The following is a 72,089-nucleotide window of genomic DNA, read 5'->3' on the forward strand; positions in this document are numbered from 1 at the left end:
CCAAAAATTATATGAGAAAATAAACTTTTAGTTCTCAAAACATTAATAATTGTTGATACTTTTTGAGTTTTTTCTAGTATATCACAGAACATATCTTAGAAAGACTGTATATTTCCAAATTAGGTCAAACAATGCCTCTAATTTTAGTTACGTTAATAATAATGTCTACTATAATATTAGTTTTTTTTCTTTTTTTAAACCATCTCAAGCATCAGTTTGCAATACCAACAAATTGAGTTTCCTGTTAGCCAAGCTTCATTACTATAGCTATCATTTATGTAATTTCTGTAAGTCTATTTACTTCTTAAATAAGTTTTCCAAGGGAATTATTAGAATCTTCAGATATAAATAACTATGCCAAGTCAAAGACAATAGTTTATCCACATGCTGGGTGATACTTTGTATTTAAAGACATCACATTTGATTTACTGAGAAATGTTTGCTCCAAGTTAATCTAAATAGCACTTTAGTGATATAAATGTACATTTCATAAGAATATTACATAAATTGTACAATTATTTTAATGTTAAAGTATAATTAAATTTAACTTCTTATAACTGTGTAATTTATGTGTATCATATTTAATTTGTCAGTCTACCTTTTTATTTGATTTTTTTTCTCATAATCAAATGGCTGACCTTCCAAATTTCCTGCTATGTATATAATACAGTAAAAAAAGGTAGTAGAAATTATCATTAAGTTAATTAACTAAATAAGTTATCATCTCTGTCTTACTTTTCTTTTGGCCCTACATCATAGTCATGATGCATACTATGGGAAGAAATATAGATCAGTTGGCAACAAACTTAAGTTTAAAAAAATAATCCCTATATAGTGTACTTCAGTGAAAATGTAGTATTTATGAAAAAACACTAAAAGAATGTAGAGGACAAAGACTCCGGAGTGGCAGTAGGTAGAGGGGGACAGAGCTTACGTAGATGGGCATATGTTTTGACAAGTAAATGTCAAAGTAAATGGGAGAGTTCACAAAGGACCCTGAAAGCTGTTTTAAAATCATTTTACTTTATTCTGTATAAAATTGATAAAACTTTGAATGGTCACGAACCAAAGAATGACTTGATATAGCTTCATATTTGACCCAAACATCCTAGCCTATCCCTAACATAGAGGTGTGAGGCTTAAATAAATTAAACAATGAATCAGGCCAAGTCACAAGGATGAGCAGGGGCAGAGTCATAGGTAGAATATAATCCATACTTGTTATTTTCCAACAACCCATACTTTGGCACATTGTGACAAAAATCACAATGTCACATCTTTCAGTGTAATATTTTAGGGGACTCTGAAGCTTATTGAGATTCTATAGAGTCATTTCTGACTCCTCCTCTTTCAAAGTTAAGAAGAAAAGACAAATGATTTTAAGTAAATGATCCATGTCTAAAGAACCTTTGGAACAACTTAAAATCTAAAGCATGTTCCAGGAAGAATGATCTGAAAAAACTAAGTCTTTGACTGTGTTTATATGGAGAAAGTAGTGTATTAACCCACCTGACTGTCATTTACTACAACTAATTTGGTTAGATAACTTCATAAACAAATACACAAGAAAAAAGCGTATGTAAAAAATGAAAACCTCTTTGAAACATCTACTACAGAACTGATTTGTAATTTCTAGATTTCCGTTACCACTGGTTCTTAATAAATCCTGTTCAATATTATCCAACTGTTCACAGTATATGTGAAATTGGCCCAGATTGAAACATCTATTCTAACTAACTTTTTACAGACACCTCTTCAATGCAACAATGTATATTCTTGGAGCTTTTAAAAAGCGGTGCTGAGTTAAAAGAGCATAAATTGTTTGGGGGAGTGCCTGTTATAGCTTTCCTTTGCTTTTATTTCTCTCAGAAACCTCCATATTATTAAAACTAAAAAATGAAAATAAAAATAATATTTGTATTGCATATATTTTCTGGAAGATTTTTTCCATTCTCTTGAAGGCTCTGCAGATAAATTTAGATTCAAGAACAAGGTAATTTAAGAAGAATATTAAACACTGGAAAATTTTCTAATCTGTTCTTCAAGACTAGTATAGTTCAGCACTAAGAATCAATGTGTTACACTATTAGTAATGACTTATTAAAACCTGGATTTAAAATATTTTTGCTTCTCCAGAATAAAGGTATATGTATATATTCACCCTCAGGCCACCCATTTATTTGGTAATTTAGGTACCAGAGAACCTAAAGTAGTTAAAAAAATTTGAGTAACCCATATTGTTTTAAAGCAAAAGTAAGCCTTATGGAAGTGTTATGTTTGAAAACCAAAGTAAAAATACTATTCAGTAATAATAATTATAATAAATATAACCTGATAATAATTCAGGAATAATAATTATAACACTATAATTATTACAGTAATATAATAATATTATATCACTATTATTACTATAATAATTATAATACTATAATCATTATAGTAATTATTATAATTACTACAATAATTAGAATACTATTCAGTAATAATAATTATAATAAGTATAGCCTGATAATCCAAAGTATCCATGATACTTGATTGGTTATGGATAAAGAAGAATATATGAATATTTGGAAGAAATATGAATATGGATCTAAGTAAGATAATGCTATTTTGTCAGTTTTAAATTCCTTGAGAGCTTTGTATTATAGTTCCATAGAGGATGTTCTTATTCATTGAAAGTACATGCTCAAATTGCATATCAAAGAGCATGAGAGAAAGAGAAAGCAACTGTGGCAAAACATTAACTGATGATGAATCTAAGAAATATATACATACATCATTTTTAACTTTAATTTGATAAAAATAAAAAATTCACAAATGCATTAGCTGTTCATATTACCTACGAAATAGTAGTTATGCCTTATTTAAATCAGAACAAGAAAATATATTAAAAAAATTAATTTTTAAAAATACACCTGGACCAAAAATATCAGCACTATCAAGCAGGCATTTTAATAATCATTCAATAAATGTTAATTAAATGCTTACTCTTTAAGAATATTCCAGTGAGGAGAAGGAAAGAAATAATCAAGATTAGAGCAGAATTAAATGACATAGAGACTAAAAACACAATTCAAATAAATGAATCTAGGAGGTAGTTTTTTGAAAAGATAAACAAAATTGACATTTAACCAGACTCATCAAGAAAAAAAGAGAGAAGATCCAAATAAATCAAATCAGAAATGAAAGAGAATTAAAAACTGATACCACAGAAACACAAAGGATTGTGAGAAATCACTATGAACAACCGTATGACAAGAATTTGGACAGCCTGTGTGAAATGGATAAATTACTGGAAACATATAATTTTCCAAAACTGAATCAGGAAAAAACAGAAAACCTGACTAGACCAATAACAACCAGTGAAATTGAAGGTGTAAAAAAAGAACTCCAGGCCCCCCAAAAGCCCTGTACCAGATGTCTTCAGAGGCAAATTTTACCAAACATTCAAAGAACTAACATTTTTGTTTCTCAAATGACTCCAGAAAATTAAAGAAGAACTACCAAACTCTTTTTCATGTGACCAGTATTATCCTAAGTCCAAAACCAGGTAAAGGCACAACAAAGAAAGAAAAAATACAGGCCAATATCTTTAATGAACATAGCTGCTAAAATGATGAACAAAATATTAGCAAACTAGATCCAATAATACATTGGAAAGGTCATACAGCATGATCAAGTGGGATTTAGTCCAGGGGTGCAAGAATAGCCCAATATTTGTGAATCAAAAATGTGACACACCACATAGACAAAATGAAGGATAAAAAGCCCACGATCATATCAATAGATGCTGAAAAAGTGTTTGACAAAATCCAGTACCATTTATGATACAAACACTCAGGAAATTGGAAATAGAGGGAGCATCCCTCAACATAATAAAGGCCACATATGAAAAACCTACTGCCAACATTGTACTGAGTGGGCAAAACCTGAAAACATTTCCTTTATGATCAGGAGCAAGAAAAGGGTGTCTGCTGTTACCACTCTTACTCAACATGGTACTGAAGTCCTCACCACAGTGACCAGACAAGAAGTAATAAAAACCATCCACATTGGAAAGGAGGAAATAAGACTGTCATTATCCACAGATGACTTGGTTGTGTAAGAAGAAAACCCTATAAGCTCCAACAATATACTACTCGAACTAATAAGTGAATCTGGCAAAGTGGTGGGATAAACCCTTACTTTTAACGAGGACAAATAATACATAAAAATAAAAAAGTACACTTTGTGTTGTCCTTTTTAAATGTATTAGAATATGAATGAATCCCTGTCCCAGGGCTGTCCAGCCTTTTGGTGTCTCTGGGCCACAATAAAAGAAGCAGAGTTGTCTTGGGGAACACATTAAATACATTGTGAAACATAATCACAAATAAAGTTTCATAATGTTTTAAGTAAATTTACAACTTTATTTTGGGCCACATTCATAACCATCCTGAGCCACATGTGACCCATGGGCCACAGGTTAAACACCCCTGCCAGACCATGAAATTTAATATTACAATATAAACAATAAGGTATGGGCAAAGGACTTGAACAGACACTTCTCCAAGGAGGATATACAGAGGGTCCAAAGACATATGAAAAGATGCTAAATATTGTTAGCTATCAGAGAGATGCAAATTAAAACCACAATGAGATACCACTTCACACCGGTCAGAATGACCATCATAAACAAGGCAACAAACAGCAAGTGTTGGAGAGGTTGTGGAGAAAAAGGAACCCTCGTGCACTGTTGCTGGGATTACAGACTGGTACAACCACTGTGGAAAACAGCATGGGGTTTTCTAACAAAACTAAAAATGGATCTGCCTTTTGATCCAGCAATTCCACTGCTAGGATTATACCCTAAGAACCCTGAAACACCAATCCAAAAGAACCTGTGCACCCCAATGTTCATAGCAGCACAATTTACAATAGCCAAGCTTTGGATATTTAGTTCTAATGTGATAAAGCACTTGATATCTTAATGTATTCAATGAATGGTTATCTTTGGAAATTCATTTCACCAGGTCTCAAATTATTTAGTATTTAAGCTGAAGAATTATGGATTGATGGCAGCCAGAATGTGCATTCTAACTGAACAACCTGTTTGAACAACCTCATCCACAGATGTTTCATTCTTACAATTTCACATAATCTGTCATTTGAAATTGGATGTATATTTGCTTACACTGCTTAGGAAAGCAGAATAATAAACTAATGTTTGAGGATAAAAGGGAGAAGACTTCCTTTGCTTCAAAAAATTCTAATAAGAAGAAACCTTAAATGATGGATAGGATAGGATGTTTTTAAAAGCCAGGAACTCCTAGTTGCAAAAAACAATCATTTAGAGGCTTTTAGTTGGAGTTTTTTTCAATATGTAAAATGGAATAAAAACTTCATGCTATTCTGACTAACCATAAAAAAAAGAATAAAATGTACTAACAAGCTGAAAAAAAAAGAATGCACATACTGCCAGTCTCCTTATAAGTATATCACAGACATCAGCAGTTTCAGTTCTTGTTTGTACAAGGAAGGGCCTTGACCACTTCAGTTGATGCAGATTACTCAACTGCAGAAATGTGGCTGGCATTGACCAGTTCCAGTATGCTGATATTAAAGATCCATATCACATCGGGACCAGCAAAAACACTGCCTGTACATCCACAGCTCTCTCCCCCTGAGCTCTTTGTGCTGTGTTCCCCCTCCCTCCATATAAAAAATTTCTGCCTGCCCTAAGATGTAAAGATGGACTTGGAGCCAAGAGTCTTCTGTCTTCTGAGACTGATGGTACTTGGATAAACCTCTTTCCAACTCGCCAGCACCTGTCTCAAGAGTGTGGGCTTTTGTTATGGCAGGAAACTGAATGTGCATCTGGTTACATAAAGATTATAGAAATTTTTGCCCTAGTTAAAAATTGTATACCATACAATCTTAAGTGCACTTCCCAATTTTATTTCATTGGTCTAAGAAAGCGTGTTTCATCTCATTTAGTTTTCACAAGATGAAAGGGAATTTGGTGCCTACATTGTCATTTGACAGATGTGGATATTGAAAAACAGTTAAGCGGCTTTCCGAAGGCTACACAGTTAAAACACGGAGAAGCTGGTATTTGAAGTCCAATAAACAGGACCTATATATAGTTCATGGTTTTTCTGTGACATCAAGGGAATTTATAAATATTCTTTGGTGTCATGGGGTATAAATAAAAGTTTTGTATGGATAATAACCATCTTCTTGGGGATATAAAATTATTTAAAAATTCAGAGAAATTTATGATTGATAATATAAAGCACAAAGTGGAAATTAAGCAAAGGTCAATGCATGAGGCAGACCGTAATTGCTATGGAGATCACAGAGGGGAGATATTATTGCAGGAAGGTGTTAATAAGAAAACCTGCTTAGAGGATCACGTTGGAACCACATTAATGATCTTCTGTTTATATTCGGAGAGCATGAGCTAATGATTAATCACCAAATGACTGTATTTATCTGAGTATTTTGGGAAAAATAAAATTTTTATTTCAGAATCAAGAACAGTCTACTAAATAATACATTTGACTGCCTGACATTTTGGCTTAAGTAATTTTCATTTCTTAGATTTAATTTTAACAGTCTGCCATGTTGAAGTAATGATGTATAACATTCAAGAGTGTTATAAAAATTATTATAATAAATAAAATATTCAGAAATTATTAAGGGAAAACAGAGCCAAATGCAAATGTATATATAAATCAGCTACAAGTCCTTTAGAAATTTAAAATTACATTAGAATTGATTAATCAGCTTGTAGTATTCTCTATGTATAATTCATTCAATACATTTTATGTCATAGACTTATGTGTTCATAATATTTAAAAATATATTGCATATTGTTATACTTTATACTTTTAATATTTTATATTAAAACTAATGTTAAGATAATAAAATTTATAGTTAAGAAAGCATAGATTTACTAGAAAAACAAGGACTTAATGATAGCATTTATAACAATACTCAAATATTGTAGTAAAAACTAAATACACTGTGACTTCTTGGGATATAGAATTAAAGAGAATTATTATTAGATGATAATGGTTGGAAATAATTCACAAGGACCAACTTCAAATAGCTACAAAGATTTTGCATTTCCATCTAATTTCCCTGGTTGATAAATCATTTTCCATCTGTAGTGAAAATGGCCCCAGTTTTTACTTCCTCCAAGATATATGGAGAAACCACCTTGGGAAACAGATCATAGCATGGGTATTTGTCTCTCTGCTGAATGCCCTGTTCCAGGGCAACATGAAGCCACGTTCTCTCTGTCAGCTTATGATGCCATTCAGAGATGTGAGTGAGTCGTCTGAACTTTAGCCAAAAGCCGATCTCACTAACATGTCCAGGCTTGCTAGCAACTGGTAGAGCATTGTCAGGCTTATGCTGCCCACAAAGGATAATTGGTTTTGAGTGATTGTCTTGTAATTCAGTTGAAACCATAAAACTCACCCAATGAAAGAATTGGTGAAGTTGCCAACAGTCAACTGTAAGTCTTTGTCACTTCACCACCAGAATACTAATTTTGGACTCCTTTATTTTCTCTTTTCTGAGTGACACATAGTAGACCATCACACAATTGTACAGTTCATTGAAAAGAAAATGGTAGTGAAGTTGCAGAATGATGAGATAGTCTTTTGGTGCATTTACAGTGAGAGTATCTTCTTGTTAAAGAGTAAATCTAATGTTCAATTGACAAGTCGACATAACTGTTATTTTGTTTTATGCATGCCCAGAAAAAGAAAACCTTCTTTGACTCAGAGCCAGTTGTCCCCTATGGAGCATATGGCTATCCGTGATGTGGCTTCTTATTATCTGCCTGACCTCCTCCAGTCCGCACACATCACTGACACACTGGTCTTCTCATTCTCTCTTCCAGATCCACCACATCAGACCTCAAGGATTCTGTGAGGACACTTCCTTCTATAGTACCTTAGATAGACTCCTAAAGTGCTTCCTTTCTTTTTACAGGTCCCTACTAAATCACTATTTGCATAGTCTTTCCTCACCACAAAATTTGATATAAATCCTGCCATTCTTAACTTTCTATTTCTTTTCTCAATTTTATTTCCATAACATCTATGCTCTAACACAATTTATAGTTTATTACTATTTATTTACATGTTTTATTTTCTACCTGTACTAGGGGAGGGAAGATAATGGCACACAGGTCCAGTCTGGCCCTCCATCTGTTTTTGTAAATACATTTTATTGGAACAGGTCATAAATTCACTTTTGTATCATCTCTGGATGTTTTGCATTGTAGCCACAGAAAGAATTAACTCTGACAGAGGCCACATTGTCTGCTAAGTCTAAAATATTTCTATAGAAATAAGATGTTTTCTATAGAAAAGCTTGTTGATCCTTAGCCAATACTAATAAAGAGAAAACACTGTAATAGCAGAAATTTTCTATGTGGTTTTGACTGCTATATTCTTATTGTCTCCTTATAGCCTTGGCGCATACTAAGTGATATATGTGTATACATGCATACATATAGATAATGTTTATGTACATATATAGATATGTTTATATGTATATAGATATAGAGATATGTCTATACAAATATGTATGTATGTATAGATAGATAAATAGATAGATATCACTTACTTTAATGACTGAATAATAAGCAATTGTTCTATCTAAATCTTCAGGAGAGGTAGCTTTATAACATCAGCTGCACCATGTACTAGCCTTTTGATCTTGCACATGTTTTTTAACTTCATCTATGACATTCTATAATAAAATAACCTACCATATTTAATATGTGAGTTAAACAAATCTATACAAATAAAATGCTTAGGTTAAGTATGTCTGCTTTTGTAGGAAACTTTATTGCATGTAGTGAGGCAATGGAGAAGAAGTAACAGTATATCCCTGCATACTGATTCAAAAAAATACTTTTTAAGGTTAAGACCTTCATCATATACCTCTTCATTCCTTGCAGCTAGTTAAAAACCAAGTCTTGCTTTCTTTGAATTATATTTGCCAGGGGTAAATAAAAACAATAACATATGCATGAAATAGGAACCACCCCTCCAAAAAAAGAGAAGAAAAAAGGAAAGAATAATGAAAAAGCCAGAGAAGCAAATAAAACTAGTTCCTAAATAAATAAATAGTAAGAAGAATCATATGGAAATCATTATAATTATAACTTTCATTTATTGGGCTACTCATAATACACGAAAACTAATAGTATATAACTCTCTGTATTGCTGTAAACTGATAAATTTATAAATATGTATCACATATTTCTGTAGCTATTGTAAAGTTACCACAAATTGGGTGATTTAAGAACTTTATATTTCTGCAGGCTAGAAGTCCAAACTCAGCTTCAGGCCATCCCTAAATCAAAGTCAAGTTGTAAGCATGACTTCACGCCTTTTGGAGGTTCTGGAGGAACTACAGAACCTGTTACTCATTTCTTCCAATTATTTTGTGGCTGCCAGAATTCCTTGGCTTTTGGCTGAATAACTCCAATCTCTGTCTTCATAGTCACCTTACCCTCTCTTCTCTCTGTGTATATATGTTAATCTCCTTCTGTCTCTCTTTAATAAGGACACTTTGGTTGCATTTAGAAACCACCTGCATCCAGAAAAATTTCAAGATCCTTAAATTTATCATGCCTTAAAAATTTTATCTTTATATGCCCTGGCCGATATAGCTCAGTGGATTGAGTGTAGGCTGTGAACAAAAGGGTTGCCGGTTTGATTCCCAGTCAGGGTACAATCAGGGGTTGCAGGCCAGGTCCCCAGTGAGGGCCATGCAAGAGGCAACCACACAGTGATGTTTCTCTCAGTCTCTCCCTCCCTCCCCCTCTATCTAAAAATAAAGAAAAGAAAAAAGAAAAAGAAAATATTTATACAAATTATCTTTATAAAATAATATTTATTGATTCAAGGGATCAGGACTTGGTGTCTATAAATTTGGGTGACCTGATATACATAAAGATATATGAGTATGTTTATATGTACACATATGTATGTGTTTGTGTATGTATATATAATGTATGTCTATAGTCTTTCAAACTGTTAGTATCCCCTCCCATCCATTTTCGTGTATGTAACCAAGGGGTTAAAAATGACTTAACTTCCCTAAAGTAACATGATACATACAAGATTGGGATATATGGCATTTTTATTTTAAAAATCTTAAGCTTGAATATAGTACTATCGTCTATTGTACAATAAAGCTTTGTGTTAGTTTCATAGCTATAAAGACAGAAAAGGACTCAAGCAACATAAGAGTTTTAAGTACAGTTCCAAACAGGCTCAGTTAACTGCCCATGGGGTAGCTAAATTTGAGATATTGCTTATGATTAAGTTTTGAAAAAAAATTAATTATTTTACATGGAATGAGCAGCATATGTGATTAAAAAGAATGTGGTCTTATTCTTGTTTTCCTAAAAATTGAGAAAATTCTCATATCTATGAACATTTAAATAGAAATGTGAGGAATGGCAACGGAAAACACACCCAGTGTGCATCTGCATGCTCACACATTTCAGAAATTTTCTCTTACACACGAACATAGATACGCCTACTCCTGTTCTCGAGGTATTTGTAAACCAACAATGTGTAAATTCCCTTCCAATTTATGTGCCAGAATGGTTACCTTTTAAAGGCCATCTTCATCTGGTTTGGTAAGTCCAAATGCAATGTCCTACAAATTTATCCTGTCTCAGAGAGATGATACTTGTCAATAAAACCTGTAATATAATCTATAAATTCCATGGGGATATAAAATGTTTCAAAGTGTGTGAAAATTTGCACCTATTATTCTTATGCCAACTCAAGAGCAGAAGCGTCTTCTAAATGCTGTTTGCATCACAATTACAGTTTCTCAACAATAATCTCATATTCTCTCATTGCTCTCTAATTACTACTCAGGAAGCAGATTATGTTCCATTGTGTTCTAAAGTAGCTTTAACTTGCTGGATTGCTTATCAATATAACCAGCTGTTCAATGGTAGATGCAGTGATGACGGTGTTTTTAATTGCTTTTTTCGTTTGGCTAAGTAAGTTCAGATGGTCACTAATTAGTTCTGTCATGCAGAGATAGTTTTGTTATGAACAATGCAATCAGTGTTTCATTGAAAAGACAACTGTCCTAAGATCGACACTGCTTAATTATCCCTATGAATTTATCCTCAGTTTCTTTATTTGTTATAGCTGTCATGAGTAAGGTGACAGGAATTAAACAAATCTGCAGCTTAGAAGTACGCTTCCACCAGTGCGTATAATGATTCCTCATTTTCGCCTGCTCAGAATCATTCAGTTGAAACAAGTCGTAAAGACTTATTCTTGATTAAGGTTTATGCAAATGCTTGGAACACCATAAATTATACTAAATTATAAGATTTTCAAGTTAGAACATTTGGTTTTAAATATAAAACCAAATATTATACTGTAAACTGTGCAAATTCCTTGGTGTTAACCCATTTTGGAAATTAGAGATTCTCCCTAAATTAATGGACTATTGTTTTAAATGTAGCCAGATAATACAGAATAGTGAGACAACGACACAAAACTAAATTGAAATACATATATCTTGTAACATGTTATATAATGCCTTTTACTTTCTACTTTACTCCTTTTAGTAGAATGCGCTTGTTTTCTGCATATAAAGGATGCAAGAGACTTCAAAACTACAAAAGGCAATCTTAATATGCTCTATATCTCAAGACACATTTCTACCCTTTATTCTGTTTTCACTTAGTGAGCATTCCCATTCTTATAATGGAGAAAAAAATAGTCTGTACAGGCGACCTCACTTAGTATATTTTAAACTGTAGAAGGTATTGATATGTATCTTTCTAAAAGTGAGATAGACTCCTAAACTCCATGATGTTTAATTTATTCAACAACCTTTCCTTGCCTTGTCACAGAGCAATTACAAGAACTCTTCAACACCAATGACCCAGTTTCTATTACACACATTTTTGTGAGATAATAAATCTTACTGCATGAACATAAGAGTATGTATTAGTAAAGAGAGATAAGTTTTATATCAAATTGATATAAAGTTAGAATATTTTAATTATGAAGTAAAAAACAAAGATGGTATTTCTTCCAATATTAAAACTATAGCTTTGGAGTAAACTGTTTTTGAAATAACATGTTAGTGATGATAATATCTATTAATTTTTTTCAAGGTTATCCTTGTAATCATATATTTCAGTTATTTCATTCTTTTTTTAAACTTGTTTATTGATTATGCCATTACATTTGTTCTATTCCCCCCTCCATTCCCCTCCACCCTGCATACCCCTCCTCCACCATTTCCCCCTTTAGTTCATGAACACGTGTCTCAAATTCTTTAGATTCTGTATTTCCCCTACTATTCTTACCCTCCCACTATCTATTTTCTATCTACTGTCTATGCTACTTATTTTCTGTACCTTCTCCCCCCTTCTCCTCCTCCCACTCCCCTGTTGCTAACCCTTAATTTTTATTGTGAATGTCAGTGAATATGTATTTCATATTTTTCACCATACCATGTTACCTCTAATAGGTTCTCAAATACTTCCTATTTTATATTTAACTAAAACTAACATTATTTTATATTATTCCAAGCATGATATTCCTATTTTAACAGCTTTTACAAATAGAATTTCATTATATGTCAAATGTAAATAACTTTGACTATAAACTTAGTCGTGTCTATACAGCAATATAGCTAAAAGATCATTTGAGTTCTAAGAAAACTTGGTTGTTTATATGCACAGAAGTTTCCCTCATATATTAGCTAAATCCTGAGCTTGGAACAAGAAGAGCAACAGTCTGGGAAATGGAGCAGACACCAGCTGCTTGAGGTCTGCCAGATGAGCAGAAATTTCAAAATAATACAATACTGAAATATTGAATCTTAAACAGGAAGAGAGAATGTCATTGTTGAAAGTGCTAATTTTTTTTCTTTCTTTCTTTTCCCCCCAACAATTTTGAAAGGTCTTATACTTGTGGTATGAACTACACATAGAAATAGGGTCCATTGCAGAAATAATGGCAAAAGTGAGTTCAATCCACTCAATGAAATGAAAATCAAGATTTCACAAGAGCAAAGTACTTTAATTTCATTCTAGAACACAAAAACACATTATAGAGAAAAATAATATATTCTAGTTAACATAACCTAGTGTTAGTTAAAGTGACATTTATATCATCATAAATTATTAAATATCATAATGTATTAAACATGAGGAAGCAGGCAAATATAATCCATAATCAAAGAGTAAAAGTGGCCAATAGAACAAGATGCACAAATAACATGGATGATAGAATTAGATGGTATAGACTTTAAAATACCGTATTTTTAGGACTATAAGATGCATTGGACCGTAACATATACATAGGTTTTAGAGGAGGAAAATAGGGAAAAAAAGTTGAAGCAAAAAAATGTGGCAAAATATTTAATGACATAATAACATAGGGCACTGCACCCCCCACAGTGAGCCAGGTAAGCTACATTTGGACTGTAAGATATGCCCCCATTTTCCTCCCAAATTTGGGGAAGAAGTGTGTCTTACAGTCAAAACTAAGGTAATTATTCTATATGTTAAAATATTTTAGAAAGTATTGCAAAATGATGGAGGGCTTCAGCATAGTAATAAACAACTGTTAAAATAAAGTTCTAGAATTTAAGTTTCTGAAATGCTAAAATTTACTTTTCTGAAAAGAAAAAAGCTCATCTGTTTTCAGTTTGATAACAAAATAAACAATGCATAAGAAAATATTAGTAAATGTGATGACAGGCAAATGGAAATAATACAAACTAAAACACAGAGGAATTAATACGTGAGTAAAGACATATAGACTTAAAATATCAAATTATGAAATTTGTATAATTGAAATATAGGATCAGAGGAGGGTAAAAACACACAAGAAACATGTGAAAATATAATAGATGATAACTGATATATGCAATAAGCTTTTTAAGTACAGGCTCTCAAATCACGCTAAACCTCCCAAATACTTACTATAAAAAGAAACATGTAGATATACACAGATAGTAAAACCCGAGTAAAAGAGAAACACTTAAAATATAATGTTAAAAAGTCACATATTACATTCAGATAAATAACAACAATAATAAATATTTCATTAGAAACAACAGAAACTAAAATGCAATGCAATATATCACTAAACATGGGGAGAACTAAAAATAACAAATGAAATTCAAACTTGAATTCTACCCAATGAACATCTTTTCATGTATGAAATCAATATAAAAATAATATACATAAATGAGAGCTGAAATAACTCATTGCCAGAAAATTAATACTATAGGAAATACTAAAGAAAATTCTTACTGAGTTAAAAGAATACCATACATGAGTAGATAAAGAAGATATATATTTATGTGCGTATATATCTCTTTCTATATATACATATATATGCATATATGTGTGTGTGTGTGTGTGGATAGATAGATAGATGTTAGATAGATGGTGGAATACTACTCAGCTGTAAGAAAAGATGAAACACTGCCATTGCTGCAACATGGATAGATCTTGAGAATATTTTGCTAAGCAAAATAAGTCAGACAAAAAAAGCCCAGACCATACGATTCACTTACATGTGGGATACAAAACTGAAAGCAACAAATAAAAAGGACAAATAAAACTCATAGACACAGACAATAATATGGTTGTTACCAGGCTAAAGGGAGGTGAAGGGTAACAAATGGCAAAGGGAGCCAAATTCATGATGACAGAAGATTCGACTCAGTGGTAAACACACAGTGCAATGTACAGACAATGTGTAATAGGTTGTCCACTTGAAACCTACATAATTTTATTAACTAATGTCACCCCATAATTCTGATGAAATAGTAAATAAAACAACACAAAAATATAATCAATGCATTTAAAAATGAAAGTTAATACCACAAAGTTAAAATTTTGAAAGATAAATTTATAAAGTCAATAAAAAATTTATAGTAGTATAAGTCATTTTTAAGTCCAACTAATCAAATAGGTGATGAAAAAATTAAGATTAGAAACTACAGTGAATACCTGTTGGAAGCAACCTAGGTGCCCATCAGTAAATTAATGGATCAAAAAATTGTGGTTCATATACACAATGTAATTCTATGCAGCAGAGAGAAAGAAGGAGCTACTACCCTTTGCAACAACATGGATGGAACTGGAAAGCATTATGCTGAGTGAAATAGGCCAGGTGTTGAAAGACAAATACCACATGATCTCACCTTTAACAGGAAGCTAAACAACAAAACGAACAAGCAAGCAGAAGAAAAAAAAACAAAGACACTGAAATAGAGAACAAGGGGATAGTGACCAGAGGGGAGAGGGAAGGGAAGTTAAGGGGAAAAAGGGGGAGGGATTTGGAGGAACAAATAGGAAGGACACAGGGATGAGAACTACGGGGGGTGGAAATGGGAGGGAGGTGGGGAGCAAGGGGCGGGGGAGGCTGGGATAGGAGAAATAGACAAAAAACTGTACTTGAAAAATAACTAAATAAAATTTAAAAAAGAAACTACAGTGAACTTGCTTATATATGTATATTTTAATATATAGTAATAAAGCATGTGCTTTGACCACCAAAAATAACTCTCTCTCTATATGCCAAATCATATAGTTCATATACTCTTATTAAAATATTTAAAAAATCAATATAAACAACTTAAAATGAATAATTTTCTCAATGCTCATTGAAACATTTTTGCAATTGTATAATATAGTGCAGGTGAGTGTGTGCCCATTTGACTTAGAGGATAGGTTTCACACTGCCCATGTACTCTGGCTTTGGAACAGGACTGCCCGGGTTTGAAATTAAACATGGGAGTGGTTACCTAATGGAGATGAATGAGTTTGAAAGAGATGCAGGACTGTTAAGGGCTGATTTCTGTACTGCTCCAAAATTCATATGTTGGAATCCTTACCCTTAGTATCTCAGAATATAATGCTTTTGCAGATACTGTCGAGGAACATGTATAAAGGACACACGAATAAAGCCAAAGGGGAGTAGGATCAAAGGTGGGAGGTGGGGATGGGTGGGGTAGAGGGGAGTGGTGACGGTAAAGTGGAGACAACTGTACTTGAACAGCAATAAAAAAGTAAAAATGTTAAAAAGGAAAGAAAATATGTAATATATACATACATATGTGTATGTGTATATATATATACATATATATATATATAGAGAGAGAGAGAGAGAGAGATACATTAAAATATTGCTCAGCAATTAAAAAAGATATTTAGGCTAAAATGAGGTCACTAAGGTGGTCCTTAATTCAATGACTGGTGTCTATAAGGAAAGATTAGGACACAGGTACACAGAAGAAAGACCATGTGAAGACACAGGTAGAACACAGTCAGTGTGAGAGGCCACAGAAGACAGCATCCCTGGTAACTCTTAGATCTTGGACTTTTAACCTCTAGAAATGGGAGGGAAAAATATCCTTTTATGCTGTTTCAGCCACCCAGTCTGTGTTATTTTGTTGTGGCAACCTGAGCAAACTCATACAATGATGTTTATGGTCTCTTAGTCTGTATAATAATACCCTTTTTTCTGAAAGTTTCACAATAAAGTGTCATTATTTATTAGTTGTGTAGCTCCTAAAAACAATGAAAATAAGAAAGAAATAAGCAAGAATCAGTACCAATGTTTTGTCTCTTCATCAGTCATGACCAATTGTCTCTTGTGCTCCTCTGGCCAATAACACCTGTGTCTTTGAAGCTGATGATAGAGGTCAGTGTGTTGATCCAGTTTCCCAACACCATTTCTTGAAGAGACTTATTTTTCCCCTATTGAGTACTTCCTTTCCCTATTTGAATATTAGTTGAATATATATGTGGAGTTTATTTCTGGGCTCTTGATTCTATTTTATTGGCCAATGTGTATATGTTTATGCCAATGCCACACTCTCTTGATTACTAGCACTTTAAAATATAGTTTGAAACAGGGAAGTATGGTGCCTCCAGCTTTGTTATTTCTTAAGCCTGCTTTGGCTATTCAGGATATCTGGTGGTTTTATAAAAAGTTTAGAAAAAAAGGGTCTAGGATTTTTTTCTATTTCTGTATAAACGAGACAATAAAATTATGACAGTTATTCTGTTGACTATATCAATGAGTACTGTGGGCATTTTAACAATATTAATTCTTCTAATCTATGAATCTGATATGTTCTTCCATTTATTTGTGTGTTCTACAATGTATTTGATATGGAATATTTTGACATAATTCCAAAGGGCAGTTGTTGTATGTTGTCCCTCCTTTATCGATGATGTCCCTGAAGAACATTGTTGGATTAGGTTTGAGTTTCACATGCAAAATAATACATGATGAATACTGTACATGTTTCATTGAATTCTTTCAATGTGAGCTCAGTCATGAGGTATGCACCCTTATCCTCTCATTTCCAGATTTCCATCCTCAAAGTATTCAGTGATCCTTTGTTATGTGCACTGACATTGGGAAAATGGCTTGATTTTTCTATGGTAAGTTTTCACTGCGTTATTATATTTAACCCCTTTAATAAATCCCAATGTTTCCTGCTGAATCTCTGAGTGCTGTACTGCCATTAATGCTTTCTTTCTTTAATTTGACCAATTAAATTCTGGGGTCTTCACTTCCATTAAATGTTCTAGCAAGGTACTTTATTATATCTCACCAATAAAAAAATAGAGGGACTACACTTCCCTCAAATCCTATCATACAAATAAGACTTGAGTGTCTTCTCACATCTGTGTGGGAGAGAGCTAAGCCTTGCAGGCAATGCAATTTCCTAAGTCTAGCACTTTTTATCTGTTATTTCTAACTCTCTCTTAAATCTTTTTATTCAGCTCCAAACACTGATAAGCTTTTGATAAATTTGTTTTGAGAGAGGTGATAGATGTAGTAGATATAGGTACTCTTAACAGTCAGTCTCTGAATGGTGGTTTGTGAGCTTATTTTTTTTCAGGTAAGATATTAAAATAATATTATATATCAGGAAACTTCTTTTTAGCCCTAAATCTCAGCACACCTTGTAGCTACAAGAAGGATAATGGTATAAGGGCAGATATTGAATCAAATTTATAGTGTCAACTTGGTCCTTCAAAAATGAGGAAAAAAAACATTGTCTTTCATATGTGTGTTTTCCTATATCTCAAATCAGATTACAATGTTCCTTAAAATCAAGATTAATCCATCTACTTTTGTTTTTAGCATATGATGTTCCTCTGACTACTTCTAGTTTTCTCCTTTGCAAATCAGACTTAATGTTGGTTCACTGTCATAAGAAAACTATGATAAGCTACTGAACTGGATTCTGCCTAGGTTCCACTTTTTCTTTGTTATTCAAATAACATTTTAAGGGGGAAGACTTCAGGGACAATCTGCCTATAGAGGGAATTAAAAAGCTTTGTAATCATAGAAATGTACCAGATTGCTCTGATTTCGTTTTTAACACTGGGTCAACAGAAATATTCTCAGAATTGATATGAGAGCAATTCCATAAGATGTTTTATTGTAAACTACAGTAGATGGACCATATCTACGCCCCATGATCAAATGCATGGTTTATATATGATAACAATATAAGATTAATATTAAAATAAATTATATTTTTTGCTGTTTTGTGGAACTATAATTTAAATTTGTTTACTTGGAATCTTTTTACAGTGTCTCTAAAAAGAAATGTATGATAAAGTTGGTATGTTGGGTACCAGTATGTGGTATAATTGCTTATATTTTTGCTCAGTTTTTTCTTCTCTATATTCTTCTTTATCTGCCACAGTATCTATACCAGACTTTAGTTCTTAGTTGAAACTTAAGGACTATTTATTGACTCAATCAATTAACCAATACATTACATTTGTAATGATTATTGGTCACTTGGAACAGCTTACGATACCCCATCACTTTGTTTCCCAGACCTTTACATACCATTCTCTTTTTCTCACTTACATCATCTAAAAGAACACAGAAAAGAATGTTCGCAAGGCAAATACACTATTTAGACACTAAGACGTGGTAAAAGAGTAATAGCAGGATGAGAATCAATGATCCTTTATTGGAGTAAGTGCCTTTTTCATTCCCGTAACGCTCAGTAGTTTACCTGGGACTTGACAGCAAAAAGGTAAGATACCAAGGACTCCAATATCAGTATGAATTTATTTCAGAAAAATCAAAGAAAACTGCTCAGGCTTTTTAGCTTTGCAAATCAGTTAACCATTTCTGTATATTCTGTGAGTGAGCCATTGAGTCAACTACAGGAATTAGAATCTTGCATTTGTTACCTTTTAGCAAAATAATTTTGTATAAATCAACAAATTTCACTACACTCAGTTTATTTATCTGTAAAATGATGACAGAAACACTTCATGCAGTTACTTTAAAGGTTAAATGAAATACAAAATACCTCAATCCAATGCCCAAAACATAATACTCAAAAAGATTGTTCTTATTACAATAAATTTAACTTGATTTTTACTTTCTTCATGTATGCCACCAAGAGGCTTACCTTGGAGTTTGAAGTTTAAATACCTGCCAATAATAATAGTGTCATTTTATTACACGTATTCTCATTACCTAAAAAATGTCAGAGGAATGAACTTGTGTTTGTAAACTCTGGGACTGAACTAAATACCAATAAATGGTTTGAGTAGTACAAAAGCAGTGTGAAAGCATTCACGCAGTGTAAGAAAAGCCCTCATTTTTCTTTGTCCATTTACAAGCCTTGTTATAGATCTACAATTCAGTTCATGGAGTATATTTTGTCCTAATATGATTAGATGTTTAAATCATATGACATCAGTACAAAAATATTAGAAGACTATTAGGCTATTAATACCCCACCTTTGACTGTGGGGTATGCATGTATTACTTATGAGATATATAATATATACTATATATAATATTTTCTAATATATATGTAACATCTAAAATAAAAATAAAATGCTGTACTTTGAAATAAGAATGAGATTTCTGGGAATACCAGTTGTTACATTATTCTTAAAATAATTAGTGCCATTGCTACATCTGAAAAGCCACTGCATGAATTAGATAATATAACCATGTTAACTGTGGGAGAAGGGAATAGAGATATTAAGTGGACAAAGGTTTATTATGTTGAAACTATTGGGAATTTGCAATGCTGTGAAAGCTTCCATCAGCCTTCTGCTGACCTATTGGAATGGAAAGATAAATGTCTCTGTGATTTATAATGCTGGTCATAGCAATTGAATAACATCTCAAGACACTGAGGATGAATAACACAAGACACCTCAGGGTGCACTTGGTGACATTTTTTTTCTTCTTTGAGAAAAAGAAAATGTATGCTTTTAAACTATGAATTTTCTGATCAAAATAATAGAATTTAAGGACTTTCAGATGGATTTGCTGTGAGATATTTTTCATAGGTTAAGGAAGAGACAGAGACTAGCTCAATCCCTTTATTCCCTAAGAAGAATAAATGCCAAGATACCAATAAATACAGTGAAAGAATGATGCCAAAGCATGAAAACCAAGAGCCACCTGCCAACCCATTTGGACACCAAGACTGGGTCCTGTATGCACCCGGCAGAGAGAAAATAACTTCTGTTGCTAATGGGAGGCCAGGGAACATCATCATTATTGTCACCATTTAAAGATGCTTTGAGCTTCAACAATGCACTAAATGATATTACAAACAATTAGATCGAGTTCATGCCCACTTGGCACTCAATTAGACACATCAGAGAGGTCTCTTCAGAGTACTCAATGAAAATTCTTCATTTGGAGCATTGTCAGAAGGGGTTTGGCTGTTAAAAAGTTCCTGAAGTGTATTTAAAGTGGCCCTGTTGAACAGTCTAGTAATTCAATATGAACTATGTTGTGATGGTTTATATAATTATGTGTATTGTATTTTATCAAATATTCAATCATATAAAAATATATAATAATTCCTTTATCATACAGTACCTAACATATTAGGAAAAGTGAAGACTAAAGGCATAAAGAGAGCAGGTGGCACTGAATACAGATAAATATAGGACTTGTCAAAACGTAGACTCCCCCCTTGAGCCATCCTTGGAAATCTAGAACGCTTGACAAAATAGTGCCAGAATGGTTTGAGATTGTTGGTCATTCTTATATGGAGCCATTTATCTTCCACTTTACACTGTTCCTATATTATTTCAATTACGAAGTATTTCTAACTCAGTATACCTCAATGTGCATTTTAAAATAAATGTTAAAAAATAAATAAAGTAGAAATTAATCAAATATGGTACTATTTGTATCAAATTCCCAGAATATCTACCATTCAATTATTTCAGTAGAAAAACTTAAAATGGACGACCTATTTGGTATAACCTACCTCTGGAGTAATGGATATTTTATAGAATGTTGAAAAGTGTGAACTCTTGAATCAGGCTTTATGGGTTTAAATCCTGGCATGACAATTTAATGGCTTGTGGAAAGATTTGAGTTAAATAAAGTGTTTTTTTGAGGGCACAAATTCTATCCATTATTACTCTTTAATAATGTGTTCAACATATAAATAATTTTCTATCTTTCTCCTTTCAACATATATTGACCTGGAAATATTTCTTCAAGTTCAATATCACTAAACATATTTATGGATCAAAGCTAGTGTTGCTATAAGGCTCTGAGAAAATATTTTCTACATTCTGCATTAAGAAATTTGACTAGCTTGACAATTAAAATATTTCATTATGACAACCTATAATATACATACTTAAATGCTCAAACTTGAGGAGATCTATGATTTGATTTGCTCATGTAATACTGTAATCAGTTTTTGAAAAGGTAAGAATTAATTGGGTGATTAATTGTATTAGTGCCATACAACTACTGTATTAAGAATTTCTCTTTCAATAGGGGACAGGGGATTGGATGGAGGTAGGTGAGAATCTAGGTGGATAAATAGTAATGAAAAAATACAATAAAATAAACTATTAAAATTGTTTTGGTTCAGAGACTTAAAGACACAGTTTTTACACACTATATATGATATTCAAGGAGGGATTTCTGCTAAATTGTCATTTTCATTTTAGAAGTTATAATAAAAATGTAATATCTTTTAATAAGCCAATGCCAAGTAGAAATTGTTTGCCTCAGAATTTCATCTCAAAAGAGCTACTACTTTCATACTGTTTACTTACATGTTTGATAGTACTTTTTTTCTTTTGATTTTATAACACAAAACAAAGACTAATGAAATCAAATCATGAAGACAGAGAAGTTTCTGCAAAAGATTTCTATAAATAAAATACAATGTCTATGTAAAGTCAGATATTTTGGAACACTGAATATATTTATATAAGACATTAGAAGCATTTTATTTTTATTTAATATTTAATTAATAAATTAAGCTTTTTTATTACTCAGCATAAGCTAATACAACTTAGAGATTTGTAGAATAACAATTAGAGATCATTGGTGAGTACTGACTAAATCCAAATCAGTGATAAGTTTCAAATAACCAAGACATACCTCATTCATTTCTACTTTTGAACCCTCATTTAAGAACTTGTATCTATATTGATTGCCTTCCAATTACTTTGTTCTCTATTCCTAATATTAGACTTACTTTAAGTGCCAAATTGCCTCACTTTCTTCAAGAATTCATGTCTGACTTTCTCAGTGATTTTCTTGTGTTTCATAATTTCATCATGTGTATATTTTGAATTATATAAACTGTTTTATATATCTATAACATATTTGTCTATTTTGTCAGTAAACTAGAGTTTGAGAATTAAATCCAGTTTTAGGTATTGCTGGCAAAGTGGCAATAGTTTTTTTTTTTACATTTTAAATAGTTGACAATGAATCAAAAATAAATGGATGGTTTGTTTTTTTACTCATAAAAATTATATGAAATTCAAATTTCAGTGTCCATAGAATAAATTTTATTTGAACACAGCCACATTTATTTCTTTATATATTGTCTCTGATTGCTGCTACACTGAAACTGTGGAGTGGAATAAGTGTAACAAGAAAATATGAATTAGAACCCTAAACTATTTTTACCGGGGACTGAAAAACATGTTTGCTTACTACTGGTCTACAACATTAGTATGTAATAGGGCTAATGTGCTCCATTTTTTTTTTGTTCAATCACACAGTTCAGAAAACATTGTCATGGATACACAGGTCCTTTCAAAGAATGCACGAAATTAAGGCAAATTAAGGTAATCTAGCATAGGTGAATTTTAAAGACATACCTAAGGATATTATCCCAGACATTGTAACTCTCTGCCTCATTTTAGAAAGCATGCATATTAAATGTGATTTATACATATTATCGGCTTTAAGAAAAGGTCTGAGGAACAAATGTATAAAATGGTGATTTAGTTGATAACACTGTCTATGATTGAAATTGGCTAAAATTAGAAAAATGTCCTCACCAAAAGACTTAAAATATAAGGCAATGTATACATTAACTAGACAGAAAAAGCCTTTTATAATATATACATGCATCAAATCATCATGATGTACACTTTAATATCTTACCATTTCATTTGTCGATTATACCTCCATAAAGGTAAAATTTCTCTCTTTTTACTGTAGTATATTTTTCAAATAAGCTTTTTATTCTGGCTTATAAATAGAAGAAAAATTATAGTTTGAATTAAAGCATGAGTCAATGGCAAAAATCTCAACATTTTTTCCCGAAATTATCATTACTATTATTCTAAACAATATTTAGCAAAGATTTTATGTGCTCTGAACTTTCCCAGAATTTCTGCTCCAATGAATTTAGAAAACACTGTTGCTATTATTATTTTTTTCACATAAGAACAATTTATAAAGTAGGAGAAGCCCAAATGACTTATTTTTTTTTTTAATTTTATTTAGTTCTTTTTCAAGTACAGTTTTCTGTTTATTTCTCCCACCCCAGCCTATCCTGCCCTGTGCTCCGCACCTCCCTCCCATTTCCACCCCCCTTTAGTTATTGTCCCTGTGTCCTTTATACTTGTTCCTCTAAATCCCTCCCATTATTCCCCTTAAATTCCCTCGCCTCTCTGGCTGCTGTTCCCTTGTTCTCTATTTCAGTGTCTTTGTTTTTATTCTGCTTGCTTGTTTGTTTTGTTGTTTAGCTTCCTGTTAAAGGTGAGATCATATGGTATTTGTCTTTCAACACCTGGCCTATTTCACTCAGTATAATGCTCTCCAGTTCCATCCATGTTGTTGCAAAGGGTAGGAGCTCCTTCCTTCTCTCTGCTGCATAGAATTCCATTGTGTATATGTACCACAATTTTTTGATCCACTCATTTACTCACAGGCACCTATGTTGCTTCCAACTCTTGGCTATTGTAAATTGTGCTGCTATGAACATTGTGGTGCATAGGTTCTTTGAAAATGATGTTTTAGTATTCTTAGGATATAATCCTAGCAGTGGAATTGCTGGGTCAAAAGGCAGGTTGATTTTTATTTTTCTGAGAAAATTCCATACTGTTTTTCATAATGGTTGTACCAGTCTGCAATCCCACCAACAGTGAACTAAGGACCCCTTTTCCCCACACCCTCTCCAACATTTGTTGTTTGTTACTTTGTTTATGATAGCCATCCTGACTGGTGTAAAGTGGTATCTCATTGTGGTTTTAATTTGCATCTCTCTGATAGCTAACGATATTGAGCATCTCTTCATGTGTCTCTGGATCTTCTGTATGTCCTCCTTGGAGAAGTGTCTGTTCAAGTCCTTTTCCCATTTTTTAATTGGGTTAGTTGTCTCCTTAGAATGTAGTTGTGTAAGTTCTTTGTATATTTTGGACATCAAACCTTTGTCTGAGGTATCATTGGCAAATATTTTTTTCCCATACAGTTGGTTGTCTTTTTAATTTAATACTGTTTTCTTTAGCCACACAGAAGCTTTTTATTTTAATGAGATCCCATTTGTTTATTATTTCCTTTATATTCCTTGCTCTAGGGAACATATCAGTAAAAATGTTGCTGCGTGAAATATCCGAGATTTTCCTGCCAATGTTCTCCTCTAGGACTTTAATGGTGTCATGGCTTATATTTAAGTATTTTATCCACCTTGAATTTATTTTGGTGTATGGTGCAAGTCTGTGCTCAAGTTTCATTTTTTTGCACGTAGCTGTCCAGTTCTACCAACACCATTTGTTAAAAGAGGCTATCTTTACTCCATTTTATGTTACTGCCCCCTTTGTTGAATATTAATTGACTGTAGAGAGTTGGGTTGATTTCTGGGCTCTCTGTTCTGTTCCATTGGTCTATGTGCCTGTTTTTATGCCAGTACCAGGCTGTTCTGATTACAGTTGCCTTGTAATAGAGTTTGATATCAGGTATTGTGATCCCTCCTACTTTGTCCTTCTTTCTCAAAAGTGCAGCTGATATTTGGGGTTGTTTATGGTTCCATATAAATTTTTGAAGTGTTTGTTCTATGTCTGTGAAATATGCCATCGGTACATTAATAGGTATTACATTGAATCTGTAAATTGTTTTGGGTAGTATGGACATTTTGATGATGTTAATTCTTCCAATCCATGAACAAGGTATATGTTTCCGTTTGTTTGTGTCTTCCCTGATTTCTTTCTTCAGTGCTATGTAATTTTCTGCATACAGGTCTTTTACCTCCTTGGTTAGGTTTATTCCCAGATATTTTATTTTTGTTTTTGCTATATCAAATGGGATTTTTTCCTTGATTTCTGCTGATTCATTGTTGGAATACAAAAATGCCTTTGATTTCTGGATATTGACTTCGTAACCAGCTGTTTTGCCAAATTCATTAATCAGTTCGAGCAGTTTTTTGGTAGAGTCTATAGGATTTTCCATGTACACTATCGTGTCATCTGCAAACAGTGACAGTTTTGTTTTCTCCTTTCCTATTTGGATGCCTTTTATTTATCGCTGTGGCTAAAACTTCCAATGCTATATTGAATAGAAGTGGTGAAAGTGGACATCCTTGTCTTGTTCCTGATCGTAGTGGAAAAGCTTTTAGTTTTTTCCCATTGAGTATGATGTTGGCTGTAGGTCTCTCATATATGGCCTTTATTATATAGATGAATGCTCCCCCTATTTCCACGTTGCTGAGTGTTTTTATCATAAATGGGTGTTGCACCTTTTCAAAAGCTTTTTCCGAGTCTATTGATATGATCATGTAATTTTTGTCTTTGCTTTTATTTATGTGATGTATTACATTTACTGATTTGAGAATGTTGAGCCATCCTTGCATCCCTGGGATGAATCGCACTTGGTCATGGTGTATGATCTTTTTGATATATTGTTGGATGCAATTTGCCAATATTTTGTTGAGGATTTTAGCATCTATGCTCATCAGCAGTATTGGCCTGAAGTTCTCTTTCTTTGCTGTGTCTCTATCTGGTTTTGGAATTAGGATGATGCTGGTTTCATAAAAAGAGTTTGGGAGTTTTCCATCCTTCTAGATTTTTTTGGAATAGTCTGTACCAAGTGACTTTTTTCTTGACTTGGACAATAATGCATTGTTTTGGAGAAATGTTGCTTATCCATTTCTAAAATGATTGCCTTTTGTCATAGAAACCTAAGATATGGTCTTCCATCTTTTGTTTATGTTAAAATTATAAAGAATATGTCAGTAATAAGGAATATAAAACAAAAGCAGTTTCTGGAATAGAAAAAAAAATAAAAAAAAAAACTACATCCGTCTAGGCTAGTAGGAGGAACGGAGATACAGAACAGGACCAGCCTGTCTTGCAACGTGTGGCAGATAAAAATTTGGGAGGGATATCTCAGGAGTAATGACTCCTACTCCCATACCCATAATCCTAACCCAGGGTACCAGTATTAGGAAGATAAGTCCCCATAACTTCTGGATGCAAACCCCAGCAGGGACTGCATTGGTGTTGGAAGGAACAGCTGGAATCCTAAACAGTTTCTCTTAAAGAACCCATACACAAATGTGCTCAGAATGGCTCCCTCTGAGCTCCAGCACCAGTGTAGCAGCTTAAAAGGCACCACTGGTACAGGGAGGAACTAAAGTGGTGGCATTAAGCAAGAGTTGGGGGACAGCTTTCTCTCAGACAGAAAGGCAGGCAGAGCCACAGAGCAAGCTGGGTGCCATATCTTAGACTCCATCAAGATAACACCAGGACTCCATCCTAGTTAACACTGTTTGCCCCACCCTAGAGTTCTCCTGAGGCTCTGTTGCACCCAACTTACAGTTGTTACGGTAGCTTTTTCATGTGAATGGTTGGTCTTGGCTTAAACTTCACAAATTCTTAAATCCTTTGAAACAAGCAGCAACTGAACTCAGTGAGCCCCCAGCTCCCATACCTTTTGCTAAGTAGCCCCAGGCACTAACAGCCACCAGCCTAGATTCACAACTTGGCTTCACCTGGGAATTTCCAAGCCCAACAAAAGTAGCAGTCATCTCAGAATACTCCATAGCTCAGGCAGGGTGGCTCTAGGCAAAACACAGGTGCGGCTGACCTTGGCCTGCACCATATGGGAAACCCCAGGGCCAGTGAACCCAGTGGACAGCTACAGACCTAGTCAGATCACTCTCATCCACACTGGCAAGTGATCCTCCACAGAGGGGAGTGGTCAGTGGTCAGAGACAATTGCAATAGACCGCCCTGGGTAAATCACTCCCATTGACCTGCCAACAGCAACCAAGGCTCAACTACAAATAGAGGATATACTAGGCCACACAAAGGACACACTGCTAGTTCCTAGCTTGGGTAATAAGGGAGACTGTACCACTGGATCCTATGGGACACCATTGTTTTAGGCCACAATACTATGACATGGGCTCATAACAGCTCTACCTAATACATAGAAACACACACAGGGAAACTGCCAAAATGAGAAAACAAAGGAACATGGCCCAAATGAAAGAACAGATCAGACCTCCATAAAAAGAACCAAACAAAATGGAGGTGAGCAATCTATCAGATGCAGGGTTCAAAACACTAGTTATAAGGATGCTGAAGGAACTTAGTGAGGACTTCAACAGCATAAAAAAGATCCAGTCAGAAATGAAGGATACTGTGATTGAAATAAAGAACAATTGACAGGGAAATAACAGTAGATTGAATAAAGCCAAGAATCAGTTCAATGATTTGGAACATAAAGAAGCAAAACAACTAATCAAAGCAACAAGAAGATAACAGAATCCAAAAAAAAACAAGGCTAGTATAAGCAGTCTCTGGGACAATTTCAAGAGGTCCAACATTCGTATCGTAGGGGTGCTAGGAGAAGAGAAAGAGCAATAAATTGGAAATCTATTTGAAAAAACAATGACAGTGAACTTCCCTAACCTGGTGAAGGAAATAGACATTCAAATCTGGGACACACAGAGAGCTCTAAACAAGAGGGATACAAAGAGACCCACTTCAACACACATCCTAATTAAAATGCTAAAGGTTAAAGATTAAGAGAGTATCTTAAAAGCAGCCAGAGAAAAACTGCCACTTACATTCAGGGGAGTCCTCATAAGACTGTTGGCTGACTTCTCAAAAGAAACTTTGCAGTCTAGAAGGGATTGGCAAGGAATATTCAAGGTCATGAAAAGCAGGGACTTACAGCCAGGATTGCTTTACCCAGCAAAAATATCATTTATAATTGAAGGGCAGATAATGAGCTTCCCAGACAAGAAAAACAACTAAAGGAGTTCATCATCACCAAACCATTATTATATGAAATGTTAAAAGGAATTTTTAATAAAGGAAGATCAAAACTATGAACAATAAAATGGCAGTAAGTATATACCAATTAACAATCAAATCTGAAAAACTAAGCAAACAAGAACAGGGACAGAATCATGGATATATACAGCACTTTGATGGCTGCCAGATGGAGGGGAGAATAGGTGAAGAGGTGAGAGGATTAAGAAGTACACACAGGTAGTTAGAGAATAGCCATATGGATATAAAATATGGTATAAGAAATGAAGTAGCCTAAGAACATTTACACATGATCCATGGACATGAATAAAGGTGTGGGGATTGCCTGAGGGAGTGACAGGTGCTGGGTTGAGGAGGGAAAAGGGGGAACATAAAGACAACTATAATAGCATCATCAATAAAGTATAATAAAGATATAAATAAAAATTTTACAAAAAAATCCATTAATGCATCTTCATGTTAAAAGATTCATGGTATAATGTTAATCAAAAAAGGCAATCAATTGTATATAAAATGTGACCACAAATATGTTTTTAAAAGTATAAATGCAATGATAAAGCATAAAGATAAAAAAATCCACCAAGATGTTAACAGTGAAAAAAAGCAATAATACATATATATATTTATATAAATAAGTGTATACTGTTTAAAATTTCAACAAATTTTAAAGCAAAATAGATGCACTCTAATTCTACTAAAACCTTAACAATTTAACATTTTCTTCAAGTGCTACAATAAGAAAAATAGTATGAGACACTAAGAGGATAAATGTTTATAAAGCTAAGAATGTGTGATAATGTTACTCAAAGTGTTTAGCTCTTACTCTATTAAAAAGGGCTCTTATTTGAGCTCACAATAATAATTGAAGTTGATGGGGATATTTTGTAACTTACAAGAAAAAATAATAGTTAAAAATTTTTATTCTGGCAATTAAGGTCAATAAAATGTGGCATTAGAATTTACTTATGGCTTCATGAATTTCCAGCAGAGACCTTACCTTTCTTAAAGACCTTTTTGAGATAGCTAATGACAACAGTGAAATGTGAAGAAGTACTAGCTTACTGTTCATGAAAAGAAGATTGGGGAAATTCAGTCACATTCAAGTCAATGACTCAGACTTTGAGGGATCTCTATAGGATATCCTTTAGTCATAGCAAATGGATCCTATGAAATGGAATGAATAGTGAATTCTATAACTATTAAGATGGCAAGGCAGAATTTCCCAATAAAGTATCACCAGTAAGTTGCAGAATGTTAAAAAGAAAGCCTAATATTTGTGATCTATGTATGATATTTGGGTGTAAATTTTTTTAAACTTTGATTGGAGGATGGCCAGGACCAGTATCAATCATCCCAAATTTAGTCTTTTCCAGATCAAATATCCTAGCAGTGATAGAAAGATATCATAAGTATAAAGCATAAAATATATACCATATCATATTTATACATTTATATGCTATACACTATAAAAAAACATCGCTCTGTGTTAATTTATGTATTTTATATTTGCATTATATCTGTAATATATAGCATACTGTATACATATATATATTTATTATATTAGATGTTATATGAGAGGGATCCCCCCCAAACTGGGATTATCTTCTGCAAGGCAGGTCCCTCGTAGTCCAGGCTTCCTCTGCTAAGTGAGTGTTCTAGGAACCCATCTGTATCAGTGTACCAGCTGGTGTTGATGGGAAAGGCAGGCTGTGTTTGGCTTTGGAGAATTTTTTTAGCCTTTCAAAACATTTGCCCATTTCATGATGGGTGATTTATTAGCACACTTGCCTTCACCACACTGAGTGTCCAGCAGCCTTTGACCCCATACAGCATGACCACCATACCCCACCCTCCCCATTCACCAGATCTCTTTGCCAGCAAGATTTTCTGTTTGTTTGTTTGTTTCCATGAGTGAAAACATCATCAAAGGGAAACATTTTGCCTGTGCAGAAGAGGTGAAGCAAAAGCTAGCAGGAGCACTAACAGGTATCAACATCAACAAATTCAAAGACTGGAGCAGTGGAAAAGACGTCTGCACAGGTGTAGTGCGTCAAATGGAGAGTATTTTGAAGATGCCTGAAGTTTGAACATGTAAGAATAAATGTGAAATTTTTAATAAATAAATTACTGTGTCTTCCTTCCTTTTTCCTCTACTACCTCCACTTATATGACTATATTTCTAATATTCCACTTAGTTCCTTTACCTTTAATGTTCCAAGAAAGTCTCTGGAAAGAAAGTATAACACCTTGGTCACCAGCACATATACATGCACCCATGTATTACAGCCACACAATCTTAAATGTGCAAAACCAGACTGACCTAAAATGTTCAGTTTACTCTAGTAAAATAACCAAAAGGGTCACTTTTGTGTTTCAGAGTTATGAAACTATTCAAGTAAATATGGCTTCTGCTTTTGGTGAAGGAGACATTAGTTTAATCCTATCCCTTAGTCCCAGGAAAGTGTATTCAATAGCCTGCTCCACAGTATAAAGATTTTAATCAAACAAAAGTGGAGAATCATTCTTGGGATCGATGGGTGCAGCAAACTATTAGACGAGGACATATGTTTTCAAAGTGTTTGTTTGGCCAGGAATTTTAAATTGTAACTATTAGAATGAGCATGTTCATTCTCCACTTTTTCTTTTTTTTTCAACTCCTCACTTTCAGAGCTTATACATGAGCTCAGTGAAGCCATAATGAGCCTCTGATGTGTGTGTATGTGTTATGTAATGAGAACAGTAATTCTCTGAGCTTTTGTAAAAGCTAAAACTAATTTCTAAGGGGCAGAAAGTGACTCCATTCACCTATTTTTAATTGTTTGAGGATTACCTTATACATAGTTTCTCCTATTTTTAACATCCTATAATGGTGTGGTATATTTGGAACAACTAATGAGACAATATTATAAATTATCTTTGACTATAAAGTCAATAGTTTACATTAGAGCTCACTCTTTGTATATTAAGTGGGGTTTTACAAATGCGTAATGACATACATTTCCCATTACAGTATCACACAGACCAGTTCCACTGCCCTGAAAAATGCCCTGTGCTCCATTTAATCTTCTCTCTACCCCGACTCCTCCATCCCACACCCATCTCCAAGTCCCTGGGAAACATTGATCTTTTTACTGTCTCGATTGGTCTTTCTTTCCCAAAATATTATATAATTTGAATCATACAGTATGCAGTCTTTTCAGGAGAGATCAGGTGCATTCAGGGTGGTACAGCCATAGACAGTATGAAGTCTTTTCAGATTGACTTCTTCCAGTTACATTATAAATTTAAGGTTCTTTTTTGTTTATTGATAGTTGGTTTTAATCTTTTTTTGCTTAATAACAGTCCATTGTATGTACATAGCAAAGTTTGTTTAATCATTCACCTCTCGGATATTTTCTTTCAAATACGGGCAATTATGAATAAAGCTACACTAAACATTTGTGTGCAGGGTTTTTGTGTAAACACCAGTAATGAATTAGAGTTTGTTTTGATCTATATCCTCACCAGCACTGAGTGTTAATAGTGTCTTATATTTTAGCTATCCTAATAGTTATGCAATTACATTTTGGTTTAACCTGCAATGTCCCAATGTGAGATGAAGTGTATCATTTTTTTCATATGCTTATCTGTAATCCAAATACTGTCTTTGGTGAGGTTTCTCTTCATCTCTTGTTCATTGTTTAATTAGATTGTCTCCTTATTATTGAGTTTTAAGATTGCTTTTCTTACTTTGGAGAATCATAAATCCCATTGCTTTACCATAAATATAAATTATCTATGTAACAATTAAAATAATAATGAAAAATAGATTCAGGAAATTTCTAAAAATAAATCATGGCTACCTTCTGGGCATAAATATTCTTAACTATTAATTATTTTCAAGTTAAAGTACCAAGGCATAGGTAATAACAAAATTAAATTGTTTATTTTTGTTTTTATAAACTTAGAAACCAATTTCTTTACTAGTTAATTTATGAATTTATTACAAATTAATTGCTTGAAAAGGCTAATTCTAATTCATCACATGGTTGCTTCTTTAAACACCTTAGACCTAGCTCTCAGTAACGGTGCTATATTCTGGACACTGCTGGCTGAGTACAGCTAAGAATCAAAAGATTTGTATCCTTTGAACCCATTCAATAAATTTAATTAACAACCTTGTAGATGTTTACCACTGTGTTAAATACTAAGGCCCCCCAATCATTTATGCAATGGATGCTCTCCAAGTAGTAAAATAAAATGAGCTTTTAAGCAAAAATTTAAAAGTAATGCATTGCTGATTTTGAAGAAATGTACCCATGTATGAACTGCCCCACAAAATGATCAGAGAATAGGCCACAGTCACATCTCTTTTAATCATTTGTTTTTAGTCACAGGAGTTCAAAAATACCTTGATACTATTATGTCTTCTAAAAATCATTCTTGAATTATTTAAGGAATCCAGACTAATCTACACCTGCATATGTGGGAGCAGAGACTCTGTCATCCAGATGAGAAATGTTTCCCAGCACAGGGATATGAATCCTCTTCCATGGACTTTGCATCTGCTCTGGTCTTGCACAGTTCTAGGGGTTGTCATGCCCACTCCAGCTCTATGTACTGCCACACTCAAGTGACACCCTCAGTCTCCAGTTGTAGTTCTGTTAGACCACATCACACCACACTGTAAAATGATGTTTGAGGCCTAAGGGCCTTCCACCTATTAACACTAAACTCTTATAATGTCAGCTGTTATCAAGGACCTACATGCTTTATTTACCCAAAACACATCATTTTGTTTTATTTTGTCTTCTTTGCCATGAGATTTAGGATAGGAGAATATCCAAATATGCTCTCCTGTTACCTTGACTAGAGACTCAGGAAGCACTTAGGTAGCAGATTCCTCTTTCTAGAAGGATTCTAGGATCTTTATGCCTATTGGCTTTGTATTCTTAGTATTGTAGATTTTGATTGAAGAAAGTCATGATATCCTAATCTCAGATCAATACATGCTTGCTTACATTACGTTGCATAGCAAAGAAAAAAACTGAGAAGTACTGAATTGAAATTTTCCTGAAAAATGTGTTCCATTGATAGGACAATGTGTAGAAAGTTGACACCCCACTGCTAGCCCCAGAGTCAATGGCCATTGGTGTTCTCTATGTGGACAGCTACATCATTACACTTATAAAAAGTGAAGCAAAATAAAATACAAGTTGAAAAACCAATTCTCATTTATATATTATAGGGACGTTTTAGTATGAAAAAGCCTCAACCTCCAAGTTCAAGGTGTAGATTTGGGTTCTGGACTAAAGGTCACACCTCTCTCAGGCCTTCTTCCTTCATCGTCAGTGGTGCAGAGAGGTCCTCACAGTATTGCACACTGGTCCCTGGAATTCTCAACTCTCCCAAGCATCAGAGTGGCCCAGCATACCCGAGCTAAAACTATGCCTCCCAAACCTTGGAATCTCATCATCAAAGGTGAAAAGGGAGAATCATAAGCCTGCTTTTCCTTGGCATTCAACACAAGCTCCATGTTCCTACCTGTCTTGATTTCACTACAACTAATCTCAGTAGATTATTCATTCCTCTTGATATTGATCATCACAAAGGACCTCAGTCTCCTTGATCAACTGCCATGCCCCTCACCCCTCACTCTTACATGCATGACTCTGTGATACCTATTCCATCACTTTCTAATTCTTCAAAATCTGTCATGAGACTCTTGAAATGTAGTAGACATCCTGATCTTCTCCTTTGAACCTTCCCTTGGTATTTGCTTCCTGATAAAAGGTGTCTTATGTCCATAAACTCTGTTTCACACCCACCCTTCTCAAGTGATTTTTTTCCCTCACAACTCTTATATCAGAGGCTGAACGTGGGGCCCATGAATGCCTGGCTCCCATTGTCACTTTTAGACCATTCTACTTTTCTCAACCCCAATACTCCCAGCTTTTCATCAAACACTTTCCGAGTATATTACACACTATTTCTCAATGTTATCATTAAGCAATTAACTAGTCACTCCTATCATTTCTAGTTGTTTTTGCTTTGTGATTCATAATTACTTTTTCTGGTGTTGTCTGTATTGACTTTTTATTATTCCAATATGCATATGAAAAGCACTATATACCTGATATGTCTAATACTTTGGGTTCTCAATCATTTGAAATCATTTTCTCTTATTAGTGTTACAGAACCCCTGCCAAACTATAGAACCCCAAACAGCCATGAGGTTCGATTGCCTGCTGCCAAGAAGCATGATGCCCAGTGCAAGAATTTGGTGAAAAAAAGAAAGAAGTTGTTTATTTAAAGGTTATACAGATTTAGAATAATGACAGACTTCTGCTGTTAAGTCCTTCTCCCTTTAAAAACACCTGAGAACACATAATCCTGCCTCCCTTTGCCAAACCAAGCCAGTTTCAGAACACACCACTCAGAGGTACCATCTTTCAGAAAAGCAGAAGTCTGCAGATCAACACTCCTGGTCACAGTTCAGTTCCGATCATCCCTCACAAATCCAGGTGGCTAGGAAGGTGTCACACAGCTCTGCCAGCTCTGACACCATCCTCTCCAGGAAGACAAATCTGTGTAGCTGGGCAAGTCCCCCACCACACTGCCAAGCTCGGGTGACTCACTAGACTTCTGGCTTTTAGATCTCCTCTCTCTTACTCCAGACTGTTTGTCTTTCTTTCTTCTCTTACTCCAGACCGCGTCACTTTTCTCTTCTCTTATTCCAGACCACATGACTCCTCATGGGATGAAAGTCTCCTCTTTCATTCTACCTTCATTTAAATGCTTGGTCCAGAATTTCTTGTGTGACCTCGCATCTAGCACCTCTTATGATATGTTAGTGTTTGTCATTTTGCCAGATCCCCCATATCTTTTACTTCCTTTTGGCTGCCATCTTTGGTGAGGGCAAAAGTTCCCAGCCATTAGGCATGGGCATCTGCCCCCAGCTTCCCACAGGGGCACTGTATCCTGGCTGTGTCAGGAGGCCCTTAATGTTCTCACTAATGGCAATTTCACAAGTTCTTGAGTGTTCTCAGCCATGTGCACAATTTGCCCTGGGCAGGAGCCCTCTTTTCATGAAGGCACAGCTATTAACTTTCCATTGTCATGCAATGTATTTTAAACTCTATACCATCCATTCCCACCTTCCCCTAATCATGGGTTGTGGGGACTGTTCTATTTTGAGGGGACTCTCACGCTGCACCCCATTACATTAGCTTATCTCTCAACTTAACTGGAGCACTCGTTATAATAATTGTATCTTAGGCACTACAATGGCAAGTAGGTATGGTATGTTGGTAAACTGGCTCTGTGGGGAAAAAAAGTCTGGATTTTTACAAGCTGCTTTTTTATATCATTAACATTATCCCACCACAGTGATTTTCAACCAGCCTACAAATTCCTGAAAACTTATCAGCTGGCTATTACAAGCAAGCTAGAGCTTGTATCCCACAACAGTGGAACTATCTTGAATGTCAACTATCCTACTTTCTAATCACTTCTTATGTCTAATTCACATACAAACCTTTCATATACAAACCTTATTTTCATATACAAATCTAACAGTCTATTGAGATCTTCAATATATTTCTACCGCCATTACTTCACTGTTCTGTATCCCTTAATGTGGAACCCTTTAATGTGTCAATTATTACTCTTTATCTCATTTAGCCCATCAGCATTTGATACTTTTGATGATAACTCCCTCTTAACATACTCTTCTGGTATTTTTTTTCCTTCTTTCTTCTTCCACTCTAGTTTTTCCTCATCAGTCTACTTTATTTGCATCTGCTCTTCTCAATTTTAAAATGCATTAGGGATTACTTCTTGGTTCTCTTTTTTGCATTTTCAATTTCTTATTGATCTCATCTATATTTATTTTTAAATATTATCATAAATAATAGATTTGTTAATCTATTTGTCAGATCTTAATAGATTTGTCAGATCTTATCATAGATTTAACTCCTCTCAAATGTCAAAGACTCACAAACTTCTCTAGATCAGTCATGTCTTCCTAAATTTAATTATATTTGTCCAACTGCTTACACAACATCCCTTACAAAATATATCTAAAACTTAACAGGTCAGACACTAAATTTTTGACTTCAGTAGAAGGCAACTATATCCTTGTGGCTGTGCAGTCCAATATCTTTGGTGCATTCCTGCCTCTGTTCATTTACATCCTATGACCAGTTCATCAGAGGAACATAACTGCTCTACCTTCAATGCATCTTATGTATATCTGCTCTATCTCATGTATATAAGCATTCCTCTTCTCATCACCAAGATTACTCCCTCCAAGATCTGATGTACCAATATCACTTCCTTGCTCAGGAATACATTCATCTTTCTACTCTCATTATTTTTATAGTGTCTAATATATTATACATAAATAGTACTTCTACACTGAGAGAGTAAACAAATTAATCAAGGAATGATCATATAGTTATTCTTGAAAACTTGACTGCAAAACACAACATTTTACTTTTTGCCAGGAAAGTTTTCTGAAAATTATTAAACTTCCCATGTTCAACTTTCTCCGGAAAATTGACAACTACTTTCTTGCCATTGTTTTCTTCTTGCCGTTGCTTATTTTCCTTCAAATAAACCAGAGAGCAGAATTTACATCTTTCTTATGACATGGGAAATGATTTCTATATTTCCCATAAAATTTAATCACCTTATAACTTACACCAGTCCCTTATACCATTTACTTGGGAATTTATTCTATTCCCAACTTACCTCAAAACTTTACATCAAATACCTTTACATCATATGCCTTATTGTTCCTGGTTCTGCCTTCTCCTTGTTAAGTTTTTCATTTTTTTATTTCTTTGTCTCCTTTTATTCTGTCTTACTATCTCTGAATGTTCTATTCTCTATTGTTTCATTCAGATTCAATTATGCAAACCTACCATGTGTTCTCTACCACTCTTTCCTATATTTATTTTCTTCCCTTTTTGTATCGTTATGTTGATATTTTTCTCCAAAAATTAGTTTATAAAACTTCGATAGCTCCTAATACTTTACAGCATTCTCTGTCATTCAGAATGTGAGAATATGGGTCAAATGCCAATATTTAGAGGAGGACACAAGGAACTCAGTAAAAGGATAAAGGGGGGAAAGCAGGGACGCTCAACCTAAGAATAGAAACAGACATTATCCTGACTTGACATAGAAAACTATGAAAGCATTGGTATAAAAACCACCAACTTCACATATTTTTCATCTCTAAAGACTAAGAATTGATGAGAATTTAACAACTCTGTTAAACAACGTAAAAGAAGTTGACTAGTCCCTTATAACAGAAAAGATTTATAAAGAGCATGAGTTTTCAGCAGGACCAAATGGTTGGAATAATACTCTCAGGGTAAAGGAATATAAGTTATTTTCATTGCATTTTTTTCCTCTAAAAATTACTACATCTCCTCTGCTTTCCTATATACTTTCAATGGGTATTTGTCAGAATAAGACAAGGTCTTCCACAGAAAATGCAAGCCTTACTTATGAGAATAAAAATGTGGAACAACAGTTCAAATGAAACTCGTTTCCATCCTGGAAAGAAAAACAATTCCATCATTCTTCACATCATTCACCAAGGGCTGAGTTGCCCTCTTTCTTCCTTTAGCATTATTCCTCTGTGTCAATGTTCTAGTCCAAAGCACAATACAGAGTATACACTAGAGGATCTATTAAAAACTACTGCAGCACCCAGAGGTGTGTGGAAAGTGAATTATCAGTGTAGTTCTACTGGAGATATACTTTATTTAACATTTATTCTTATTTTAGTTTCCAGAATATTTTTGAAGATTGTATGACAGTTGTTCTTTTTTATTCATTGGCCCAGGGCAGCAATTTTCAACTGGTGTGCCACAAGAACTTTTAAAACATGCAATATCTGACTATTTAGTCAGGAGCACTGATCTCTTTTAATTTAGATTGCCAAATTTAAAAAAAATGACAATAGCCAACACAGCAATCACTATCTAGTGTGAATTAATCAAAAGTGTACCTATTTTTGTCAGATTGGCAAAAAAAAATTTTTTTGGTGTGCCACAGAATTTTAGAAATTAGTTTATGTGTGACATAGGATGAAAAAAGATGAAAATCGCTGACATAGGGGAAGAAGAAAATGTAGAATAATATTAATTTCCACAATAAGAATCATAATTTAGTAGACATGACCACTAAAAATCCTGTAGACACTATCATATTAATATAAATACTAACATTCATTAATTGGGAATAATGTCTCTAAACTATTCTCAAATGACTTCTGTGTGCTTGTTACTCTAGTTAAGTGTGCTCTCCTTATCCTACCACTCTGGTATCTGTTTCCTAGTACTCTATTTTTCTATTGCCATAATGGACTCTCTGTGTTTTTCTTTACCTCATTAACTTTTCTTATCCTTTTAAAATCTGCCCCTTCATTCACGTATAGCATGCTTAGTGCTTATTAGCCGACTTACGAAAATCTTTTTTAAATGAGGCCATCCATCATTTTTTGTATCTCATTTTCCTTAGAATTTTTTTCAAATACATACTTACAAACCATCTGTTATTGTCATCATTTTCTCACATACTTTAAATAAAAGTATGCCTTCATTTTAGATCCCTCTTTATATATTTTATGTTATCTTTGTAAACTTTCCCTCTTGATATTATATACGAGGTTATTTAAAATCTCATTAATACTGATATTTTCATTGAAAAGTTTGACTGGCATTTACCCATTATTCAACAAATATTTATTGAATGTCAATTACATTTCAAGCAATAAACTCTTGTGATACATGAGTGAGCAAGACTGATTAAATTATTGCCTCTAAGGATATTATATTCTAGGGATGGGGCATCATCAGTGGTGGATATGATAATAAGCACAAAGTAAAATACATAAATACATTATTTTTGCCATTTTCTGCAGAAATTAGAGCAGAATAATAGCAAAGAAAATGTCTTTGGAAGACACAGTGGCCTCTCAGAGGAGCAGGGCTAGAAAAAATGAGGTATATTATGTGAAGTTATTCAAGTTTGAAGTGACTTAAGGATAAAAGAAGCACAGGTAAGTAACATTCCAGGCATGGTAAGTTTATGAAACATTTAAAAATTATTTTACCTTTCTCAAGAAGGGGGTTGATGTTCTACCTGGATGGAAGGAAGGCTTGAATCTGGTGGAAATGATCACACTGGATCCAGCAATTGTAAGCTTCTGAACCAGAGTATGTCTAGCAAGTTTAAAAACTCCCAAGGGAGCCAAACGTGTAGACAACAGGAAACAAGTGGATGGTGGTCATAAATGTACTTGCAGAGACTGTTAGAAAATAGCTTCTCAAGCCTTAAGAAGAAGATGAGCCCTTTACTTAAGAGTGGTTACAAGACTTTGGATTGTTTAGAATATGGGAGCCATCTAATATGATTTATACTTTATAAAGATCCACTGTGGGAATGGACAGTGAGGAGGTAAGAGAGAATGGTATTGTTGTATTCCATATTGGTCATGTTAGTTGCTTGTACAAGAGTTTTGGCAGTCTGGGAAGCAAAATTCGGTCAAATACAAAATACATGCCCAGGGTACACTCAATAAGATTATAGATTGGTTATTGATTTGAGAGAAAATATAATTTGTAATGACTCCTTGAGTACTTTTGAGCATTTATGCTAACATTTGTACCATCTACAGATAATATGAAATATTATGATGAATAGATTTAGGAGAGCATGTTAAGAATTATGTTTTGGTTATGATAAGTTTAGTTACAAAATGCCTATTAAATCTAAATATGGGTGGTCAAATAGGAGATTGAATAAAACAGTCCTCAGCTCTAGGATGGGCTAACATTAGAGTTTTAAGTTTAGGAGAACTGATCATACAGGTTTGAAGTTACAGAACCACAAAGAGTCTGATAAGGGAAAGATGATGTAGGAAAAAAAAAGTGATCACAGGTGTGTCTCATCACCTGTAGATCTGTGTGAAAGAAAGGGTCAGAAAGTAAAAACGGTGCCCAAAGGCAACTATATAGGAAGAAAAACAAGACAATGTGCTTGAAACTAAGAACATAAAATGATTCCAGAAGAAGGCTGTGGTATACCAATAATGTAAATGAAGATAACTCTATGCCATTGGTGACTTTGATTAAAACTACTTCCAGCAAGTTTTGAAGATCAAAGATCAGTTAGAGTGCATTACAGGAAAATGAGAATATGAGAAGACAGAAGAATGGATGGCATTCCTGTGTTTAAGGTGAGAATGGTTATGGCCATGAGAATGTTCCAGCAGAGGAGCTATTGCAAATCTACGGCCCACAGGCCAAATCAACTACCCCAGGTAATTAGTGAATAAAATGTTTGGAAGTACAGTTATGTCTGTTTGCTTGCATGTTGCTTAGGACTGTCATTTATTTATTTATTTATTTATTTATTTATTTATTTATTTATTTATATTTTAATTGTTGTTCAAGTCCAGTTTTCTGCATTTTACCCCCATCCCAGTCCACCCCCCACCTTCTCCACCTCCTTCCTGTTTCCACCCCTTCCTTGTTTTTGTCCATGTGTCCTTCATACTTATTTCTGCAAACCCTTCCCCTTTTCCCCTAAAATTCCCTCCCCTCTCTCCTCCAGTCACTGTGAGCCTGTTCTCAATGTCAGTGTCTTTGGTTAGATGTTGCTTATTTGTTTGTTCTGTTGATTAGATTCCTGTTGAAGGTGACCATGTGATCATACTTAGGACTGTCTTTGTGCTCTAATGGCAGAATTGAATAGGTGCAACAAAGGACCATGTAGACTGCCAAGACTAAAATATTTACTATTTGGTCCTTCAAAGGAAAACAAATGTTTACTGACCCCTTGCAGAGAGGACAAAATCAGGAATATATAAAAGAGAAGAGATAGCTGCAGAAAGTGGTCAAAAAGAATTAGATTAAGTGAAAGTGTTGACTTCATAGCCAAACAGATATTTTTTCTACTGCAGTAGAAAGGGATCACAGTGTACAGATGTGGATTTAGTAAATAGCGTATGTGGCATTATAGAAATAAAACAGGTCAACCTGGAGACTTTCACTTCCAGCCCCGATGTAATAACAATGATTGGATTAATTAACCCTTCTGCTTCAAACACCAAACACTAGGCAAAAACCAGGAAAACTTATTTGTAAGACAACAGATACCAGCCAACAAAAGGAAACAAATTATGGTAAGTGACCCTTGCCAATGCTAGTACATTCTTTTTTTGTGAGAGATTCCACAGTACGGCTCAGGAAGGGGGAATCCTGGTAGTGCAGAGAGGACCCTCTAACTTGAGAATATTAGTGAAAGAGCCTAGAAAGTCCAGGAATTTGCAGGACAGACTACTGGAGAGAAAAATAACTACACAGAGAGAGTAAGTCTTAGAGATCTTTAATGAGTATCTCTCAGGTACTGGGGTGAGTAACGTCCAATGGATACAAGAAGAAACTACTCAAGACAGTGGAAAAAGCCATCGAGAGGTATTGGGGTCACAGGGCTCAGCGCTCACACAGATAGGGAAACTGAGGCTGTTCCCACCAGCCAGACTAGAAAGTTGGAATCAAAGTTCAAGTTATTTACAGGAATGTAAGGTTAGTCATTATTCAACAAAGTAAACCTTACAATATTTGGCATTCAATAGCAAATTATCAAGCATAAAAGAATCAAGAACATAGAAGTGATAATGAAGAGAAAAAATAATCAAAACCAAAGGAGAAGGGACACAGATGTGAAAATGAGCATAGAGAAACATAAAAATCCATAAAAACACTGGTAACTATATTCTATATATTAAAAATTAATTTTTAATGTAAGAGACAAAAAGACTAAAAGTTATCTTCTAGAGATGAAAACCATGTATGAGATTAGAGAAAGAGAGAGGAAAGGTAAAAGAGACAAAATTAAAAAATAAACCTACTTATAAGATTAACAGGAATCATAAAAATATTTTCTGGTCTGGGCAACTTGAAGGATTATGGTGATATTACTTCCGATAGGGAACATCAGAGAAAAAGTTGCTTTGTAGGAGAGAAAGGATGAATTTTGACATGTTTATGCTGATGTGCCGCATGGGTATCAAAATAGATGTCAGTGAGAAGTTATTGAGAACTATGCAGTGAATCATATTTAATAATAGCTCCATTTTCTTAAATAAAACATATTTCTGGTTTTGTAATTCTAGTCTATTGGTAAATGGATTCTTGTCTGATTATTACATTGTATTCATTTAACTCAAAAATATTATATTTTGTAATATGAAATAAAGGTCTTCTCTTCCAATTATATTCCTAAACATACATTAAGTTCTCAGTTACTTTCTTTTTTAAGATAAATTTTGAACGTTTTTGAAAAGTTCAAGCACAGATCTGTTGTAACACAGACTGTGTGCGTGTTAAAGCTGTAAGTCTAATTGTGGAGAATTGACATTTCATAATGTCTAAATTTCCCTTTCAGGAATACATTTTTTTCTATTTACCCAAACCTGAAATTTTCTCTTGCACTACAAACACTTTTTTATGTGTCAGGTACTATTAATTTTATTGCTATACACACATAATTGATTTATTTGGGGTGATTTAAAAATTATATATTATATCTTATTAAGATGGCTATTAATAAAATTTTTTTTTCTTTTCTAGGCACTTCATAGTCTTGTATTTCTAGATTTTAGTAGAGTCTTTAGATGCTTTCATTTTCTAACGGAATATTTTGCCAAGAAAGAAAACCTTGATGCTTCCTGGGATGTTAGAAGAAGGGCTTTGCAAAAAGATTGTTATAATAGAATGAATATAATTTAGCAAAAAACTGGAGTCAGGAAAACAATGTTTCTGTGGAGAAAACATTGAATAGGGTAGTAAAATTGCTTAATTTTTCATGAAAAGTAACCCATAGCAATGGGGGAAAAACAAGATATGGTAATTAATAGGTTGATGTATTAGGCAAGTGCTGGAAGGCAGACAGTATCAGGCAGAGGGAGAAGGCACAGACCTGTGGAAGAAGGGACAGAGAGTGTGAAAGGACAGGAAGGAACAGTGGTGTTTACAGAATAATTTCTAGGTGCTGCTGCAGAAATTTGAAGAAGTTCATGACTGATAGCTGCTAGTTTCTTAGCACAGGAGAAGATGTAGCTGTTATTTTCTTTACTAAATTAACATTTGTTTTCTTTTAAAGTAGAGATTTGTGTAACATTGGATTCCTATTGGTAACTTTATATAACCACAATGCAATATGGTATTTTCAGACTACATTTTTAAAAACAGGCTTTACAAATCTTCCACAAGCACGTGCATGAAAATGATTGAAGCACTTTGATTTTTAAAATACCTAAATGTCAATAGAATTGGAAAGTTTGCCGTTCCCATTTATTTTCCATCCACTCTGGGATAATCTGTCAATGTCAGAATGTGTGCACTGCATTCACAGTTGTCTGTGTGCCATTATGCTTTTAAAGATTACATTATGTTACAGTGTATTCAAGTCCCTCAAGCAAGAAATAAGATGGCTCCCTATAAGTTAAAAAAATATTTTTACATTCAAACTGATCATTTCTGTCTTCTATTCTTGCCTTTTACTGGTTTTCAATTGTGTGTGGGGTGTTAAGAAATGAATCACAATTTTTGCTCTGTATATAAAGTAGAATGTGGATGCAGAGAGAGTTTGCTGAAGCTTCACTTTTTATTTAAATACTGACTTTTGATAGAATTTTACTACTTTTACATGATTTGCCAATGGCCATGAGAGTAGCTTATCCTAAAAAATAAAAGTATTTCTCAAGAAAAAAGGATAAAAAAGCATTCTTTTGGATACATTTGGAAAATATTGGTGCTTTAATGCAGGGAAGGGGACAAAAATGGGTTTTATTATATAAAATATAATCTGAGACGAGGAAACTGACTCAAAGTTTCAAAAACACGGAGCCAGTCTCATGGAACCTCTTTACTTTCTAGACTTTTACATTGCTGTGCTGTTTGGCAAGTGTTCAGCTAGAAAGAATTAATTATCTGGAATTAGATTTCTGTATATATAATACTCTGGACTTTCAACACCTTAACTTCAAGAAAACAAAATAGTCATCATCTTTCTATCCATTTATACATTCATCTATCTCTCTCTCTCTCAATGTGATTGTAAATCAAGGTTGAAGGGAGTTATCTGACTGAAGACATAATAGGATAAAAGGAAAAGAAAAAATAAAAAAAAGTTTTAGGACGATAGCTATAAAAATTAGAAATTTACAAATTATCATTCTAAAAACTATTATTTTAAAATGCTTTGTAATTACCCACATTGCACTCTATGTGCATTTGGCTATTACCACATCATCATCTGCTCACTTTCAGTCTGACAGATTATTTCACCACTAAATTCTCTACCCGAAATTTATCAGCTCCTCCATTGTTGGTATACAATACTGCAATCCACCAGGCTTTATTATGAGAAATATTTTCCAAGAAATAAAACAAAGTAATGAATTATCATTTTATACTTTGCTTGAATAAACTTACTTTATGAAAATGGAGCAAATTAGAGTGCTTAAATTTATGAATTATTTATTCATTAACTCATAATTGAAAAATAAAGTATATTAAGTAAACAGAAGTGTTTTCTATGAGTTTAGATATAGTTAACCCATCATATCTTTTAATAGTTTTTATAAACGGAATAACTGAATTACATTTTTAAAAGACTGATTTGGCAAGATATAAAGTGTGCAAAAGAGTCTTGGAACAGATGCAGCTACTTCAATAAAAAGGTAACATTCAATCACCAATACTGAAAATGTTAAAAATTGTGAAAGGAATTAACCTGATTCATACATGACTGGATGTGGAGTAAAGAATGGAAATAATTCAAAAATAAATTGCAGGCTTGGTTGAAGAGAAAAAACATGAAGGAAACAGTATACAGCTGCAAAGCTTTTCCTTACCATGAGATCTGACCAATAAGATAAGTGTACAAAAAAAAAGCATTGTTAGGAATCTTCAGGGTAATCAATGATTAGTAATTTAGATTCTTTAAAACTGATGTTGTTGGGAGCTGTCCCTCCTGGTTTCAGGGACTCTAAATTTGTGTCCCATGGCCAGAGCCTAGTGAAAAGGCCTTGGGGACATGAGCCACTAAGGAGACGGAACATTACCTCCTGGCAGGAGTGCAGCCCCTGCCTCCCTCACTTCCTCTTGCTTGGCCTGGCAGATGACTGGTTAGCCAGTGATGGGTAAGATCCCTCAAAAGAGGAGGGACAACCTAAGATGGGCATTGTCACAAAGGGCCATCAGGGAAGGACTTAGGGGTCTTCAAAGAAAGGGGCAGAAAGACCCTCACCCCTTGGCTTTGCCATAGCCTGAGTCCTCAATCTTTCTGAGAAAGTCTCCTAGTCTCTTGGTGGCTTTGCTTTCCCTCCTCATTCAACCAGGGAACTATGCCAAGAAGCAGCTACCACCTTGTACTGGAACAGGCAGCTCCCTGGAACAGGGGGTGGGGGGTGTGAAACTGGCCAGAGTAAGAATATACATTGTTTCCTTTGAGATTTGCTCTGTCCTGTTGCTATGGAACAGACACTTGAGCTAAAGCCAGCCCTGACCTGAGACAATTCCTGAGCACTGATTGATGAGCTTTATGGGCATACTATGTATCTGTGTGAGCTGAACTCAGAAGGAAGAGATGTAGGGAAGCAGGCGTTCAGGACCTTTCTCATTTGAGAGACTGGTCGCCTTTCCTCCCCAAGCAAATCATACATGTTGGACATTTTTTTCTTATCTACAACAACCTGGGGGAGTTCTGCTGGTGGATCCCCCCATGATATATGGTAATTCTTAAAATCAGACTTATTCAAGGATCTGATTTTTCAGATGGTCAGAAATGTATGAATAATGATGTTAAAATTATAAACATGTCTTAGGGATCAAAACATACCTCCAATGCACAGCCTTTGGCCCAGAGCCAGTTCTGCCCACCTGGCCAGGCCTCTTGGGTGACCACTTCACTGTGACTTGGCATATATGTGGCCCATGGGGTAGCAGGCAGCACTGAAGAGGATGCAGGATTTGCTTGATAGGTAGCACAACCCACAGTACACACAGATGCACCTGGGATAATGGGCACCCACGGCCCTGGCATCCATGTTTCTCCCACCCCAGGGCCCCCACTGGCATGAGATCTCATCATATTTTCCTGCACTCAGCATTCTTTATATTTTGTCATGAAGTCATGAAAAGCCCATGGCTCATAGAGGTATATTTCTCATTGTCCCGCTCTATGGTAGGTTTGTTGCATGACCTTGGCCAGTGCTTGTGGGAAAGAATTGGTAGATAGGTATGTGCTCACTGTACCTCTGGGACACTTCAGGGTTCTAATCCCTCTCAGCAACGCATGCATGTTCATTAAAGTATGTCAAAATATGAAATAAATTCTGCTTCTGTCCAGGCAGGTTGGTATCTCTTTCCACCATGTTCTCAGTGGTGAAAGTAGTTGTGAGCTGCCTACTCTAGACAGAGATTGCCCTTTTATATAGAAGTTAATTTAATTTGATTTACCTGTATTGCACATATCTGATGAATATTTTAAAAATACATTATTTTCTAGCTTGTTTTGGGGCCTTTTTATCTTTGTTAATGTGAGAACCATGGTATCATTACTTTCTACAGCTCAACTGGAACCTCAGTTTCCATGAATTTTAAGTTTAAATAGGGTGCTAGCTCTAACTCTAATGGGATTCATCTTTTCTCCATGTGGCCATAGCCTTCTAGACATCTCTGCTTGGATGTTTAACACACATTTCAAAATTAAGGCACCCAACACTGAGCTCATGCTCATAGTCCTAAAGTTGGCCTCTGCCATTGTGTGTCCAAGGTAGGTAATGGAAAATCTACCTTTCAGTTGTGCAAGTGAAATCTTTAACACACTTGTACCCTCACACTTGCATATGTTCTCTCAGAAGAGCTTTTGTTTCTTTCTTCAAAAAATATATGACATCAGATCTCTTTTTACCAACTACCTTATTGTCACTCTGACCAATTGCCTCTTTTTCTACACACAAACTCCAACTTTTCCTTTCAAATATGCCCAAGTACCCACCCTATAGTCATTGCTGAGCAGCTGGAGGGATGCTATTACAACATAAATCAGATCAAGATATAATTTTATTCAAAACGCTGCAATGCTTCTTGCAAACCAAAGTATTTGCAGTGACTTAGAAGGCCCCATGTGGTCTTCCCATCACCCACCCTTGCTCTTATTGCTGTGTTCACCTCGTCTAATCTCATTTCTAGGGTATCACCAGTATACGCAATTATTTAAGTTTATTTCTTATTTAAGTATTGCTGACATATAGTCCTATATTAATTACATTAGTTTCAGTTGTACAACATAGTGATTCAACATTATAATGTGATCACCTCACTAATTCAAGTTATCACATGTCATCTTGTAAATGTAACACAATATTATTGACTATCCTCTCCTGCCCCTTTTCATACGTGCTCCTACCTCTCCCTTCTGATAACTATCCCTTTGGGATCTGTCTCTGCTTTTTTTGTTAGTTTGTTTATTTGTTTTTTAAAGGTGCCAACCATGTGAGTATATATTTTTAAAGATCTTATTTATTTACTTCTTAGAGAGAGGGGAATGGAGGGAGAGAAACATCAGTGTGTGAGAGCTACATCTATCGGCTGCCTCTCGCATGCCCCAAGCTGGGGAACCTGGCCTACAACCCAGGCATGTGCCCTGACCAGGGATCAAACCAGCGATCATTTGTTTTCCAGGTCTGGGTTCAATCCACTCAGCCACACCAGCCAGGGCTGTTTTGTTTTGTTTTAGATTCCACATGTAAATGAAACCAGATAGTTGCTTCTTTTTCTGCCTGACTTATTTCATTTAGTATAATACCCTCTAGATCCATCCATGTTGTCAGCAACTGACAAGAATTCATTCTTTATTACTGCTGCATAATATTCCATTGTGTGTGTATATGTGTGTATAATCACATCTTCTTTATTCATTTATTTATCTATGGACACCTAAGTTGTTCCATAGCTTTGCTAGTGTAAATAATGCTATAAACATAGGGGTGCATCTATCTTTTTAAATTAGCATTTTTATTTTTTTTCAGTACCCAGGAGTGCAATTGCTGGGTCATATGGTCCATCTATTTTTAGTTTTTTTGAGAATATCCATAATGGCTCCATCAGTTTGTGGCTCCAGAAACAGTGCAAAAGGGTTTACTTCACCATCATATTTTATTTGTTGACTTTTTGATGATAGCCATTCTGACTGGTGTGAAATGGTATCCAATTATGGTTTTGGTTTGCATTTTTCTACTGATCAGTGATACTGAACATTTTTTGTGTCTGTTGTTCATTTATAAATTTTCTTTGAATAAATGTCCTTCCATGTTCTCTGCCCATTTTTCAATAGGATTTTTTTGCTATGGAGTTGTATGAGTTTCTCATATGTTGTAGCTATATCATTTGCAAATATATTTTCAAATTCAGTAGGTTTTCTTGCAGAGTCTAGCATTTAATAAATGCATTCATTTACTTACCTCTTTAGCTACTTGTGATGGTTAATCTTATGTGTATTCTTGATTGGACCATAAGGTACCCAGATATTAGGTGAAACATCATTCTGGATGTTTTTTGTAAAGGTGTTTCCTGATTGGCTCTTTCTGGGTCTCAAAACCTACCATCTTTTCTCAGGCCTTTAAATACATACTGGAACTATACCATTGGATCTCCTGAGCCTCCAGCTTGCTAACTCACCCTGTAGAAGATCTTGGGATGTGTCAGCCTGCATAACTAAGTGAGAGTTCTTTTCATAATAAACCAATCAAACTACCTATTATATATATCTATCATATGCCTCATAATGACACATTTTGGTCAATACTGGATTGCATATATAACAGTGTTCCCATAAGGTCATAGTAGAGATGAAAAATTCTTATTGTCTAGTGATATGATGGCCCTTAAATAGCAAAACACATTACTCATCTGTCTCTGGTAATTCCGTATAACAAACCTACTGCAGGACAGTCATATAAAAGTATAGCACATAAAATAATACACAGTACCTAATACTTTATAATTATCAATACCTGTGTTACTGGTTTATGTATCTACTATATTACACATGTCATCATTATTTTTAGAATGTACTCTTTCACCTTTAAAAAGTTTGCTGAAAAACTGTGTGCACTATTATGCTGACAGCAGTTTCATGCATCTTGTGTTTACACTGTCTCTTGATTACATCATTTACTATGTACTTGATTTAATCTTGCTTTGTTTTGCACAGGAGCACAATGTACAGGCTTATAGCCTGGAAGCAATCAATAGTCTATAGCATATAGTCCAGTCGCCTAGGGGTGCATTAGGCTATATCATTAAAGTTTGTGTAAATGCAATCTATGATATTTGCACAAGGACAAAATTGCCTACCAAATGCATTTCTAAGAATGTATTCCTTTTGTTAAGCTGTGAATGGCATATATATATATATACATACATACATATATATATATACACACCTATAATGTTATATATAATATATAATAGGCAGTGCACATATATTGTGTTGGTTATGCTTTCCTGGAGATTCCTGATGAATACACTCTGTATCACTGCCTGTATTTCTATCTTATTTCAGCTTCCACCAGAAAGTAAGAATCAGGAAGGCCAGGATATTTTTAGATCTTGTTTATGGCTGCACTTAATTGTTGACAAAATTTTTTATTGGGTCGTCTTTGACACTCATAATGTAATCCATTTGATTTATTTTGAAGCTTATTCCAAATGTCTATTGCTCTCTACTTTGAATAACCTGATTTTTCATCAAGTGTGTAACACATTACTCTTAGCATATGAAATCTACAAGTGGTTTAGAAATGTATTGCATCACCTGGAAAACTCATAAGAACATAAAGTGCATACCAACAAACATGACGTCTGAACACTTTTCTGAATGTTGATATAACATTTTCATTTTACTGATGAGGAAATGAAATTAGCTTTCATAAAATTACACAGTGGCTAAAGGTATAGCGAAGATTTACATTCAGACTTTCTGGCTTTGAGTTCTGTCGTTTCACCACTAGGCTGCATCAGGCTACATCTTGTAACTCAACCATGAGATCGCATTCCATTAGCATGTAGTGCCCAATTCCAAACTTTTCCTTTTTAAAAATCTATTATAGTCTAAACACTATAGAAATGAAGTATTGCAATTTAAATTATATATATATATGTTTGAAGTACTTGCTTTGTCCACAGATGGCACAGACACCTATTTTATTTCAGCTGTCATAGAAACATATCAGAGACTTGATGGTGTGAACCAGGAGTCCCCAACCCCTGGCCACTGAACCTGAGACAGCTAACCTCATCTGACATCTGCCTCCTGTCTCTGCCCCACCTTCCACCACCTGCCTCAGTCCACAGGAGGAGGTAAGCTGCCTTGAGAGGTTTGAGAGCCTGAGCTCTGTCTCTTGCTCCATCGCCCACCTCGCCTACCTGAGTTCTGAGTTTCCTGTCCCCCCCACTCCCAACACCAGTCCTTGAAAAAGTTGTCATCCACGAAAGCAGTCCCTGGTACCAAAAAAGTTGGGGACCGCTAGTGTCAACAAAAAACATTTATATACCTCACTTCTGGAGGCTGAGAAGTTTAAAACACCAAGGTGCTAGCAGATGACCTGGTTACCACCCACTCCCCTCTTTGCAGATGGCCATCTTCATGTTGTACTCCTCCATGGCAAAGACGGAGGAGACAAATTAAGCTATTCCTTACCTCTTTTTTATAAAGGCACTTCTCATTCCTCAGGTCTTCATTCTCAAGATTTAATAGCCCCTAAAGACTTTATCTCTTAATATTATCACACTGCTGGTTAGGATTTCAACATTTGAATTCGAGAGGGACACAAACCTTCATTTCATAACTCCTTCCATAACTTGGTGGTGAGCTAATCTTCTACCAGGCTAATGACTCTCAGCAGACATTGACATTCTCTCAGTCATACCATTGCGTTGTCTGGCTTCCACAGTGTGAGCATCTGCCTTTATGTATCCTGTAGTTAGCAAATATCTGTCCACTGTCTGTTATAAACCAGAAATTATTAGACTGTAGAAATGTAAAAAAAATAGTAAGAGAAAATTTATACCTTTGATTGTTTTGAAAATATATGAAAGCAATGTCACATATAAAGTATTGGGCCTGAGTTAATATTGGAGTCCTGAGTAAAATTAAATTTAAATTAAATCAGTTTCAGCTTAATAAAGTTTGTGTATTCCTAAAATTGGTTCCTGTCAGTGCTTGGAACTTCATAATATTTTTGTTAGGCCTATTAGTTTATATGCTTTTTTCTTCTGACAGACTATAGATTTCTTAAGGGCCAAAATTCTGTCTTACTAATATTTGTATCCATTGTATTTCTACAGACCTGACACCTGGGAGTTTTTAAATGAGTTTTAAGAAGGTATGAATCAATGTAGACTAGATCTAGTAGAAATTTAATAATTGATGATGGGAATGTCAATACAAAATGATAAGATTATTTTACATTTGAAGAGATTTTGTTTTACTTTCCCCTTTATATACACAGAGTAAAACCATTTTTTCTATATTTTCCAAATTATTCATTAAAAGTGAGGAATTATTATGAAAACAGCTTAGTACTTCTGTAGTTGTAGAAAGTATGCCTCTTTTGATAATCCTCATTTGATATCTGCCTTTGGTACTAATGAAGGTAAAATAATTTTTATAATTGTAAAAGTTTACTATTTGGCCTGCTAATTTAAGATCATACTCATGAGCAGAAGGCTCAAATAAAGAGGCAGTATGCTGTAATTGAATATGTACAGACCTCAACATAATACTGTCAAAGACCTAAGTGCCTGACAGAGACTGAGCAAAATTGCAGTTTTACTGTTATATTTTATAATAATATTTTTGTATTTGTTTCAACTTAAAATAAAATATTGGGATAGATTAGGGAGCCACAAGTTTGTTTAAATCACTTTTCATTAAATATTCACTTCTTCATTTCTGCAACACCATGCTAGCCTATGCATTTAAAAAATGTAATACTGGAACTTTATTGGGTGACTTTGATGTCTTATTTTAGGGTATAAATGTAGTGGCATAAAATATGGTTTAAGAAAATTTCACTGTTCAGGAATTAATTTACTGGAAAACAGTTGCAACTAGGTCACATGATTTATAGAGAATAGAAGGAAAAACAATATTATTAGTTGGTACAACTTGTCAGTGGAACTAACTGTTACCTGGGAATGCCACCAAGGCACTTCATATGAAAGACGAAGAACAGGTGTGTAATGGAAATGATAGAACAACAGAAGGAAAGGAGAGACATCCTTGGAAAGACAAAGAGAGAGGTACCCACTGTCTACAATCCTAAAGGCATCAACCCCATGGTTACCATCCCCTTTCATCTCCACAGCCACTCCCGCCCTTATCATTTCTATGAGTGATAACCTTCTTTAAATCTCTAATTATAAATCAGGATTCAGTTTTAATGTCAGAATTCAACTTCAGTCTACACTCTTATGAGAGGTTCTAGGAGCCAACAAATAGCAACTCCCTCGCCCCCATTGAAGTCACAGAGGACATCTCTAAGTGATCATGATACTTTCCCACTGAACCAGGATACAGTTTAAGTATCCCCTTTGCACAAAGAGAGTAGACGGCCTTTGAGATTAAACTTATTTTCCATCCCCAAAGTTAACCATCTTAAAGAATTCTTCACTTTTTATCCACTAAATGTTTATCAAGATAGCCATTGCTGCCCTGGCTGGTGTAGCTCAGCGGATTGATTGCCGGACTGCGAACAAAAGCACCACTGGTTCGATTCCCAGTCAGGACACATGCCTGGGTTGCAGGCCATGTCCCCAGTGCAGTGTGCTAGAGGCAACCACACATTAATGTTTCTCTCCCTCTCTATCTCCCTCCCTTCCAAATGTATAGTAATTTATAGCAAATTCTGTATCTGATTCAGATAGGAAGTCTTTGGAGGGTTTTGAGTAGTAACTGGCATTATATGATCTGAGTTGAAAAGGCTCCTTCTGGCTATTCACTTGAGAACATATTAAGGAAGCAAGAGAAGAACAAGAACAGCTTGGGGGCTATTGTAAGTATCTAGGCAACATAGGATCTATAGTTGCCTCAACCTGATTGGAGCAGTAAATGGTGAGGAGTGGATACATGTGAAGATAAAAACATCAGCATTGGATAATGGATTGGATGAAGAATGTGAGTGAGAGAAAAAACTGTAGAATATTTTCAAGAGTTTAATTCTACCTGGAGGATAAAGATGCATCAACCTAAATCAATAAGACTAGAAAAGGAGCACACATGGGAAAGTGTATGAGATAGAAAAGGCTAAGTTATGTTGGGATAACAAACAACTTCAAAATTGCAGGTGCTAAGAGCGAAGAAAATTTGTTTGCAGCTGTGAGACGTGTCCAAAGACATTGACAACAAAAGCTCTGTTTGTTATAGCTCCCCAGAGTTCCTGGGCTAAGCAATGTTCTGTGGTGATGTGCGATTTAACAATCACCAAGGTGCAGGTTAGGAAGCATATTAAACCATTTATTAAACCTTAAAACTTCTTTCCAGAAGTAAAACTCATAACTTGCATTAAATATTTCATTTGCCAAGTACCCACCCACATTTATACTTTAAAATGTGCTAGAGGTACATCTTTACCTTGTTGATAGGTGTAGGTTGGGTATATTTGATTAACAGCACCTGGGATTCTCCAGAAGCTATTTAGATTTGGACATATCAAGTTTGTGCTATGATTAGATATGTAATTAACGATGCCAAATATGGAGTTGCCTATCTGGGCATAAAATACAGTTCGGGAGAGTGGGCTGGATTAGAATTAATTATTTACAGCTGTAGTCTTGGAAATCAAATGTAGGGAGAGAAAAAAGTATAAGATCTAAGCCTTACATCACAGAAAGTTGATTTGTCAGAAGAATGAGGGATGCCAGCTAAGGAACCTGAGAAAAAGTATACCCATTGAGAAAGGTAGGAGGAAAATGAAGAGATAATGGTGTCCCAAAGCCAGGGGAATAAAATAATTAAGGGGTGACTGAATGATAATTTATGCTTAACGCTTAAAATAATGAAATTGAACTTCACCACTGAATTTAGTAGTATGAAGGCTATTGAGGAATGCAAAGAGAATTTTCCTGTGAAGTGGTAATAAAAGTGCCCAATAGCAGGTTTATAGAAATTTGAAAGGAATGAAGTTGGAACAGTGATTTTAAGAGTTTTGCTATGAAAGGGGAAACACCTGGAGAGAGAATAGGGTCAAATGAGGGTTTCTTTCTTTTTTCTTCTCTTTTGAGATGAGTGGTATTAAAATATGTTTTTAGGCTGATGAAAATGATACAGCAGAGAGGAAAAATAATGATGCAGAAGCGTGTTTCTGGTTTCTTCAAAAGTAAAGTGGAAATTGTGTGCTTTTGATTGATCTAATTTTGAACTTCTAATGCCTTCAGTATTATCATACTGTTTTTCTCTCTTCATTTCTCTTTTTGTGTCATGTAAAAAGAAGGAAAAAAGTATCATTAGGTCAAGAGGGATCCGAGATCTGTTGGAAATTATTGTAACAGCAGATTGAAGATTAGACTTTCAGAAACTTCCTTGAAATAAAATAGCTATTATAACATATATTTGAACAAATGAAAAGACTTTGCATACCAATCGATGAGAAATCTTTGTCAAGTTCCAGGGCTAGAAGGATTTGAACTGACTGTAAAATATGATTAAGATAATTTAGAATAGAAAATGCTAATCAAATACCAGATTTTCCTCAACTGGAACTTCCAGTGAGTTGGGGTGTTTGGAAAGGGTTGGCTTTTTCCTCATGTCGTATATTTGCTCAGCCAGCTCCCTTCTCTGCCCTGCTGAGCCATGGGAGGCAAGTCCACGTGCATGCATCATCTGGGCACAGTTTTGTCAATGGAGGCTATCGAAGCACTAGCAAGATATTAGTGGGCACTAGAGAGAGATGCTCACTGCTTCGAATGGCTTCTTTAGCCACCCCCAGTAATTCTGCTCCACAGTTCCAGTTCCCACCAGTTATGCAAATTCCTCCTCCTCCCCAGTCACTTCATTCTATAGCATTCGATTCTGGAAGCCTCAGTATCTTTCTTTTTTTAGTTCCCTCAGACTTATTTATACTCTCTAAATACTTCTTTTATTAACATCTTTACATTTAAATTAACTGGGTGTGATGGAATGAAAATTCAGAGATGCTATATTTAAATATTTTAGAGTACACATCTTATGCTTGGCATGTGCTCTACTTTATCACTATCATTGATTTTGATGCTCATAAAACTGATAATTTGGCCAATGGAAGCTCATTGCTGTTGGCCCCTCTAACCTTCTGGCACGCCCTCTCCAGGGTTTGAATTCTGCTTTTTCTCTGGTACAATAATATATATCTGGGATCATTATGTTTTACCCCCGCCCCAATCCTGGAATTGACTATTTCAATAAGGATCCTATTTCCTTATACTGAGAAATAATCTTAAATAGAGGCAAAATGCTAAATGTGTTCCTTCTTTTAGAAGTGTCATTTATTTCTTACACCTTTCTTATCTCTTCATCCTTAGGAAATACGTACATTTACTGATTCATAAATGAACACTTTTAATTCTAGTCTAGCACATCAGGGTTCTTTTTTGCTACCTGCTTTGACATTGATATATCCTTTTAAACAACTGAATTTAATAAAACTTATTATATGTCTGCTGAGTTTACCTGGTGAGCTAGCATAAGTCACTGCTGTTTTAAAACCACTAGAATTAAGGTGCTTTCTCATGTTATAGAGAGCCTCTCTTAATTGTAGAAATATACCTCATGTTAAAGAGTCTTGCATGGTTACATTTTGTCTTTTATTATAGATTATATAACCATGTGTATACTTTGTAGGAAAGGCTACAGAATCAGTCTGTGAAACGCAGTTTGAAGCCTAATGTGACAATGTGATAGGAAAGGTGTAATTAGGCTCGTGGTGCTTAGATCAACGTGGGGCAGTGAATGGAAAGAAATGGATACAATGGAAGATAGAAATAACAGGATAGTTATGGGTTCAGTGATGAATATTTGATGGTGAAAGAGAACTAGAAAGGTCAAGGATGATTTTAACATTAAGAACAGGGAGAATGAAGTTGCACTGAACTAAAATGAAGAAGACTGCAGAAGAAGCAGACTTAGTCAGGACTGAGTTAGACTGTGGTAATAAACAATCCCCACATTCTAAAGAGTAAGAGCAACAAAGACTTATTTCTTCTGCTGGCTTTCTATCTGACTCCAGAGTCCTTGCTAGACAAGATATTTCTAGAATCCCATTTAACTAACAAGAGCTTTTTTTCAGTTTAGGGTTCAATCCCACCCATCCCATCTGGGGATCAGAATACACTCACCCCTCATTTGTCATGCACTTTCTTGTGTTTCTTAAGATAAAGCATAATGAAGAGTTGGTGACCTCAGACTGGAGGATCTTAAGTTTGTCTTACAAAGTTTAATTGTTTTCTTTCTCATGAAATTTGTGTTTATACTATTCACTATGCCCTTCTTTATAATCTATTTTATATTCTTACAGACTAAAAAATATGAGTTAAACATGTTTATTAAAATAGACAATATAGAATTCTCTAGGCTGTGAATGTATCTTTCTCCTACAAAGTGAATTTATGAACTGTATTATAGTTATTTGACTTATACACTTCAATGGATAAGTGTTTATTTTAAATAATTCAAAATTTAGGTAACAGGAATATAGATATCATTAGCTGTAGGAAGATGATAAGGCGAATGAACACTCAGCATAGCAGAAGCAGAATCATGATGCATTAACTTTCTATTGCTATATAATAATTTACTATAAAATTAGTTTAAAATACCACCCATTCATTAATTTAGAGTTCTGTAGTTCAAAAGTCCTGAATGATTTTCCTGGCTATTCTGTTCATGGTATCACCAGGCTAAAGTTACAAAGAGTTTTATCTAGGGGCTCCCGCAAAAATGATGAATCCAAACTCATTCTGGTAGCAGAATCCAGTTCCTTACAGTTACACAATTGTGTGACCCCCATTTCTTTGCCAGTCTTCAGGTGGGGGCCACTCTTGACTCCTAGAGACTGCCTAAATTTTCTGTCACATGGCACCCTGTTTCTTCAAACCATCAAATCCTTCTCGTCCTTTCAAACTCTGAGTTTCTCCATCTCTGGCCTCATGATCTAAATTTGAAGGGCTCAGGTGGTTAGGTCAAGCCCATCCAGATATTCTCCTTATCATAAGGTCAAGCATTTTAGCACATTAATTACTTCTGAAAATCCCCTTTGCCATGGAAGATAACAGAATCATAAGGATAATATCCATACTTTCCATGCACATGGGATAATCTTTGCATTTTACATAAAATTTATACAGAATGTAAATGAAATAATTGTTTAGAGTTAAGTGAATGATTTTTAGATAAGAAATATTATACTTGAGAATGAAATCACAAAAATGGTCCTAAGGTTTAAGCAACAACCACAGAAAGAGAGGCATTAAGAAGAAAAATGCATAAAACAAAGGACTGTTCAGAAACAAAAAGGACAACCACTGAGACTGGCTTATTCATGAGAAAAACCACTCAAATCAAAGTTGAAAATGTATGCATTGATTGCCAAAATGAAAAAAGGAATGATTGGAGTGCATTAGCTTATTAATTAATCAAAGTCTATTGTGTTTGTAAAGGTTAAAATTGAACTGTGTTCTAATTATAATTTTAAGATTCCTGTCCTATGACAGATAGAAGAAAAAAAACTTTGTTCTAAAGGAAAATGTCCGGAATTCTGATAAGATCAAAAGGAGGCCTCTCAGAATAATTTCAGGGTAAATTGAATGCTCCAGCCTGTGTTTCTCTTCCTGTGACCAGTTAGCACTTGACAATAATAGGGTTAGCCTAGTACAGAACAAAAGGAAATTAAAGATATCAGTGCTACAGATATGTGGTTTCAAAGGCCAATCTAAGCCTTTATAAATCATCCCTGTAAGGCTGAGCTGTTGTTCTGGGAAATATCTTTGGTCAAAATTACATAGTACAGTGCCTATAAATACTCTCAGAATATTTATTTCTCTACTGCTTGTATATGTATTTCTTACCCTCTAAAGGGGAAACAGCTCACCATTACTTTGGATGCCTTCCTGAATGGCCGGAAGCTTCAGCTCTGTGCACAGTAACCACAAGATGCAAGCATTTCCATTAACCATGCAATTTGATTATTAACCTCTAAAAATAAACACTGGTTGAAAATCTTATTTCACCCAAAGAAAGGGAAAAACAAATCAATAATGACTTAGATTCTATTTGTGAACTTAAGTGCTGGAATTGTTAAGTAAAATGTGTCATAATGTGACAATGTAAAATTTAAAAAAACTCATAGGAAAGCTTCCAAAAAAACAAGTATTGCTTTTGATGGCATTGTCATTCTTGAGATGACAATAAATGTCAACAACAACTTGAAAATAATTATAGACAAAGGATAAAAATGTTATTAAGTACTTACTGAGTATAGCCACAAGCTGCATACATTCATATGTTCCTTCACATAATAGACATCAGACTTTTAATGCTTAATCATGTGGATTATGAGGTCAGTAGTCTGATAGGCTTATACTTTTCATGTAACAATTTGAACAAATTAAATATTTCTATGCATCCTTCACTTAATCTGAAATAATGTAAATAACACTACATATAATATCACTGTGACAATAAATGAGATGATACATGTAAAGCACTTTGTACAGGACCCAATTTGTAAGTCTATTTATTTTTATCATTTCATTTTATCCTCAGGAGCTCATAGTATTGCCTTCCTGTTTAGAATCTCTGAAGCTAGCACAGCATTGCCAGGCTTAAGGTGACCAAGATCAAATACATGAATTTTAATGAACCTAAGATAGCATTGAGTTTGCAGAGCAAACAACTGCCATAATGCTGATTTACTACCAGAAGAGAACAGCCAGGAGCATGTTCTCACTTGAGATAAAAACAACTGGACACCAATAAAAACAGTGAAACTAGAAGAACTCACAATTTGATGAATGTCAAGTATGGGCAGATGCGATCATCTGAATCTCTGGAGACTACAGAAGCTGTGGATATCTACATCTTCCTTCAGGGTCTTTCTCCATATGCTCCACCAAAAATGTATACAAGAGATTGAAAAAAAAACAATTTCTGTTGTGGAGCAGACCTGAGGCAGAGGAATAGCAGTGTCCAATCAAAGAGTGGCAAGAAACTCCTTTAGGTTCATTTTCTCAGGCTCATTAAAAACATAAATCATAATTGTGGGGTAGGTGAGCAGCCATCACTGCTGCCTTTCATTGACAAGCTGTTGTAGTGAAGAGAGGAAATTCACAGAGAAAACCCTACTCCTGAGCGGAGGGACAGAATTATAGGCTGCGTTTACAACATAGATGGTAGCGGAGAAGCAGAACTGAAAGGTCACACCCTCATAAAGTAGGGACAGAACACGTGCCCAAGAAGAAGAAATAAAAAGAATAAATCGTCACGACCTACCACCATCTATGAAGTCTAGAATAACAAGTAACTTCAGAGTATTTCTGAGAGAGGAACAGGAGAAAAACAACAGCATACAAAGATGTACCGTAGAAGGTGCGTACCAAAGGAAAGACCTGAAGAATTTAAATCTCAGAATCAGACAAAGGTTGTCAACAACACCCACTCTACACACAAGACAAGGCATGCCTATGGCGTTAGACATATCACTGCCACTCTCAACCTCAACCAGATTAACTCAAACCCACTGACGAAAACCAAGGAGAAAGGAACTACTGCTCTTAATGCCTCGTCCCTTTATTACATTCTCTCAGAAAAGGACAAATATTTGGTGGGGTTTCCTTCTATGAAGATATCTTTGGAGAGTTTGATATATAATTTTGCATGGAAATGACATTACCTATAACTATCATACTACAGGTTAATGCACTTATAATGTTAATGAACCTTATTATATTTTGTAAACAAATATTTTATTAATATGATTTAAGAATATATAATGTAACTAGAATGCCATTCTTCTGAAGAAAACTTTTATTTTGTATTATTTTTGTCTTTCTCTAGTGTAATATTTTTTAAAGATTTTATTTATTTAGCCCTGGCTGGTGTGGCTCAGTGGACTGAGTGCTGGCCTGCAAACCAAAGGATCAACAGTTCGATTCCCAGTCAAGGCACATGCCTGGGTTGCAGACCAGGTCTCCATTAGAAGTTGTATGAGAAGCAACAACACATTGATGTCTCTCTCCCTCTCCTTCTCCCTCCCTTCCCCTCTCTCTCTGAAAGTAAATAAATAAAATCCTTTCTTAAACATATTTTATTCATTTTTTAGAGAGAGAGTATAATTCTTATCATCAACATGCCTAAATAGAAAAAGGAGAGAATAGAGCTTATAAGATGACAATTTTATAAGAGAAAAAAAAGTCTTTAATATTTCGCTATTAAAATATTTAATATAAAACTTCTTAAAGAATATGACTATATAGAAAACTTTAAGGTTGTTTAAAATTATCAACTGTAACCACTTTATTAACAAATGTAATGGGGAAAATGAGGTTATCCAGATGATACTGAAACCAGAAAAGACGCCAGTTTTCTGGGTGCCTGTCACTACCAAACCCAATAAGCAATGACAGTGATTGAATTCTTTATGGTTATTTTAATCAGATGGCTAGTGATCTGAGAAGATGGTGGTTCATGACCTAACAGACCATCTTGCCTTCTCTTTTCAGGCCAGACTTTTTATAAGGGGGGAAATGAACAAGGTGTGGTGAGGGCTTTGAGATTCAGAAGCTGCAAAGATAGCTGCAAAAGCTAATTCTCCTGGGCAGTTAGCTATTCCCAGGGGAGGCTGGTTGTCTGTCTGTCTGTCTCTTTCTCTCTCTCTGAACACAAAGGCCCATTTAAATGCCTCCAACTTGTCCCCAGGCCGTAATCTTCAGCAGTGCCTCAGGAGGTTGGCTGTTTTCCCAGGAGCCAGGACAGAGCCTTATCTGTAGTTTCTGAAATAAAAGTTTTAACATACACATTACTTGCTAGACTTATAACTTGTTACCTTAAGCTAAAATTTTCCAAGTCTCGAGTCCCCTATCAGTATGAGAATGACCACTTAAACCCAGTCCTTTGAGCCCTGAATCAATACATTTTTTTCAGTACATCTTGCTTGCTTAAATAAGGCACATTACACTCAAAGCGCTTCCATATATTGATGAAAGTTACCAAAGACAAAATTCAGAATTTACTGGAAAGGTGGTTCAGATTCTCTTTGAAAGATGCATAGCCCTTCATATTTTTTCTAAAGGACATTCTTTGCATCATACATATCAATTTTTCTTTATGATGAGAGTAGAAATAAAATAGGTTTCTAAACATATGTAGTTCCATTTCTTTCACAGTTCATTATCATTATTTCATAAAAAAATAAAAAGATAAGTCCAGGTTAACTATTATGTATCAACTTGTGACCTTAATAATAGCTAAGCATTTACGGAGAGCTATAGTCTATGGAGCAGACTTCCCTCTGTTTAAAACCTGCTTGAAGGTAGATTTCTGGAGAAACATTTGCTCCTGAAGACATTTGCAAGACTTCACACATGTTAATTACAGCAATCAAGACTCATAAAACCTGGAATTTTACAACTTTTCAGAGACCTGCCGGGAGTAGAATATCTCCAATTCAGTGGCCAACTTATTCCAGTTAGGTTTCCTTTCTCCTTTTGTCAGCCTTTTCTTTTGTGCTATTAAAATTTGCAAACTTAGAAAAATGCAAAAGAAAAAATAAAGATCTAAAACTCTGTTATTATGGGAAGAAAAAAGTCTATATTATTCCAACACTTTAAGTTTTTTTTTACTGGCAGAAAAATCTCTCTGTACTTGTTTGTAAAAAGATTGCATTTTCTAGATACAAAAGTTGTTACCATTCCCAACTCTGTATCTATATATTATAGAAATAGCTACATACACATACACACAAACCCCAGCAAACTACTTTTGAGTTTTGATTATCAGGTTTGCAACCTCTTATACTTAATTCATTTTTAATTGGAGAGAAAAAAAACAACTAAAGAGCTGAAAGACTAAAAATGCAAACAGATAAAAGTAGAACCATATATAAAAATAAAACTCTGACCCACAACCTGCCGCAAACTTCCCAGGCGGCCTTTTCGGTCTCACGTACAATAAATAACATTGGAAGTCAGTTAAACTTGTAGGAAGTCAGACTGCTATGTATAGTGACAAATTAGAAAGCTAAACAGTAACTTCTGTAAATGTGAGAACAGAACTAGGGTTTAGACTGGTAGGGTCAGAGGAGACCTTGGTTTAGTACTTGATTTTGGTTAGGAATGAGCTCAGAGCCAATGTTGTCAGTGGAAATTAAGGTCTTCCACGGGATCACAAGGCAAGGATTCCAAGAACCCACATGTGGGAGATTGTGGGGTGGCATGGTTTATTCCTGTGGAAATAGAAGCTGCCCCCTGGGTTTGCAACATCCCATCTCTTCCTGTCTTGCCATGGGAAAAAGTGCAACCACATCCTCAGCAAGGCTTAGACAAAAACCAATGTCCAGAATTTTTTATTCATATTAAAGCTTAGTCTTTTGGAGCCTGCAGGCAGCTGCTAAGAGGTCTCAGTCACCATCAAGATAGCTTAGCTTTTCTTCCCTGCTGCTCTGTTGGTGGGGTACTGGTGGATGCTGGCCATGCAGCTGCTGAGGACACATGGCTATGGAGAGTGAATGTGTGAGGGCATAGGACAAGTGTGTTACCTGGTAGTAGGCAAGAGACTGAGAGCTCTTTTCCTCTGAGGTACCAGGAGGTTGGGTTTGGAATGGACCAGGTGCTTTTTCAAAATAACACATCAACTTTCCAAACTTTCCCAGGCTTTGAATGGGTTTGCAACCCGGGTTAGACCGACAGGCCTCTTTAGTCTAGCATATCCACCTGCACTGTCCAACAGTCTGGGTACCAGAGGAGGAGGCAGAGGGAGAAGTGTTAATCCCCATGGTGAGCAATGCTATACTCCCCCAGAGTGTGAAAAGCTGTAGCTTCCTGGAGAAGGGAACAGGCTCCATCTTCCAGTTCATCACAGTCTCTTCTGCTCTCTTTTCCCTGTGAAGTACTGATGCTATCACCAAGACTCAAATTACAGAAAATTTTACTTAGAAAATGAGAAAGTAGAAGTGACTGGTAGAAAAAAAATGGGCTCAGGAAATGAGTTACAGAGGCAAAAGAAGGTCCCTGAGTTAGAAAAGAAAAAGGTAGAGATGATGGTCCCGGGTGGAAGAAGAAGGGGAAGGGAAAGGCATAGGGTGTGTGCTCTGGAGAGGAAGAGCTGCGATGAGTCCTCTGTGTGAGGGTATTTATGTGGACGTCTCAGGGGATGATCCCAATAAAATGGTCAGCAGCTTACCAAGGTGTTCTTTGGGCTCCGGGTCTCTACATATTGGTCGGCACCAGGGCAGGGTCATTAGTCACGAAGCTGGTACTGAGGTCAGCCATGCCATTGCCTGCCTGGCTTTGCTGCTTTTCTGAGCCCAGAGCTGATCCACAAGTTAGGTCTAGATGTATCTGATATTCATCAGATCCTCATTGTCCTGGGGCGATTCTCTAGCCCCTTGATTGTTCCCCTTCTAAGGGGGTTTAATCTGCATGATTAGAAATATACCAGGGGAGGATCTGAACCCCATGACAAACAAGGTGAAAGGTCAGGGGGTGTAAACTGCATGACCAACAATGTACTAGGGGAAGATAGGTCACCCTGGGGGCAAGGTCCTTGTTTTCCCATAGAACCCTGGTGATCTGTACCTGCCCCATGGTCCTGGCTCTGCTCCTGCCTGTTTATCTGCCTACTACATAACAATCAGCTGAAAATGGCCAGAACTTGATTAATAACTATCAGCTCCTTTAATTTTTGTCCTCACTTCCAACTTAGCACCAACCAGAGAAAGCCATATATGTGTACCCCTCCTCGAATCCCATAGAATGCCCTGCTTTTAATTAGTAAACTCACAGGCTCCCCAGGGCACAGGTGAAGGCTTCTCTTCTTTCTGCTATAAAGCTTTTCCTCTCCTGCCTGCCTTTGAGCCTCTGCCAAAATGAAAGTGACAGTGGCTGACGCTCTTGCTAATGTGAGCTCTGAATAAAGCTTTGTTCATTTGCTTTCCTCATTGGGTCTTCTTTTATTTCCACAAAGTAAACAGTCAAAAACAACAACAGGAAAACTCTCTGTTTCAGAACCTCTAATATGCTTTAATTTTTCTCATGTTTCAAACTGTCCCTTTTATGTTTAAATATACTACATCTTTTCAATTTTTTTCTAATATATCCCTAGTGGAAAACATTTCACGTTAGGGGAAATTCCATAATTTATTTAAATAATAATTGCACATCTAAATATTTTAATATTCTGATTCTGCATGCATTTTTGTACATGGAATACATATTTGAAAAACATTTTGAAATTCTAAAGTAAAATTAATAATATTGTGTGTATAGATATATGTATATAAAATTGTCATGTGTTGAAATGAATATACATATATAGTTCAATGGAACACAGTATGTATTAATAAATAGTGGGTTTTTATCTTATTTCTCTATGTTAATTAACTAATTATACAAGTGATAACTTGTAATATATAATTTCTTAAATGTGTGTTTAACTGAATTTTCTGTAGGACTCATTAAGAATCTATAATTGACTATGAATTATTCTATTATTATAATTATAGTCAACAAATTTTTTGACTCTGACTTTAATTTTTTTAATGTGATTTAAAGGAATAGAGAAGCACAGAAAGTCAAATTTTTTGTACATTAGTGTTTGATGAGTTGTGTCTTTACATACATCATTGAACAATCTATTTAGAATTGTGCTTTTTGTTTGTTTGTTTTAAATGTGAGAGCCCCTGGCAAATTTATAATATTAATTTTTATAGCTTTATTTTATAATAATCTAATAACATAAAGTTATTAAGAAACAAGTCAGGAGCAGGCAAAAAGAATGTAGAACTACCCAAACTTAAATGTTATAGATTTTTGTTCTATGTGTCAATAAGCTTTGCACAATTACTTTCTTCTTTTTTATGATTTCTTTGTTACCTTTTTATATAATCTCATTGTAGTATTCCACTTGCTGTTTATCTTTTAGTTCACCTCTGTGTAGAGATGAACTCTGTGTACCAGGAATCTGGTCCTATTGGTCTGTGTGAGTACCTGTATCTTATTTTGCAAACCATACTACTTAACAGTGCAAATGATAATTTAAACCATGTAAGATTTCTATTTTATTGCTACAACTTATTATGACTTTTACAAAACTAGAAAAGGTTTTGGACCTATCTGCACATGTTTTCTCATCTATAAACTAATAGTATCTATTTTGTAGAATAAATCAGATTATTAAATTAAGCAATTCTTACAATATGTTTAGGTTGAGATCTGGCATAGAGTCGCTGCTCGATAAACATTAGCTATTATCTAATATCACTCTGTTAAATGAATGATTTTTACAATCATTTCACTAAAAGAATGGCCCCTGAAAAAGTTAGTTGAGATCTTTGATTATGTCTCTCTTACACTTCTCACTACATGATTTCTATAGAGATGTAACATGCTTCTCCCCTTAGAACTGAACTGCATGAGTCACTGAGGAAAATCTCACTGGGTGGCACATAGCAACATTCAGCTGGAATTCCTGTCTAAAATGTAAAGCCATTTATTCTTATCCTTCATAAGCACATTCCACTGACATCAAGCCCCTCAACATGCAAACTCTTTGAGTCTTGAGATATTTTAAAAAATATTTTATGTATTTATTTTTAGAGAGAAGGAACGGGAGGGAGAAAAAGAGGAGATAGACATTGATGTGTGAAACATTAATCGGTTGCCTTTTGTTTGTGCCCTGACCAAGGACCAAACTGCCACCCAGGCATTTGTCTTGGCTGGAAATCCAACCGGCAACCTTTTGCTTTGTAGATGCCCAGCCAACTGAGTCACAGTGATCACTCTGAGCTGAGTCTTTAGACTTCAAGTCTAAATATATCTGAGATTTTTATAAATCACATTCGTTCTTGCTGGACACTTTTTCCTGGTGTTAGAACCTAGAGTCCAATTTGTCCTCTGTTATTTCTATAGTCCCATTTGGTTCTCTATACTGGCCTCATCGGATGTTGTCATTACTTTGTTTATTAATTGTCCTTCCTTTCCATTTTTGTTCTTATTTTTGTTATTGTTTTGTTTCATTTACCTGATTTCTTCAATAGTCTGTAGGGTCCATGTGATATGACATTTACATGTCCTGTGACTTGTTAAGAATAATGTATAGGAAATAGTAGATGCTCAAAGTATATACTAAGCGAGTATACACTGGGAAGTCTAAAAGTTTTTTTTGCATAATTCTACTCCCAAAATTAGAAAACTGAAGAGGAATGGAAAGGGTTCAATTTAGGAAAGAATAAAGGTGTCTGGAATATAAAACTGTCTTCCTCTTCATCTATACATAAGTATTTAGTTAAGCAGCTTTCAGTAAGAACATGGATATTTTATAAAAATGCATAGAATAATGCATACAATATCCTATGCAAATAAATAGTTTCTTTCACTTTCTATAATATTGTTATGTATCTATCAAGTAATACTAATCTGAAATGACACAGGTATTATACGTGGCCTTATAGTTAAACCTATTGAAGAGCCTTTGATGTTAAAAATGTAAACAATTTGTTTTTGAAAATTAGGAACTATTTTCTTGAAGAGAAAACCTACTTGACTAATCTGAACTAGAATAGTTACTACATGGATTTGGTACAATTATTATGATACTTACTTGTTATTAATTTCTTTTTCACTTTTCATATGCTGTGTTCTTTCTCTGAGAATGCAAAATTCTATAATATAAGAACAATGTTTTACTTATTTTGTATCCACAAAATGTCTGGTATAAGTCTTTTCTCTGAAGAATTGAAACTAAATGAAATTTAACATAACTGCATCCATGGCATGCTTCTTACAATGGTATCCAGTAGACCACTGTTTTATTTCTCTTTAAAATTTTAGTCAATTTAGAGACTCATATTTATAGGTAGTTTCTATTGTTAAGTGCAAAATAACATTATATTGAAAGAAAGACATGGCCAAATTTATACTCATTTGGATTCTGTATCCAGAGAAACTGTGAGACAATAAATGTTTATTATTTTAAGCTATTAAATTTGTGAATAATTTGTTATGTAGCAACATATACCTAATATAGACATGCATCAGAATTATCCATCCACTTATTCAAAAATATATGAATTGCCTAAGTTTCTGTAATAGACTATCAAAAAATGGGCAAAGGATAACAAAATATAAGATGTGGTAGATATTAACTGTGCGAGTATAAAATCTCATACTCTAATAGGTAGAAAATATTTGTGAACAGATGTTTAGTAAGAAGGTAGAGAGTAATATATCTTAACAGATTTTAAAATTCTGGGAACTATGAGAGCATGAAGAAAGTTTGGGGGTTGAATTACATACCCTCCCCTAAATAAAGAAATGTTGAAGCCCTAAAACTTACTACTTCAGAATGTGATCTTATTTGGAAAATAGAGTCGTCGTTTCAGATATGATTAGTTGAGATGAGATCATACTGAAGTGAGGTGGCCCCCTAATCCAGTATAACCAGTGTCCTTATAAAAAAAAGGCAGTCACGTGACAAAAGGCACATACAAAGACAATGCGATATGATGACGGAGGCCTAGACTGAAGTTACGCAGTTGCAGGCCAGGGATTGTTGAAGATTGATGGACCGCCACCACCGGAAGCTAGACAGAGGCAAGCAAGAAATACACTACAGATTTCAGAGGGATATAGCTCTGTTGACAGCTTGGTTTTAAATTTGTAGTTTTCAAAACCGTGAGACATAAATTTCTGTTGTTTTAAGCCACTCAGTTTGTGGTAATTTGTTACAGCAGTCACAGCAAAATAATATAAAAGGCTTTTGAGTCAGACCACCAGGGTTTTAACTCTGACTTCACATACTAATTCAGGATCTTGGGCACGTTACTGAACCTCACTGAGTTTGTGGTTCTTTATTATGGCAGCTCTAGGGGACTAATACAAAAAGGGAGATTTTTCCTAGTATTTTATTAGTATTTTCAAATTCCCACTTCAGGTCCATATGACTCAATGAACTGATATATTTCATTTCTTCTTCATCACCCAGAGACACCTTCAGTCAAAGTCCTCAGCCTCTAGAGTCAAGTTTTCCAGCACAGAATTTACATGTTGTATGCTTGGGGGAATCTTACTAAAGTACTTTTTTTGCCTCAGTTTTTGTATCTCTAGAATGGGTATAGTATATTTTATAATTCTAAGTTTTATCAGAGGATTAAATGAAGCAATGTGGACGAAGTGTTAGAAGCAGTGCTGTGTGCATTGTGAATGCTCAGTTCATGTTAAATACCATATTCTCCCTGGAATGAATCAGGTCACATATAGATTTGGCCGTAGCTGAGAAGACAGAAGAGTCTTCCACGATGTTTGTGTTAAGTACAGGTTGCCTAGTTGGCTTTGCTACTACACCACTTCAGAGCTATTGTGCCACCCCCAGTGGAGATGAGGGAATTTGAACTGCTGTTTCTTTGGGAGCAGCAGTTAAAACTTTCAAATGTCTGACACACAATGAAGAAAGTAGCTGCACAATACAGAATCATCCCTTCCTAAGACTTCACTCTGCCCCTACAGTGTAGCTCAGTGTGTCTCACTTTATAAGCCAGTCCTGCCTCTGAAGTATGGAAATGACCGAAAATAATACACTCTTTAGGATGCCATGTATGACATTCCACCAGCTGTGTGGCTAGGGCAAATAGGAGAGGCCCCAAAAGAAAGGGCAGACAAAAATACTGTACTTCCCGGGCACAATGAGTTACAGCTTCAAACGCAGGAGAGGAGTTGAGAAGTGTTATGAAAACAACAGTGGTTGTCAGACCCACCCTGCCTGAGGCATTTGGAAAGCAGGAAGTTTTTTGATCAAAGACAGCAAGGATGAAGCGAACCTGTAAGAGTGAACCACAGACAGCACTAGTCTGGGCAAAGGGTTGCTACCTCTGAAAACTAAAGGAGTCTTGTGTGAATGCAATGTGGAAAGGATTATAGCAAAAAAGAACTGCCTGAGAGTCCACAGCTTCACTCTCCAATTACAATCACCACAGGGAACGTGTCCAAAGGCAAATGTTACCCAAAATCTTTGCCCATGACCTGGATAAAGAATGTAAGCTATAACTTTCATTCATAGATGAAACAGTGTGGTGTGAATTTCTTTACAAGATCAAATTTGAGTAAGTGCAATGTAATGTCAAAAAGAAAAGGGGAAAAGCAAACACTGCTCTAATGGAACGTTTAAAAACAGTGATATAAAATACGGAAAAGCTGATTAAATACACATACCTAGCTGAGAGTCTCAGTGGATGAAATTCTATTAATGGAGACATTTAAAAACTTCCCTTTAGTCAAATTAAATGGCTACTATTTGCTATAATTCTTGTTTTGAATTTTCCTGAAAGATATTTCATTATTGTTTCTGTGGTCATTGTGTTTGTTGATTTAGATTTTTGCCATTCTCCCACAGTCAGCCCACTGAGTCTTTTCATGTATGAGGACAGCTAGATCAAGAACAGAATCATAGAAATGAAGATCACATGGAGAGTTAGCAACAGGGGAGTCGGAGAAGGAGAAGGGGGGAGAAGGTACAGAAAATAATTAGCATAGATGGTAGGTAGAAAATAGATAGGGGGAGGGCAAGAATAGTATGGGAAATATAGAATCTAAAGAACTTGAGACACGTGGTCATAAACTAAAGGGGGGAATGTGGGTGGGAGGGGGTGTGCAGGGTGGAGGGGAATGAAGGGGGGGAATAGAACAACTGTAATGGCATAATTAATAAAATATATTTAAAAAAAGAAAAAAATGGTAGAGAAATGTAGAATTTGAGCTGCATCTATACCAAACATAGAGCAGAGTTGGAACTTATTTTAAAGCACATGTCTTATTATCATACTACATATGTAAACAAATGAGTACCTTTCAGTGGGTGTTTACAGCGTGAACGTGCTCCTAACCAGCATCCCGGTCAAGCACTAGTGTGATGTCGCTTACCATGAACCTCATCCTGCCCAGGCTCCAGTTCTTCCTCAGCAGCCACTATCCATATTGCTAACATCATAGATTACTTTCTCTTCTCTTCTCACTTTATTTAAATGTAATCACATTATATTTTCTTTGAGACTATCTTCAATTCAAAGATATATTTGTAAAGCTAATCTATTGTCTTTGGTGTAGCAATAGTTGTTTATTCCCACTGTTATTTGTTTCTCCATTTTTTGAACATACCACTATCTACTTATTCTACTACTATTGATGAACATGTGGATCTTTTTCATTTTGACTATTATTCCTGATAGTTTTAAACAATCTGCATATGATTGTCAGTAAAGCTATATAGACATTTTTGTCCACTATAACGAAAAAGGTAAGAATACTGTAGGATAGCTAAGCTAAGTGCATGTTCAGTTTTAGTGGTTCAGTTTGCTACAAACAAATTTCTACATTGTACATGGTTTAATCTGGGGCAAAAAGAGGAGAGAAAATACGAGTTTAGCTGTGTCTAAGCCAATTGAAGTTTTGTTTTACCTGGCTGGAAATATTACTATATTTTTAAATTAGAGATTTAAGAACATAATTTACTTTACTGTTATTTTTTAAATTTTGTTATATAGGTTCATATGCATTTGTAAGAAATAATACACAGGGATTCCATGTATTGCATATCCAGTTATCTGAATGGGTAACATGTCATAAAACTATAGCTCAATATTACAACCAGGATATTGATGTTGACATTGATGCTTCCAAGATACAAAATATATCACCACAACTCCTGCTGCCCTTTTACAATCATACTCACTTTCCTATTCTCCCTCTTCCTCTTCCTCTCCAGGTAATCACTGGTGTTGGCTCCATATGTATTTCTTAGTTGAAGAATGTCATACAATGGTATTATATAGGATGTAACCTTTTGGGATAGGCTTTTTTTTTTCACTTAATTCCCTGGAGATTTCTTGAAGTTGGTGTGGATATCAGTAGAATTTTCCTTTTTATTGTTAACTAGTAGTCCCTGGTATGCATGCATATATCTCAGAGTGTTTAACCACTCATTGGTTGAAGTATATGGGAGCTCTTTTCAGTTGTTTTGTCCATTACGAATGAGTGTTATAAACATTTATGCACAGATTTTTGTGCAGATATAAATTTTTATTTTTCTGAGACAAAAGCTCAAGGGTGCAATTGCTAGGATGTATAGTTGTTGGACATTTAGCTTTATAAAAACCATTCAATAATTTCTGAGTGGCTGACCCATTTTA

This window comes from Artibeus jamaicensis, unplaced genomic scaffold (assembly GCF_021234435.1).
Source record: "Artibeus jamaicensis isolate MK-2021 breed Jamaican fruit bat unplaced genomic scaffold, CSHL_Jam_final contig_76, whole genome shotgun sequence".
Lineage (NCBI taxonomy): Eukaryota > Metazoa > Chordata > Mammalia > Chiroptera > Phyllostomidae > Artibeus > Artibeus jamaicensis.